General features: G+C 48.9%; 1 protein-coding gene across 1 annotated transcript; it reads right to left on the bottom strand.

The window, feature by feature from the left end:
• Positions 1 to 29,727: 29,727 nt before the first annotated feature.
• On the bottom strand, positions 29,728 to 47,113 carry LOC138278822 (avidin-related protein 4/5-like). The gene is made up of 4 exons (XM_069219332.1): positions 46,981 to 47,113; positions 42,120 to 42,303; positions 41,043 to 41,163; positions 29,728 to 29,994 (listed from the first exon to the last, which is right to left on the bottom strand). The coding sequence occupies exons 1-4, from the start codon at positions 47,074 to 47,076 to the stop codon at positions 29,871 to 29,873; spliced, it is 525 nt and encodes a 174-aa protein (XP_069075433.1). The 5' UTR covers positions 47,077 to 47,113; the 3' UTR covers positions 29,728 to 29,870.
• Positions 47,114 to 72,089: the final 24,976 nt, after the last annotated feature.

The raw sequence follows: 72,089 nt of genomic DNA, 5'->3' as shown, positions 1-72,089 counted from the left end.
GCCATGTAACATGTCTATGATCATGGAATTGCCCCCTCTATGCCATCCTAGCATAGTTGGCACAATCCCATGATCCCAGTGGTCTGTAGCACAGACCCTGGTACTGCCAAACTGCCCTTCCTGGGGTTTCACTGCAGCTGCTGCTGCTGCCAACCCCTCAGACAGGTATCTGCCCTCCTGGGGTCCAGCCAGGCCTGGCCCAGGATGGCAGAACAAAGAACTTCCTCTGAGAGAGGGTGTGACACCCTCTCCCTTTGGAAAATGGTGTGAAGGCAGGGGAGGAGTAGCCTCCCCTAGCCTCTGGAAATGCTTTGTTGGGCACAGATGTGCCCAATTCTGCATAAGCCAGTCTACACCGGTTCAGGGGACCCCTTAGCCCTGCTCTGGCGCGAAACTGGACAAAGGAAAGGGGAGTGACCACTCCCCTGACCTGCACCTCCCCTGGGAGGTGTCCAGAGCTCCTCCAGTGTGCTCCAGACCTCTGCCATCTTGGAAACAGAGGTGCTGCTGGCACACTGGACTGCTCTGAGTGGCCAGTGCCACCAGGTGACGTCAGAGACTCCTGCTGATAGGCTCCTTCAGGTGTTAGTAGCCTATCCTCTCTCCTAGGTAGCCAAACCCTCTTTTCTGGCTATTTAGGGTCTCTGTCTCTGGGGAAACTGCAGATAACGAATGCAAGAGCTCATCCGGGTTCCTCTGCATCTCCCTCTTCATCTTCTGATAAGGAATCGACTGCTGACCGCGCTGGAAGCCTGCAAACCTGCAACATAGTAGCAAAGACGACTACTGCAACTCTGTAACGCTGATCCTGCCGCCTTCTCGACTGTTTTCCTGCTTGTGCATGCTGTGGGGGTAGCCTGCCTCCTCTCTGCACCAGAAGCTCTGAAGAAATCTCCTGTGGGTCGATGGAATCTTCCCCCTGCAACCGCAGGCACCAAAAAGCTGCATTACCGGTCCCTTGGGTCTCCTCTCAGCACGACGAGCGAGGTCCCTCGAATCCAGCAACTCTGTCCAAGTGACCCCCACAGTCCCGTGACTCTTCAGTCCAAGATTGGTGGAGGTAAGTCCTTGCCTCACCTCGCTGGGCTGCATTGCTGGGAACCGCGACTTTGCAGCTACTCCGGCCCCTGTGCACTTCCGGTGGAAATCCTTTGTGCACAGCCAAGCCTGGGTCCACGGCACTCTAACCTGCATTGCACGACTTTCTAAGTTGGTCTCCGGCGACGTGGGACTCTTTTGTGCAACTTCGGCAAGCACCGTTTCACGCATCCTTGTAGTGCCTGTTTCTGGCACTTCCCCGGGTGCTACCTGCTTCAGTGAGGGCTCTTTGTGTTGCACGACATCCCCTCTCTCTTCAAGTCCAATTTGCGACCTCCTGGTCCCTCCTGGGCCCCGGCAGTGTCCAAAAACGCCAAATGCACGATTTGCAACTAGCAAGGCTTGTTAGCGTCCTTCCGGCGGTAAAACACTTCTGCACGACTCTCCAAGGCAAGTGGGATCCGTCCACCAAAGGGGAAGTCTCTAGCCCTTTTCGTTCCTGCAGAAACCTCAGCTTCTTCTGTCCAGTCGAAGCTTCTTTGCACCCGCAGCTGGCATTTCCTGGGCATCTGCCCATCTCCGACTTGCTTGTGACTTTTGGACTTGGTCCACTTGTTCCACAGGTACCCTAGATTGGAAATCCACAGTTGTTGCATTGCTGGTTTGTGTCTTTCCTGCATTATTCCTCTAACACAACTACTTTGTCCTTAGGGGAACTTTAGTGCACTTTGCACTCACTTTTCAGGGTCTTGGGGAGGTTTATTTTTCTAACTCTCACTATTTTCTAATAGTCCCAGCGACCCTCTACAAGGTCACATAGGTTTGGGGTCCATTCGTGGTTCGCATTCCACTTTTGGAGTATATGGTTTGTGTTGCCCCTATCCCTATGTTTCCCCATTGCATCCTATTGTAACTATACATTGTTTGCACTGTTTTCTAAGACTATACTGCATATTTTTGCTATTGTGTATATATATCTTGTGTATATTTCCTATCCTCTCACTGAGGGTACACTCTAAGATACTTTGGCATATTGTCATAAAAATAAAGTACCTTTATTTTTAGTATAACTGTGTATTGTGTTTTCTTATGATATTGTGCATATGACACTAAGTGGTACTGTAGTAGCTTCACACGTCTCCTAGTTCAGCCTAAGCTGCTCTGCTAAGCTACCATTATCTATCAGCCTAAGCTGCTAGACACCCTATACACTAATAAGGGATAACTGGGCCTGGTGCAAGTACCCCTTGGTACTCACTACAAGCCAGTCCAGCCTCCTACATTGGTTGTGCAGTGGTGGGATAAGTGCTTGAGACTACTTACCACTCTTGTCATTGTACTTTTCATAAGAGAAAAATATACAAAACAAGGTCAGTGTATATACACACAGCCAAAAAGTTTTGCATTTCCTCTTTTCACTCTTTTCTAAGTGCTGAAAAGTACCTCTAAACTTTCAAAAAGTTCTTAAAAGTTTAAAAAAGTTTTTTCTGTCTTTCCAAAAAGTTCTGAAAACTTTTTTCTCTTTTTCTATCACTTTAACTCTCTCTAAAAAATGTCTGGCACAGGCCAAAGTGTTGATCTGTCCAAACTTGCATATGACAACCTTAGCTGGAAAAGAGCAAGGAGTCTCTGTATAGAGAGAGGTTTGAGTGTAGGGAAGAATCCTTCCTTGGAACTGTTACTTAACATGCTTAGAGAACAGGATAAGGCCAGAGGTGCCCCATCTGTTGAAAAAGTACCTAATAGTTCCCAATCTGATTCAGGGACTCCCCCAGGAAAAGATTCAGGAAAGAAACTTCCTAGCCTGCCCATTACTAGACAATCTAGCATAGATGGTAATGATGATGAGCCACACCAAATAAATAGTGTTGTCTCACATCATAGCAAAAGCATTTATTCTCACCATACTGGTAGTAATGTTTCTGTAAACCAAGCTGTTAGGGTGGCTTCTGTAAGGGACAGGTCTCCTTCTGTTCATTCCCATCATAGCTCTGTTTCTAGAAATGTCCCTCCCACCAACCCTGATGACAGAATGTTAGAGAGGGAACTCAATAAGTTGAGGGTGGAAGAAACCAGACTGAAGCTTAAAAAGCAACAGCTGGATTTGGATAGACAGTCTTTTGAATTAGAGAAGGAAAGACCGAAGTTGGGATTAGATACCCATGGTGGCAGCAGCAGTATTCCCCATAGTCATCCTGCAAAAGAGCATGATTCCAGGAATCTGCACAAGATAGTTCCCCCTTATAAGTAGGGGGATGACATTAACAAGTGGTTTGCTGCACTTGAGAGGGCCTGTGTTGTACAGGATGTCCCTCAAAGGCAGTGGGCTGCTATCCTATGGCTATCATTTAGTGGAAAAGGTAGGGATAGGCTCCTTACTGTGAAAGAAAATGATGCTAATAATTTCCAAGTTCTTAAGAATGCAGTCCTGGATGGTTATGGCTTAACCACTGAACAGTACAGGATAAAGTTCAGAGAGATCAAAACGGAGTCTTCACAAGACTGGGTTGATTTTATTGACCATTCAGTGAAGGCCTTGGAGGGGTGGTTACATGGCAGTAAAGTTACTGATTATGACAGCCTGTATAACTTGATCCTGAGAGAGCATATTCTTAATAATTGTGTGTCTGATTTGTTGCACCAGTACTTGGTGGACTCTGATCTGACCTCTCCCCAAGAATTGGGAAAGAAGGCAGACAAATGGGTCAGAACAAAAGTGAACAGAAAAGTTCATACAGGGGGTGACAAAGATGGCAACAAAAAGAAGGATGGTAAGTCTTCTGACAAGGGTGGGGACAAATCTAAAAATGAGTCTTCATCAGGCCCACAAAAACACTCTGGTGGGGGTGGTGGGTCCAAATCCTCCTTTAATCAGAACAAGGAAAAGAAACCATGGTGCTATTTATGTAAAATAAAAGGCCAATGGACAACAGATCCCAGTTGTCCAAAGAAAGGCACCACAGCTCCTACCACTACAACCCCTACTGCTACACCTAGTGTCCCTACTAATAGCAGTGGTGGTGGGAGCAAACCTACTAATAGCCAATCCAAGGGAGTAGCTGGGCTCACTTTTGGTAATTTAGTTGGGGTTGGTCTAATTAGGGAGACCACAGAGGCTACTTTAGTCTCTGAAGGGGCTATTGATTTAGCCACTTTGGTTGCTTGCCCCCATAACTTGGAGAAGTACAAGCAACTAACCCTAATAAATGGTGTTGAGGTCCAGGCCTACAGGGACACAGGTGCCAGTGTCACAATGGTGATTGAGAAACTGGTGCACCCTGAACAACACATACTTGGACACCAGTACCAAGTAACCGATGCTCACAACATAACACAAAGCCACCCCATGGCTGTTGCAAATCTCAACTGGGGGGGGGTAAGTGGTCCAAAGAAAGTTGTGGTAGCTTCAGATTTACCTGTAGACTGTCTATTAGGGAATGATTTGGAGACATCAGCTTGGTCAGATGTGGAGTTGGAGGCCCATGCAGCAATGCTGGGCATCCCAGGGCATATTTTTGCTTTGACAAGGGCTCAGGCGAAAAAGCAAAAAGGACAGGGAAGCTTGGATCCTGGAACAATGGACCAAGTGCTCCCTAAAGCTAGGGCTAGTAGAAGCAAACCACTTCCTACTATCCCTCCCTCTACAGTGGATTCTAATTCTGAGGAAGAAGAATTCCCTCCCTGTGCAGAACCTACACCAGAGGAGCTGGAAGCAGACACTGCTGAGCTTTTGGGTGAAGGGGGGCCTGCCAGAGAGGAGCTGAGTGTGGCACAGCAAACCTGTCCCACATTAGAGGGTCTCAGACAGCAAGCTGTCAAACAGGCTAATGGGGATGTCAGTGACTCTCACAGAGTTTACTGGGAGGACAACCTCTTGTACACTGAGAATAGGGATCCTAAACCTGGAGCTGCCAGGAGATTAGTGATTCCTCAGGAGTACAGAAAGTTCCTCCTAACACTGGCACATGACATTCCCTTAGCTGGGCATCTAGGACAAATGAAAACTTGGGACAGGCTTGAAACCCTGTTTCATTGGCCTAGGATGTCTGAGGACACAAAAGAATTTTGTAAGTCCTGTGAAACCTGTCAAGCCAGTGGCAAGACAGGTGGCACCCCAAAGGCACCCCTTATCCCACTGCCTGTGGTTGGGGTTCCCTTTGAAAGGGTAGGGGTTGACATAGTTGGCCCCCTTGATCCTCCTACTGCTTCAGGCAATAGGTTTATCTTAGTGGTAGTGGACCATGCCACAAGATATCCTGAAGCTATTCCTTTAAGGACCACTACAGCACCTGCAGTGGCAAAGGCCCTCCTGGGAATATTTTCCAGGGTGGGCTTCCCAAAGGAAGTAGTATCAGACAGAGGAAGCAATTTCATGTCTGCATACTTAAAGGCCATGTGGAAGGAGTGTGGTGTAACGTACAAGTTCACAACACCCTATCATCCACAAACAAATGGACTGGTGGAGAGATTTAATAAAACTCTCAAAGGCATGATTATGGGTCTCCCTGAAAAACTCCGCAGGAGATGGGATATCCTTCTACCATGCCTCCTTTTTGCCTACAGGGAGGTACCCCAGAAAGGAGTGGGCTTCAGCCCCTTTGAACATCTTTTTGGACACCCTGTTAGGGGTCCACTCACACTTGTAAAGGAGGGTTGGGAACAACCTTTAAAAGCTCCTAAGCAGGATATTGTGGATTATGTACTTGGCCTCAGATCAAGGATGGCTGAGTACATGAAAAAGGCCAGTAAAAACCTTCAGGCCAGCCAAGAGCTCCAGAAGCAATGGCATGATCAGAAGGCTGTTTTGGTTCAGTACCAACCAGGGCAGAAAGTGTGGGTCTTGGAGCCTGTGGCACCAAGAGCACTCCAAGATAAATGGAGTGGTCCCCACACAATTGTTGAAAAGAAGGGTGAAGTCACCTACTTGGTTGACTTAGGCACTGCCAGGAGTCCCCTTAGGGTGCTCCATGTCAACCGCCTGAAACCCTACTATGACAGGGCTGATCTCACCCTGCTCATGGCAACTGATGAGGGACAGGAAGAAGACAGTGATCCTCTACCTGATCTCTTCTCTTCCACAGAACAAGATGCTCTTGTGGAAGGTGTAGTTTTGGCTGATTGTCTTACTGCTGAGCAGAAAGATAATTGCATAAATCTCCTAGGACAATTTTCAGAACTCTTCTCTACTGTGCCAGGCACCACTTCTTGGTGTGAGCACACTATAGATACTGGAGACAGTTTACCTGTCAAAAGTAAGATCTATAGGCAGCCTGACCATGTCAGGGATTGCATAAAGCAAGAGGTTCAGAAAATGTTGGAACTAGGAGTGGTTGAGCACTCTGACAGTCCATGGGCTTCTCCTGTGGTACTGGTACCAAAACCCAATTCTAAAGATGGAAAGAAGGAAATGCGGTTTTGTGTATACTATAGAGGTCTCAACTTGGTAACCAAAACTGATGCTCACCCTATACCCAGGGCAGATGAGCTTATAGATACACTGGCATCTGCCAAGTATCTAAGCACTTTTGATTTGACTGCAAGGTATTGGCAGATCAAATTATCAGAAGATGCTAAACCTAAGACTGCATTTTCTACCATTGGAGGACATTACCAGTTTACTGTAATGCCTTTTGGTTTGAAAAATGCACCTGCCACTTTTCAGAGGTTGGTGAACACAGTCCTGCAAGGGTTGGAAGCTTTCAGTGCAGCATATTTGGACGATATAGCTGTCTTTAGCTCTAGCTGGGATGATCACCTGGTCCACCTATGGAAAGTTTTGGAGGCCCTGCAAAAGGCAGGCCTCACTATCAAGGCTTCAAAGGGCCAGATAGGGCAGGGTAAGGTGGTTTATCTGGGACACCTTGTTGGTGGGGAACAGATTGCACCACTTCAGGGGAAAATCCAAACTATTACTGATTGTATTCCCCCTACCACTCAGACTCAGGTGAGAGCCTTCCTAGGCCTCACTGGGTATTACAGGAGGTTCATTAAGAACTATGGCTCCGTTGCAGCCCCTCTTAATGACCTCACATCCAAGAAAATGCCTAAAAAGGTATTATGGACAGCAAGCTGTCAGAAAGCTTTTGAGGAGCTGAAGCAGGCCATGTGCTCTGCACCTGTCCTGAAAAGCCCTTGTTACTCTAAAATATTCTATGTCCAAACTGATGCATCTGAATTAGGAGTAGGGGCAGTCCTATCACAACTTAATTCTGAGGGCCAGGATCAACCTGTTGCTTTTATTAGTAGGAGGTTAACCCCTAGAGAAAAGCGTTGGTCTGCCATAGAGAGGGAGGCCTTTGCTGTGGTCTGGGAACTGAAGAAATTGAGGCCTTACCTGTTTGGCACTCACTTCATTGTTCAGACAGACCACAAACCTCTACTTTGGCTAAAACAAATGAAAGGTGAAAATCCTAAATTGTTGAGGAGGTCCATATCCCTACAGGGAATGGACTATACAGTGGAACATAGACCTGGGAGTACCCACTCCAATGCAGATGGACTCTCCAGATATTTCCACTTAGACAATGAAGACCCATCAGGTAATGACTAGTCTTATTGTCCTTCGTTTGGGGGGGGGGGTTGTGTAGAAAAGTACCATCTTGCCTAGCATGTTACCCCCACTTATTCACTGTATATATGTTGTTTTAGTTGTATGTGTCACTGGGACCCTGCCAGCCAGGGCCCCAGTGCTCATAAGTGTGCCTGAATGTGTTACCTGTGTTATGACTAACTGTCTCACTGAGGCTCTGCTATCCAGAACCTCAGTTGTTATGCTCTCTCATTTCTTTCCAAATTGTCACTAACAGGCTAGTGACCAATTTCACCAATTCACATTGGCATACTGGAACACCCTTACAATTCCCTAGTATATGGTACTGAGGTACCCAGGGTATTGGGGTTCCAGGAGATCCCTATGGGCTGCAGCATTTCTTTTGCCACCCATAGGGAGCTCTGACAATTCGTACACAGGCCTGCCACTGCAGCCTGAGTGAAATAATGCACACATTATTTCACAGCCATTTTCACTGCACTTAAGTAACTTATAAGTCACCTATATGTCTAACCGTTACTTAGTAAAGGTTAGTTGCAAAGTTACTTAGTGTGTGGGCACCCTGGCACTAGCCAAGGTGCTCCAACATGGTTCAGGGCAAATTCCCCGGACTTTGTGAGTGCGGGGACACCATTACACGCGTGCACTAAACATAGGTCAATACCTATGTGAAGCTTCACAATGGTAACTCCGAATATGGCCATGTAATATGTCTAAGATCATGGAATTGCCCCCTCTATGCCATCCTGCAATTGTTGGCACAATCCTATGATCCCACGGGTCTGTAGCTCAGACCCGGGTACTGCCAAACTGCCTTTTCAGGGGTTTCACTGCAGCGGCTGCTGCTGCCAACCCCTCAGACAGGTTTCTGCCCTCCTGGGGTCCAGCCAGGCTTGTCCCAGGATGGCAGAACAAAGGACTTCCTCAGAGAGAGGGTGTTACACCCTCTCCCTTTGGAAAAAGGTGTTAAGGCAGGGGAGGAGTAGCCTCCCCCAGCCTCTGGAAATGCTTTCATGGGCACAGATGGTGCCCATCTCTGCATAAGCCAGTCTACACCGGTTCAGGGACCCCTCAGCCCTGCTCTGGCGCGAAACTTGACAAAGGGAAGGGGAGTGACCACTCCCCTGACCTGCACCTCCCCTGGGAGGTGCCCAGACCTCCTCCAGTGTGCTCCAGACCTCTGCCATCTTGGAAACAGAGGTGCTGCTGGCACACTGGACTGCTCTGAGTGGCCAGGGCCAGCAGGTGACGTCAGAGACTCCTTCTGATAGGCTCCTTCAGGTGTTGCTAGCCTATCCTCTCTCCTAAGTAGCCAAACCCTCTTTTCTGGCTAGTTAGGGTCTCTGCTTTGGGGATTTCCTTAGATAACGAATGCAAGAGCTCATCAGAGTTCCTCTGCATCTCTCTCTTCACCTTCTGCCAAGGAATCAACTGCTGACCGTGCTGGAAGCCTGCAAAACTGCAACAAAGTAGCAAAGATGACTACTGCAACTCTGTAACACTGATCCTGACGGCTTCTCGACTGTTTTCCTGGTGGTGCATGCTGTGAGGGTAGTCTGCCTCCTCTCTGCACTAGAAGCTCCGAAGAAATCTCCCGTGGGTCGACGGAATCTTCCCCCTGCTACCGCAGGCACCAAAGAACTGCATCACCGGGTCCCTGGGTCTCCTCTCAGCACAACGAGCGAGGTCCCTTGAATCCAGCAACTCTGTCCAAGTGACTCCCACAGTCCAGTGACTCTTCAGTCCAAGTTTGGTGGAGGTAAGTCCTTGCCTCCCCACGCCAGACTGCATTGCTGGGAACCACGTCTTTTGCAGCTACTCCGGCCTCTGTGCACTTCCGGTGGAAATCCTTTGTGCACAGCCAAGCCTGGGTCCACGGCACTCTAACCTGCATTGCACGACTTTCTAAGTTGTCCTCCGGCGGCGTGGGACTCCTTTGTGCAACTTTGGGTGAGCACCGTTTCACTCCTCTTCGTAGTGCCTGTTCTGCCACTTCTGCGGGTGCTGCCTGCTTCTGAGAGGGCTCCTTGTCTTTCTCGACGCCCCCTCTGTCCCCAGACGCAATTGGCGACATCCTGGTCCCTCCTGGGCCACAACAGCATCCAAAAACCCTAAATGCACGATTTGCAGCTCGATTTGCAACTCGCAAGGCTTGTTGGCGGTCTTTCGGCGGGAAAACACTTCTGCACGACTCTTCACCACGTGGGACATCCATCCTCCAAAGGGAAAGTTTCTAGCCCTTGTCGTTCCTGCAGAATCCTCAGCTTCTACTGCCTAGTAGCAGCTTCTTTGCACCCACAGCTGGCATTTCCTGGGCATCTGCCCATCTCCGACTTGCTTGTGACTTTTGGACTTGGTCCCCTTGTCCCACAGGTACCCTCGACTGGAAATCCATTGTTGTTGCATTGCTGGTTTGTGTCTTTCCTGCAGAATTCCCCTATCACAACTTCTGTGCTCTTTGGGGAACTTTAGTGCACTTTGCACTCACTTTTCAGGGTCTTGGGGTGGGCTATTTTTCTAACCCTCACTGTTTTCTTACAGTCCCAGCGACCCTCTACAAGGTCACATAGGTTTGGGGTCCATTCGTGGTTCGCATTCCACTTTTCGAGTATATGGTTTGTGTTGCCCCTATCCCTATGTGTCCCCATTGCATCCTATTGTAATTATACATTGTTTGCACTGTTTTCTAAGACTATACTGCATTTTTTTTGTATTGTGTACATATATCTTGTGTATATTTGCTATCCTCATACTGAGGGTACTCACTGAGATACTGTGGCATATTGTCATAAAAATAAAATACCTTTATTTTTAGTATATCTGTGTATTGTGTTTTCTTATGATATTGTGCAAGTGACACTAGTGGTACTGTAGGAGCTTCACTCGTCTCCTAGTTCAGCCTAAGCTGCTCTGCTGAGCTACCATTATCTATCAGCCTAAGCTGCTAGACACCCTATACACTAATAAGGGATACCTGGGTCTGGTGCAAGGTGTAAGTACCCCTTGGTACTCACTACAAGCCAGTCCAGCCTCCTACAAAGATGCTCTAGTGGAAGGTGTAGTTTTGACAGATTGTCTTACTGCTGAGCAGAAAGACAACTGCATAAATCTCCTGGGTCAGTTTTCTGAACTCTTTTCTACTGTGATAAGGCACCACTTCTTGGTGTGAGCAAACTATAGATACTGGAGACAGCTTGCCTGTCAAAAGTAAGATCTATAGGCAGCCTGACCATGTCAGAGACTGCATAAAACAAGAGGTGCAGAAAATGCTTGAACTAGGAGTGGTTGAGCACTCTGAAAGTCCATGGGCTTCTCCTGTGGTACTTGTACCAAAACCTCATTCCAAGGATGGAAAGAAGGAAATGCGGTTTTGTGTAGACTACAGAGGTCTCAACCAGGTAACCAAAACTGATGCTCACCCTATACCCAGGGCAGATGAGCTCATAGATACACTGGCATCTGCCAAGTATCTAAGCACTTTTGACTTGACTGCAGGGTATTGGCAGATCAAATTATCAGAAGATGCTAAAGCCAAAAACTGCATTTTCAACCATAGGAGGCCATTACCAATTCACAGTAATGCCTTTTGGATTGAAAAATGCACCTGCCACTTTTCAGAGGTTGGTGAACACAGTCCTGCAAGGGCTGGAAGCTTTCAGTGCAGCATATTTGGACGATATAGCTGTCTTTAGCTCCAGCTGGGAGGATCACCTGGTCCACCTATGGAAAGTTTTGGAGGCCCTGCAAAAGTCAGACCTCACTATCAAGGCTTCAAAGTGCCAGATAGGGCAGGGGAAGGTGGTTTATCTGGGACACCTGGTAGGTGGAGAACAGATTGTACCACTTCAGGGGAAAATCCAAACTATTATAGATTGGGTTCCCCCTACTACTCAGACTCAGGTGAGTGCCCTTTTAGGCCTCACTGGGTACTACAGGAGGTTCATAAAGAACTATGGCTCCATTGCAGCCCCTCTTAATGACCTCACATCTAAGAAAATGCCTAAGAAGGTATTATGGACAGCAAACTGTCAGAAAGCTTTTGAGGAGCTGAAGCAGGCCATGTGCTCTGAACCTGTCCTGAAAAGCCCCTGTTACTCCAAAAAAATCATTGTCCAAACTGATGCATCTGAATTAGGGGTAGGGGCAGTCTTATCACAACTCAATTCTGAGGGCCAGGATCAACCTGTTGCTTTTATCAGCAAGAGGTTGACCCCTAGAGAAAAGCGTTGGTCTGCCATAGAGAGGGAGGCCTTTGCTGTGGTCTGGGCACTGAAGAAGTTGAGGCCATACCTGTTTGGCACTCACTTCATTGTTCAGACAGACCACAAACCTCTACTTTGGCTAAAACAAATGAAAGTTGAAAACCCTAAATTGTTGAGGTGTTCCATATCTCTACAGGGAATGGACTATACAGTGGAACATAGACCTGGGAGTACCCACTCCAAAGCAGATGGACTCTCCAGATATTTCCACTTAGACAATGAAGAATCATCTGGGCATGGCTAGTCTTATTGTCCTTCGTTTGGGGGGGGGGGGTTGTGTAGGAAAGTACCATCTTACCTGGCATGTTACCCCCATATTTCACTGTATATATGTTGTTTTAGTTGTATGTGTCACTGGGACCCTGCCAGCCAGGGTCCCAGTGCTCATAAGTGTGCCCTGTATGTGTTCCTTGTGTGATGACTAACTGTCTCACTGAGGCTCTGCTAACCAGAACCTCAGTGGTTATGCTCTCTCTTTGCTTTCCAAATTGTCACTAACAGGCTAGTGACCAATTTCACCAATTCACATTGGCATACTGGAACACCCTTATAATTCCCTAGTATATGGTACTGAGGTACCCAGGGTATTGGGGTTCCAGGAGATCCCTATGGGCTGTAGCATTTCTTTTGCCACCCATAGGGAGCTCTGACAATTCTTACACAGGCCTGCCATTGCAGCATGAGTGAAATAACGTCCACGGTATTTCAGAGCCATTTACCACTGCACTTAAGTAACTTATAAGTCACCTATATGTCTAACCTTTACCTGGTAAAGGTTGGGTGCTAAGTTATTTAGAGCCAGATGTAGCAAAGCTTTAGCGACTCGCAAACGGCGAAAAATGCCGTTTGCGAGTCGCTAAAGCCCATTTGGTATGTAGAAATGCATTTTCCGAGTCAGAACCGACTCGCAAAATGCATTTCCGAGTCGCAAATAGGAAGGGGTGTTCCCTTTGTATTTGCGAGTCGCACTGGTATGCAATTCCATTTGCGACTGCGAAAGCAGTCGCAAATGGACTCGCAGTTACCATCCACTTGAAGTGGATGGTAACCCAGTTGCAAACGGGATGGGGTCCCCATGGGACCCCTTCCCCTTTGTGTCTGGCATTAAAAATAATTTTTCAGAGCAGGCAGTGGTCCAATGGACCACTACCTGCCCTGAAAAATACTGAAACAAAAGGTTTCGGTTTATTTTTCAAAGTGCAGCTCGTTTTCCTTTAAGGAAAACGAGTTCCACTTTGAAAAAAAAAACTGCTTTATTTAAAAGCAGTCACGGACATGGAGGTCTGCTGTTCCCAGCAGGCCTCCATCCCCGTGAGTGCCCTGAATCGGTATCGCCATAGCGACTCCCAGAAGGTGTCTGAGACACCTTTCTGCATCTCAAATTGCGACTTGCAATTTGCGAGTCGCAGGGACTCGCAAATTGCAATTCGCAATTTGGGCTTTTGCTACATCTGGTCCTAAGTGTGTGGGCACCCTGGCACTAGCCAAGGTGCCCCCATATTGTTCAGGGAAAATTCCCCGGAGTTTGTGAGTGCGGGGACACCATTACACACGTGCACAATACATAGGTCACTACCTATGTATAGCATCACAATGGTAACTCCGAACATTGCCATGTAACATGTCTAAGATCATGGAATTGTCACCCCAATGCATTTCTGGTATTGGGGAGACAATTCCATAATCCCCCGATTCTCTAGCACAGACCCGGGTACTGCCAAACTACCTTTCCCGGGGTTTCACTGCAGCTGCTGCTGCCAACCCCTCAGACAGGTTTCTGCCCTCCTGGGGTCCAGCCAGGCTTGGCCCAGGACGGCAGAACAAAGGACTTCCTCAGAGAGAGGGTTTTACACCCTCTCCCTTTGGAAAAAGGTGTCAGGGCTGGGGAGGAGTAGCCTCCCCCAGCCTCTGGAAATGCTTTGATGGGCACAGATGGTGCCCATCTCTGCATAAGCCAGTCTACACCAGTTCAGGGACCCCTTAGCCCCTGCTCTGGCGCGAAACTGGACAAAGGAAAGGGGAGTGACCACTCCCCTGACCTGCACCTCCCCTGGGAGGTGTCCAGAGCTCCTCCAGTGTGCTCACTGGACTGCTCTGAGTGGCCAGGGCCAGCAGGTGATGTCAGAGACTCCTTCTGATAGGCTCTTACCTCTGTTGCTAGCCTATCCACCTTCCTAAGTAGCCAAACCTCCTTTTCTGGCTATTTAGGGTCTCTGTTTTGGGGAATTCTTTAGATAACGAATGCAAGAGCTCATCAGAGTTCCTTTGCATCTCTCTCTTCACCTTCTGCCCAGGAATCGACAGCTGACTGCTCTGGACGCCTGCAAAACTGCAACAAAGTAGCAAAGACGACTACTGCAACCTTGTAACGCTGATCCTGCGGCCTTCTCAACTGTTTTCCTGGTGGTGCATGCTGTGGGGGTAGTCTGCCTCCTCTCTGCACTAGAAGCTCTGAAGAAATCTCCCGTGGGTCGATGGAATCTTCCCCCTGCAACCGCAGGCATCAAAAGACTGCATCACCAGTCCTCTAGGTCCCCTCTCAGCACAACGAGCGTGGTCCCTGGAACTCAGCAACTCTGTCCAAGTGACTCCTACAGTCCAGTGACTCTTCAGTCCAAGTTTGGTGGAGGTAAGTCCTTGCATCTCCACGCTAGATTGCATTGCTGGGTACTGTGTGATATGCAGCTGCTCTGGCTCCTGTGCACTCTTTCAGGATTTCCTTTGTGCACAGCCAAGCCTGGGTCCCCAACACTCTAACCTGCAGTGCACGACCTCCTGAGTTGTCCTCCGGCGTCGTGGGATCTTCTTTCGTGACTTCGGGTGAGCTCCGGTTCACTCTTCTTTGTAGTGCCTGTTCCGGCACTTCTGCGGGTGCTGCTTGATTCTGAGTGGGCTCCTTGTCTTGCTGGACGCCCCCTCTGTCTCCTCACGCAATTGGCGACATCCTGGTCACTTCTGGGCCACAGCAGCATCCAAATACCCTAACCGCGACCCTTGCAGCTAGCAAGGCTTGTTTGCGGTATTCCTGCATGGGAACACCTCTGCAAGCTTCTTCTCGACGTGGGACATCCATCCTCCAAAGGGGAAGTTCCTAGTCCTCTTCGTTCTTGCAGAATCCACAGCTTCTACCATCCAGTGGCAGCTTCTTTGCACCCACAGCTGGCATTTCCTGGGCATCTGCCCACTCCCGACTTGAGTGTGACTCTTGGACTTGGTCCCCTTGTTCCACAGGTACTCTCGTCTGGAAATCCATCATTGTTGCATTGCTGGTGTTGGTCTTCCTTGCAGAATTCCCCAATCACGACTTCTGTGCTCTCTGGGGCACTTAGGTGCACTTTACACCTACTTTTCAGGGTCTTGGGGTGGGCTAATTTTCTAACCCTCACTGTTTTCTTACAGTCCCAGCGACCATCTACAAGCTCACATAAGTTTGAGGTCCATTTGTGGTTCGCATTCCACTTCTAGAGTATATGGTTTGTGTTGCCCCTATACCTATGTGCTCTCATTGCAATCTATTGTGACTGTACATTGCTTGCATTGCTTTCCATTGATATTACTGTATATTTTTTGTATTGTGTACATATATCTTGTGTATATTTACTATCCTCATACTGAGGGTACTCACTGAGATACTTTTGGCATATTGTCATAAAAATAAAGTACCTTTATATTTAGTATATCTGTGTATTGTGTTGTCTTATGATATTGTGCATATGACACCAGTGGTATAGTAGGAGCTTTACACGTCTCCTAGTTCAGCCTAAGCTGCTCTGCTAAGCTACCTTTTCTATCAGCCTAAGCTGCTAGAACACCTCTTCTACACTAATAAGGGATAACTGGACCTGGTGCAGAGTGTAAGTACCCCTTGGTACCCACTACAAACCAGGCCAGCCTCCTAAAGGTGTCATCTGCGTAGGAGAGGATAGTGATTCCGTGTGATCAGAGGATGCTGGCTAGGGGGATCATGTAAATGTTGAAGAGTGTGGAGCTGAGGGAGGACCCTTGGGGGACTCTGCAGATGATCTTGGTAGTGGTGGAGTGGAAATGTGGAAGGCAGACTCTCTGGGTCCGGTCGGTGAGGAAGAAGGTAAGCCAGTCTAAGGTTTTGTGGCGAATTCCTATGTTGTGGAGGCTTGTGCGGAGTGTGTGGTGGCAGACAGTGTCAAAGGCTGCGGAGAGGTCTAGGAGGATGAGTGTGACGGTCTTGCCTTTGTCGACTTTGGTCCTGATGTCGTCAGTGCATGCGATGAGGGCGGGTTCTGTGCTGTGGTTCTTGTGGAACCCGGATTGTGAGGGTCTGTCAGGGCAAGAGAGGTGGCATATCAGAGGCTTGCAGCACCCTCTTAGTGGGTCAGTGCTGGGAAGGGGCCTCTTGGTCTGAGACTGAATGATTGGGAACATCAGGGGTTGACAACGTAAAATTTAAAAAAACATAGAAAGGGGATTTGGGTCTACCCCATGAGACATTGGATGCTTTGGGTCAGCCCCATCAGACATTTTTTGCTTTGGGTCAACCCCATCAGACATTGGTTGCTTTGGATCTGCCACATCAGACATTGGTGATTTGGATCAACCCCATCAGACATTGGTTGCTTTGGGTCAGCCACATCAGACATTGTTTGCTTTTGGTCAACCCTATCAGACATTGGTTGCTTTGGGTCAGCCCCATCAGACATTGGCCACTTTGGGTCAGCCCCATCAGACATTGGTCACTTTGGGTCAGCCCCATCAGACATTAGTTGCTTTGGAAGTGCCCCATCAGACATTGGTTGCTATGAAAGTGCCCTATCGGACATTGTTTGCTTTAAGTCAACCCTTTTGAGTCATTGTGTGCTTCAGGACTTGTTTACATTTCAGATGGGCCGACACAAGGCACAAGAGTCCTTCTTAAATTCTCAGCTCCTCCTCATACTGTGCCTAGGAAGAGACTGCCTCACAACTCAGGAAGGTATTTCTATGCCCAACCACACCGCAGCTGCCACTAGATGTTGTGCATGAGGCTCACCGCTGTGGTAGCACCAGAAGGTATTACTTTGTTGTTCCCCAAGGCATGCAGTGAGCTGCCAGGTCCAGTGTTGAGGATCCACCTGTACGCTACTGCTCCTCAGTCAGATCTGGCCATGGGAAGGGCATTTATGTAGGAGGTATCAAAGTAGGGTCACAAAGAAGCTGCTCAGGGCACTACTTTTGCCAACCTGCTCCATCAGGTTATGTCCACAGGGCCTCCAGCCCTTTGATCATTGGCATGTCTGCTTCGTTGGCACCACCAGCAGTCCCATTCCACCTCTTAAGTGGTCCATATTGGCCCTGATTCTTCCTAGGTGTCTGTTACTGCGGTAATCGCTCCCTACTTGCCAGGTGAGGAAGGGAAATGGATATTTCAGGATGTTGAGTGATGTTCAAGCAGGTGAAACACCTTGAAATAGACAATATTGTTCATTCTGTTGCCATGTCCGAGTTGAGAGGCACCGCGTCGCAAGACCAACCACACCTGACAAGGACAGGAAGGGACAGGCCTCAACACTAGACAGACACCATGCACATGAGGAGTGGTGCACTACAGGGCCCAGACTTCTACCTCTGTGCAGAGGTTCCTAGGCACCAGCTGCATCTCCACCTCCTACTAGGCAACCAGGATTACCCTCCTCTCCTCCTATCCGTGCTTTCGCCCACCAGGTTCTACGCTTCTGTTCCTTGCTGCTGCCCCCCTCTTACCAAAGGCTTCTCATCCACTGCATACTTTCTCTTTCCACCTCTACTGCCACAGCTTTCCATTCAATCTGCTTCACTCATCCCCTCAGCTGTTCCTGTGATGGTTGAGCTCCACTGCTTTTCCCACTCATCAGCCCCCGCTTTTGGTCCTCCTGACCCACTCTTTGAAGCAGTGGTGTAACAAAACTTGAGGGCCCCCCCTGCATAGTACTTGTAGCCCCCCTCCTCAGGACTCACTCAGGGGGTCTCAGGCCAGTGTACTGTGCTGAGGCCCTCCCATCCCCCGGGGCTTGTGCATCCCTCACCATGGGGACCATTGTTATACCTCTGCTGTTAGGTTGTTCAGCACCAGAACTTTCCCACCCTACCTCTAATGCTGTGTATTCTTATTAACCCAGCTGCTGCCTGATGTCAGCAAGCAACCCCAGGCTGGGCACCTGGCCCACATAAACATCATTTTGGGGCCAACAGGAGTCACATCTGCAACCCTTGGCTTTCCCCTACAACTCCTGGGCACAGAGGTGGGGAAATCAGTGCAAGTAACACAATTGCAGCTCGTCCTTATGGCATGGGTTGGAGCTCCACTTTCTTTGTTTTGTCTCAAATTTTTGATTGCACTAATAGTGAATAATGCATTACAAACACTATTAGTGTCATAGAAAATTGTGTACAATTAGCTGGATAATGACATTCCCTGGCAGCTGAGGTAAGTAAAAAAAAGAGTCTTTCACATATATGTTGTGTGTGTGTGCTTGTGGGTGAGTGTCTGTTTACATGAAAGATAGAGTGTGTGGTCCAAGTGTGAATGTGTGTGCATGTGTAACAAATGTAAAAACAACAGATGATGGACGGAATGCAGAGCAAATCAAACATTCATCCCCAGTCACAGATCTGGGTTTAATCCATGAGATTTGTGCTTGCCATGCCATTCCAGTTTGGACCCAGCTATATGCCAATCAGTCTTGACCCTGTCCCCCATGGGAACAGTCCAGCCCGAACTGCCAGGCCAGGTCCTTCCTGGACCAGAAACAAGCATCCTGTGACTGGTTTCAGGGTATCACCCTTCATCAGCCAGGTTAGCTTGGACCTGGTATCATAGCAAGCACGGGACCCACATCTGGACATACGGAATGCAGAGCAAATCAAGCATTCACCCCCAGTCACAGATCTGGGTTTAATCCATCAGTTATTTTGCTTGCCATACCATTTCAGTTTGGGCCCAGCCATAAGCAAATCAGTCTTGACACTGTTCCACATGGGACAGTCCAGCTCAAACTGCCAGGCAAGGTCCTCCCTAGATCAGAAGCAAGCATCCTGGGACCGGTTTCAGGTTATCACCCTTCATCAGCTATGCTAGCTTTACTCTGGTGGCATAGCAAGCACGGGACCCACGTCTGGACATACCCTTCCCACTTAGGGCCACAAATGCAAACACAACAGATGATGGACGCAACGCAGAGCAAATCAAATGTTCACCCCCAGTCACAGATCTGGGTTTAATGCATCTGTTTTTTTGCTTGCCATGACATTCCAGTTTGGACCCAGCGATATGCAAATCAGTCTTGACCCTGTTCCTCATGGGAACAGTCCAGACTGAACTGCCAGGTCAGCTCCTCCCTGGACCGGAAACAAGGATCCTGGGGCCGGTTTCAGGGTATCACCCTTCATCAACACTCAAAGGAACAACTCAAGACCATTTTATGAAAAAAGACTTCCGATTTTTAAATAAGTTTTAAGACCAAGATCATCAGAATTGGTTTGAGATATACATTTTCGAAGTTTAACAAAAATAGTATTTTTGTGCGTAATTACGCACCATAGGAATTAATGGAGCTGGTGGAGGGCCACTGCGAGGGACCACTTGGAAAACGACAGCACAGGTAAGTTTAAAGGTGAATCCTGGGGGTCCCCTTGGAATGGTGAAGTTGCAAGGGGTGGGGGACCCTGATGGCACAGCAAGTTCTTCGGTGCAGGGCACAGGGCAGCTGGGTGCAGAGTGTATTGGTGATCCAAGAGCTGCACGCAAGGATGCACTCAGAAGCAGAAGGTAAGTAAGTTCAAGGGTTGTTTGCAGGATAACTGAGGCACTCTAGCGGGATGTCCTGGTTCTTTCCAAAGTCCCTTGATAGGGGCTTCCTCCTGGTCCTTTTATAGTCCCAGGCAGTCTGTTTTCTTGATGTCTGATGTGGATCAAGGACCCAGGGTATTGGCATGGTTTGGCCGCTAACATGACACACTAGCAGGGTTTGACCTTGTGGTTGTTGGGGTGCAGTTTGATCAATCTGTGGTATATTGTTCAGGAGTTAGCGGCTGGTAAGTTAGGTAACCCTCACTCTCGTATTGGTTTCTTGTGGGTTTAAATTGGTACCTCCACTCTCAAGGGAGGTCTTTGGCAATTTGTGAAGACTCGAGGTCCTCTTCGGTTTTGGTAGACCTGTCCAGTTGCCCAGAAGCTCCTCAGTGGTGATTGTTGGCTCCTGGATGTAGCAGAAAGGGATTGGTGATGTTTCTTTATGGAGCAGGTCCACAGTTCCCCTAACTTTGGATCGTCTTGTTGCTGGTCTTCTTCTGAATCTATTTCTTAGTCTAGAGATGCCCACTAAATATGTGGATTCGTGGGTTGTGATAGTGTGGGCGTATTCCTGTTGGCGTGACGGTGGAGGTTTTGTTATTGCCAGTTTATCACTGACTTTTGGTGTGGCAGACTTGTGTGGGTGTCTACATTTTGGTTGATTCTGAGCTGTGGGTCGTAATAGCTATGGCAGATTTCCGCGGCCGTGGCGGTGTGTTGGTGATCTTCTGCACGGCGGTAAGCTGGATTTACCGCCAATGTTGTAATGAGGGCCTTTGTCCTGAAAAAAAATATTATAGTTTCTTCTAGTACCCGATGAAGACTGAGATTTCAGCCCTCATTATGAGATTGCGGCAAATTCCACCTACTGCCACAGCCGCCAACAAACCGTTGCACTGGCTACCGACCATCCATGCCATTATGACCGTAGCCGGAATCCCTCCAGAAGGCCGGAAAAATTTCCAGCAATGGTCATGGCAGCGGATGGAAGTAAGGTGGCGCTGCTACATCACCCACACCACCCCATGGCACCGCAAAGACACCCCAGATTTTCTGAGGAGGAGCTCAGGGTCATGGTGGAGGAAATCATCCGGGTAGAGCCACAGCTATTCGGATCACAGGTGCAGCACACCACCATATCTAGGAAGATGTAGCTATGGTGCAGAATCGTGGACAGGGTCAACGCAGTGGGACAGCACCCAAGAACACGGGATGACATCAAAAAGAGGTGGAACGACCTACGGGGGAAGGTGCGTTCCATGGTCTCAGGACACCACCAGGCGGTTCAGCGGACTGGTCGGCGGACCCCCACCTCCTCCCCCACAACTAACAACATGGGAGGAGCAGGTTTTGGCGATTCTGCATCCTGAGGGCCTCGCAGGAGTAGGTGGAGGACTGGACTCTGGGAAGACAAATCTTACTTATTACATTCCCCGCCCTACCTGCATGCCAGCACATACCCCCACCCTCACCCTCACCCCCAGCACCCCAACTCCTCACATATGTCCCAACATCACAAACCACCCATCCCAACACCAAGCCCTGCATGCAACAACAAAGCATGGACACCCATCACTAAAGCATGCCCACTGCACATACCTATACAACCCCCTAAACCATCATCACACAAGGTCCCACATAGGAATGCAAGCACTGGGGTACACGGTCACCCACCCATTGCACACCATGACACACACAGATGTAATAACCATCCTTTTATACCCCTGCAGGACGCCCACCCAACATCACCAGACAGGGGGATCCACACATGTCCACACCACCAACAGAAGAGGCCCACAGTGACTGGATCTAGATAACCAGCCCATCCCATCTGGGACCTCGGACAGTCGGTTCCCCTAACACAGACACAGGCCACCACAGACCTTCCCCCATCTGGAAACACCAGCACAGCACCCACCCAGCGGGCCCATACCTCCGTCCCCAGGACACGTCAATCAGCTGTGTGTCCACCACTACAGGGAACCCAGGATAACCCACCACCCCAACAACAACAGGGACCTGGGGGTAGTGGCAGTGGGCACACGGTCCAGGGGACGGAGGCCCAGGAACACAGGGCAACTGGGAGGGTTGCTGTGCGACAGGGGGCGGACAGGCCAAGGGAACCCACTCTCCACAAGGCCCTCTCCTCCATCATGGGAGCCTACCACCACTCCCAGGAGACGATGGCAACGGTACTGGCCAAGTTTCAGGAGACCCAGCGCCTGTAGGAGGAACAGTCTATGGGCTTCAGGGAGGAACTCAGAACCATCAGCTCCACCCTGGGCACCATCGTAGGGGTGCTGAACGAAGTACTCCACACCAGGAGGGACACTGTGGCACTACAAGGGGCCCCTGACACTAGCATGGGCGATGAACTGCCCACCACCTCCGCCAGCGCTAGTGGACAGGACACCCGCCCTGCCACAAGACCACCACACCAGCACCCCACTCCCTGCAGAGGGAGAACCACCCCGCAAACGATCCCTGAGATCCAGGACAAAGACAGAGCACGAAGCCAAGACCCCCGCCAAGAAATGAGACCGCCCTGATTGTCATCCTACTGTCCCACTTTGTCACCCTGTCCATACTTAAACTGCCCCAGCTCCACTTCCTATGCCCATATGGGCAATGCACCTGTGAGACTTATAAACTGGACTCTGCCATGGACATTCCTCCGCCATCACCACTCACCATTTCACTACCCCCTTCTATATTGAGCACTTAAATAAACACACTTAAAGCACAAAACAATCTGGAGGCTGTCTGTGATTTCGAAATAGTGTATTAGCAATTACAGTGACAAAATGCTCTTTCAATTGTAATGGCAACATACCTATGTCACACAGCTCTAGTCCATGAGGAATCTAAGCAGATGTCACACAGTGGGACCCACATCAGTGAAATCGTAAGGGAAATTGACAACTAAGTGACCGTACACAGTGTGAAAACGACAGACAGTAGAGAGGTGGTAGTGTTAAAGTACATGTAGTAGGCAGGTCTGTATTCTTACCTGTGTCTCGCTGGAAATATTGCTGGATTACTGAGTCCCTGTTGTTCATGTCTTCTTCCTCTGCTTCCTCCTCTTCACTGTCCACAGGCTCCACAGCTGCCACAACACCGCCATCTGGACCATCCTCCTGCAGAAAAGGCACCTGTCGTCGCAAAGCCAAGTTGTGAAGCATACAGCAGGCCACGATGATCTGGCACACCTTCTTTGGTGAGTAGAATAGGGATCCACCTGTCATATGGAGGCACCGAAACCTGGCCTTCAGGAGGCCGAAGGTCCACTCGATCACCCTCCTTGTTCGTCCATGGGCCTCATTGTAGCATTCCTCTGCCCTTGTCCTGGGATTCCTCATTGGGGTCAGTAGCCAAGACAGGTTGGGGTAACCAGAGTCACCTGAAAATGGTGAGGGACAACTGCTAGACACTCACTAACCTGTAGGGATATCCCCAGACCCAGACAACCATTCCCACTGTCTTGCTTCCAAGTGCTCACCTAATAGCCACACACGGTGTCTCTGGAGTTGACCCATCACATAAGGGATGCTGCTATGCCGCAGGATGTAGGCGTCATGCACTGAGCCAGGGAACATGGCATTCACATGGGAGATGTACTGGTCTGCCAAACATACCATCTGTACACTCATCGAATGATAACTCTTCCAGGTTTCTGTACAACTTTTCACTCCTCTGGGGGGGACCAAAGCCACATGGGTCCCGTCCATGGCACCTATGATGTTGGGGATGTGTTCCAGGGCATAGAAATCAGCCTTTCACTGTTGCCAAATCCTCCACCTGAGGAAAAAAGATGTAGCTCCGCATGTGTTTCAGAAGGGCAGACAACACTCTGGACAATACGTTGGAAAACATAGGCTGGGACATCCCTGATGCTATGGCCACTGTTGTTTGAAAAGACCCACTTGCAAGGAAATGGAGCACCGACAGCACCTGCACTTGAGGGGGGATTCCTGTGGGAATGGCGGATTGCTGACATCAGGTCTGGCTCCAACTGGGTACACAGTTCCTGGATTGTGGCACGGTCAAGCCTGTATGTGATAATCACATGTCGCTCCTCCATTGTCGACAGGTCCACCAACGGTCAGTACACCGGAGGATGCCGTCATCTCCTCACATGTCCCAGCGGACGGTTCCTATGAAGGACAACAGCGAGCACAGAGTCAAACAACTCAGAGGTACGTACCCACACCATTCATAATCTAAAAAGTGGCCTGTATGTGTGTTGAGTCTACGCCTAGGTATGTGAGACACAGTTGAAAATGTAGCCATGTGGGCCCCTGAAATGGCGGCTGCCTGATCTGTAAAGTGGGACAATGGGATGTGAGGTAACTGCGCTGGCGTTGTACACCGTCGCGGTAGGCGGTCGAAGACCGCAACGCAATGCTGCATTGGTTAACATTGGACCCTATGGGTCTCAGGAGCCAATGACGACGTACGGCGGTGGTGACGGTACGCACCGCCGCGGACGTGACCGCCATTTTCTATCTGTTCAATCACTCGATACCTGATCTTCGACAAGAGAGGACCTACACTGCAAGTGCTGCTGTGACCTCGGTCTGGAAGAGACAATGGCTCGAGTGTCTGGGGAAAGGGCCCCTGCCTTCACATCGGAGGAGTTGGAGAAGCTCGTGGATGGGGTCCTCCCCCAGTACACGCTACTCTACGGTCCTCCAGACAAACAGGTAAGTACACAGGGAGCATGTTGTATGGGCTATGCCAGTGTGGAGAGGGCTGGATGTAAGAAGGAAGGGGGGAGAGTGCTGCATGCATGAAAGACGGTGAATGCATTTGCCACATGGCAAGGGAAGGGATGGGGGACAATCACTTCGATGGTGCTGTTGATAATAACTTCTCTTTTTCCCCTGTACATTTCATGTAGGTCAGCGCCCACCAGAAAAAATATATTTGGCGTGCCATCGCCAAGGACGTCGGGACCCGGGGGTCTACCACAGACGGAGCACCCACTGCCGGAAAAGATGGGAGGACATTCGCCACTGGAGCAAGAAGAAGGCGGAGGCTCAGCTGGGGATTGCCTCCCAACGTGGGATGGGTGCCCGTCGCACCATGACCCCCCTGATGTTCAGGATCCTGGCGGTGGCCTACCCGGAGTTGGATGGGCGCTTGAGGGCATCACAGCAGACACAAGGGGGTGAGTACACTCTCATTCTGCTGACTTTGCGCGCAGTGGAGGTGTCTGGGTGGCGGAGGTGGGCTGTGGGTTTCCCTAGGCCAGGGCGAGTTCCGTAGGCAAGGCCCCTCCGTAAGGCAGGCCATGAGGCACCCCACCCCACCTCTGTAGAGTGCCAAGTACACCTAGTCATGCCCCTGTGTCATCTATGTGTGCAGATGTCGTCCATAGCCTTGTAGGCCATTTCCCAGGAATTGAACAGTGGAGCCCAAGAGCGAGGCGTAGTGCAGGGGGCTTCTGTGTCTGTCGTGTCCGCCAATGGTAGTGGTAATGCATGCACTCAACATGTCTTTCTTCTTTCGCCCCCCCCTTTTTGTGGTCTCCCTGTTCTTGTGTGCATTAGCATCATCAGGCGGAGGAGCAGTGGCACTGGAGCACGAGGGAGCTGCATCCCACATGGCCCTGGAGGGCGAGACTACGGACTCAGAGTTAACCAGTGGGACGGAGGGCGAGGGTAGCTCCACGGCGGGGACAGGAGCTGACCCCAGCGACACAGACTCGTCCTCTGATGGGAGCTCCCTTGTGGTGGCGGCAACATCTGTGCCCCCGCATCTACAGGTACAGCCGCCACCCCCCCTACCAGCACCGCCCTCCCAGCAGCCCCTCAGCCTTTGCCCCGTGCCCGCTCACCCAGGGGTGGGCATCACCTTCGCCCCAGGCACCTCAGGCCCTGCACCAGTCACCCCTGCTGCCCTTAGTGAGGAGGCCATTGACCTCCTCAGGTCCCTCACTGTTTTGAGTCTACCATTTTGAATGCCATCCAGGATGTAGAGAGGCAGTTGCAACAGACAAATGCATTCCTGGAGGGCATTCGTTCTGGTCAGGCGGCCCTTCAGCGAGCTTTTCAGACTCTGGCCTCAGCACTGATGGCAGCCATTGTCACTGTCTATAGCCTCCCACCTCCAACTTTCTCCACCCAGACCCACACCCCTGTACCTCAGCCTATCCCAAGCACACCATGAGACCAGCATGCACACACCTCAACACACAAAGGAAGCTCAGGCAAACATAAGCACCACACATCCCACAGGCACTCACGCAAGCATCACACACATGCAGACACACCAACATCCACTGGCTCCACTGTGTCACCCTCCTCCTCGTCTCCCTCCTCCCTCCCAGTCTCGTCTACACTCACAACTGCATGCACTACCTCTACAGCCACTACGTCCCTCTCCAGCACACCCGCCACCACACCCCGCTCACGTGCAGTCACCACCCCACTACCATGCACAAGTCCCCTGTGTCCTCTCCCATTGTGTCTGTGACGCCCCCTCCCAAGATACACAAACGCAGGCACACACCCACCCAACAGCCATCCACCTCACGACAGCCTCCAGCGCATGCATCTTCACCCAAAGTCACCAAACATACACCTCCTACAACCACCACCTCTTCCTCCACTCTCAAACCCCCTCCAGCTACCCATCCCAGTGTGTCCAAAAAACTTTTCCTGTCCACCCTTGACCTCTTTCCCACACCTTCCCCACCCCTTCCGTCTCCTAGGTCCCGAACTAGCACCTCAGCCACAACATCTCCGGGACCAGTGGTGCCTGTAGTCACTGGAATCTGGAGTGCACCGGCCACCAGGGCAGCCAGTGTGGCACAGAACCACAGCACAGACAGTCCCCCACCTGTGAAGCATCAGAAGTTTGCCAGTGCCCGGCGGGAGAGGGGGAAGACTCCAGCCACCAAAGCCGGTCCCAGGGGTCCCCGTGGGAGTGTGGAGTCAGCTGTGACACCTTCCAAGGTGGGGAAGGGCCACAAGAAACCCGGCAAGTCTGGGAAGAGCAGCACGGCGGAGAAGACTGCCATCAGGAGGCCACCGGCAGCCCAGCCCACCTGCCCAGGAGGGCACCGCCAGCACCAGCCCAGCTGGGCCATGAATGACCGCCAGCAAAAGCCCCGCTGGGCCATGAAGGACCGCCAGCACAAGCCCCGCTGGGCCATGAAGGACCGCCAGGAAAAGCCCCGCTGGACCATGAAGGACTGCCAGCAAAAGCCCTGCTGGGCCATGAAGGACCACCAGCAAAAGCCCCGCTGGGCCATGAAGGACCGCCAGCAAAAGCCCCGCTGGGCCATGAAGGACCGCCAGCAGCTGAGACCCTGCAATGGAGACCACCATCTCAAGCACCGCTGCATAGGGCACCGCCAACTCAAGCACTGCTGAACAGGGCACCACCGTCTCAAGCACCGCTGAACAGGGCACTGCCGTCTCAAGCACCGCTGCACAGGGCACCGCCGTTTCAAGCACCGCTGAACAGGGCACCCCCAACTCAAGCACAGCTGAATAGGGCACCGCCGCCTCAAGCACCGCTGAACAGGGCACCGACAACTCAAGCACAGCTGAACAGGGCACCGCCAACTTAAGCACCACGGGCCCATGAGCGGCAAGGGCACTGATGCAACTGAGTCCGTCACAGGGTGAATGATGCACTCTGGGCACCATGCTTCCTCCAGAACCAGTGGAGACTGTCATCCACTACCTCTGTCCTTAGCAGGATGAAGCACTCTGGGCACCATGTCCCCTCCAGAACCAGTGGAGACTGTTATCCACTTGTGAGACTGTGGCTTTGCACTCACCAGGATACGGCAGTGGGCAACCCACCCACTCTAGAGACTTGAGAGACTGTGGCTTTGCATTCCCCAGGATTGAACAGTGGGCAACCCACCCACTGTATAGACTTGAGAGACTGTGTCTTTGTACTCCCCAGGATATGGCAGTGGGCAACCCACCCACTGTATAGACTTGAGAGACTGTGGCTTTGCACTCCCCGGAATGAAGCAGTGGGCAACCCACCCACTGCATAGACTTGAGAGACTGTGGCTTTGCACTCCCCGGGATGAAGCAGTGGGCAACCTACCCACTGTATAGACTTGAGAGACTGTGACTTTGCAGTCCCCAGGATTGAACAGTGGGCAAACCACCCACTTGTGAGACTTGAGAGACTGTGGCTTTGCACTCCCCAGGATGGAACAGTGGGCATGTGGCCCCCTCGTGGATTTGGTGCCGTGCACTCATCCGGCTGAGGTGCCCCCCCTTTCCCTCCCCCTGAGGTGCCTGTTTAGTTGCTGTCTGATGCCCCTGCAGTGTTCTCTCCGTCATGGTCGGGGATGTTGTATGGGTCTTGCCCATACCGTGTGGTCCCAGTCTTCCACGGACTTTCTTAGAGCACTACCTGGACTACTATGCTTGGTTTATATTATGTACATGGTGTATATATATATATTTCTGCCTACTTGCTTTTAATATATTACAATGGTTACACTCATTTTCTATTGTCTTTGCATTCTTCCGGGGGATTTGGGGGGTGTAACTGTGATGTATTGATATGCATTAGTGTGTGTGTTGTAGTGGGTAAGGGTGGGGGTGTTGCGTGTGTTTGTCCCTGTTTTTTGCCTCCTCCCTCCCCCCTCCCCTGTGTCATAGGTGCAGTACTCACCGTGGTCTTCGCCGCCGGCGTTCATGCTCCTGGTAGAGGAGCAGGAAGACTATTGCAGGTAGAATTTGGAGTTCCGGGTTCGTGGCGTCCTCGTTCCTCGTGGGGTGTGTAGAGGTGAGTGTTTTCCCTTCGGGATTCCTGTTTCCGCCGTGTTTTTATCTGCAGTGAATCTGCCCCGGAAAAGGTGGGAGATTGGCCTGTCATAATAGTGTTGGCGGTACATTGTCTCCCGCCTGTCTGTTGGCGGTGACCACCGCGCTGTTTGTTTGTACCACCGTGGCGGTCAGAGTGTTAAAGTGGCTGTCTCTGTTGGCGGTTTCCGCAAAGGTCGTAATTGCAAATGTTTTACCGCCGGCCTGTTGGCGGTCTTACTGCCGCTTTAACACCGACCGCCAGGGTTGTAATAACCATCAATGTCTTTTATTGTGGAATTTTTTATATTCCTAAATTCCATTTTACTTCAATTTTTGCACCTTAAGAGCTTTTTGGAACAATGGAGGGGGATCTGTCTTCCATGGAGAGCCTAAGTGTGGTAGAGCAGAGGTGAATGTGCAGAGTGCACTCTGGTTAAGCAGAGAATCCCAGGAGAAGAATTTCCATAAAACCATCGGCCTGCAAAGAGGTCCAACAGCATCAACGCAGGATGAAGGGATTCAGGAGACCCAAGGAGAGGAGGAGGCAGATGATGAAACCATCGGGCCTGCAAAGAGGTCCAACAGCATCAACACAGGATGAAGAGATTCGGGAGACCCAAGGAGAGGAGGAGGCAGATGATGAAACCATCAGGGCCTGCAAAGAGGTCCAACAGCATCAACGCAGGATGAAGAGATTCAGGAGACCCAAGGAGAGGAGGAGGCAGATGATGCTCTGACTCAAAGAAGCTTCTCATGGGCAGCTTCCAGGACAATCCAGGACATTGTCTCTAACGTTGAAGTTCATCTAGAGTTACAAACGTACCTAGCCATTCTGGTGTGGCTCTGGTTGCTTCATCTACTCCTGAGACAAGCCCTTTGGTCACCACCCTTCAGGAATCAACCTTGGGTGGAGTGAGTGTCCATATCAGGGTTGAATGTATGTTCACACCTGACTCTGCTCATCTGTCATGTGCAGAGAGTGCACCTAAAGTCAACCTCAATCCCAGGAGTGTGAGCTGGCCACAGGTAGGGTGAGGTATATCATTAAGGATACATCATGAGATGAAGGCATGAGATGTGGAGAGGACAATGGAAGCTACATATGAAGAGAAGTCAGGTGACTGAAAGAAGAAGGAGGTATTAATAGTCCCACATGGTGCAATCAATGTCATTTAATTGCCTCTTAACCAGGGCATTGCATGTATTGTGTAGGCTGAAATAATGCACATTTGAAAGAGAATATTAATGTCCTTATCCTGGAGGTGTTCACCTCTACACACATGGCTACAAAGTCAAATACACACCGAGCACCTTCACAACTGTTTTATTAACAATATTTCAAATGAACAATACATTTGAAGAAGCCATTAAGGGTGGAAGAGAGGCTGCTGAGCACAGCATCCCTGGATGTGGCCTTCTCAGGGTGTCAGAAGCAGGCTTTGCTCCCAACACTAGCTCCTCACTTTGCCTTCAGCTGGTTTCGGGGTGCGGTGTATCTGACTCTGGCCCCCAGTCCACTGTCCAGCTGCTTCACCATTTACATTATCATTCATTGAGAAACTGGCGGTCCCAAACCTGTGTTACAGGAATAACAAATATGTTAGGAAGATGTCATGAAGAGTAGAAAACAAAGAGGGGTAATGCTGGCATATTGTTCTCAATATTGAAAACAGAAGATAGAAAAGGACAAAAAAACAAGCACACATGCAGCGAGCACACATGTAGCAAGGACACATGCAGAGAGCACACAAGTACAGAGCACACATGCAGAGAGCACACATGCAACGAGCACACATGCAGCAAGCACACATGCAGAGAGCACACATGCAGCGAGCACAGCTGTAGAGAGCAGACATGCAGCGAGCACACATGCAGCGAGCACACATGCAGAGAGAACACATGCAACGAGCACACATGCATCGAGCGCATATGTAGAGAGCACACATGCCGAGAGTACACATTCAACGAGCACACATGCAAACAGCACACATGCAGACAGCACACATGTAGACAATCACATATGCAGACAAGCACACATGCAACTAGCACACATGCAGAGAGCACACATGCAGTGAGCACACGTGCAAAGAGGACACATGTAGACAATCACAAATGCAGACAAGCACACATGCAGCGAGCACACATGCAAAGAGTACACATGTAGACAATCACACATGCAGACAAGCACACATGAAACGAGCACACATGCAGTGATCACACATGCAAAGAGGACACATGTAGACAATCACACATTCAGACAAGCACATATGCAGTGAGCACACATGCAAGACGCACACATGTAGACAATCACACATGCAGACAAGCACACATGCCACGAACACACATGCAGACAAGCACACATGCAACGAGGATACATGTAGAGAATCACACATGCAGACAAGCACACATGCAAACAGGCACACATGCAATGAGCACACATGCAGGGAGCACACATGCAGAGAGCACACATGCAGCGAGCACACATGTAGACAATCACACATGCAGACAAGCACACATGCAGCGAGCACACATGCAAGACGCACACATGTAGACAATCACACATGCAGACAAGCACACATGCAAAGAGGATACATGTAGAGAATCACACATGCAGACAAGCACACATGCAAACAGGCACACATGCAATGAACACACATGCAGGGAGCACACATGCAGCGAGCACACATGCAAAGAGGACACATGTAGACAATCACACACGCAGACAAGCTCACATGCAGACGAGCACACATGCAGCGAGCACACATGCAGAGAGCACACATGCAGACAAGCACACATGCAGAGAGCACATATGCAGAAAGCACACATGCAGAGAGCACACATCCAGAGAGTACACATGCAGACAAGCACACATTCAAAGAGCACACATGCAGATAGTACACATGCAGACAAGCACACGTTCAGAGAGCACACATGCAGAGAGCAAACATGCAGACAAGCACATGTTTAGAGAGCACATATGCAGCGAGCACACATGCAGAGAGAACACATGCAACGAGCACACATGCAGCGAGCGCATATATAGAGAGCACACATGCAGAGAGCACACATGCAACGAGCACACATGCAAACAACACACATGCAGACAGCACACATGTAGACAATCACATATGCAGACAAGCACACATGCAACAAGCACACATGCAGCGAGCACACGTGCAAAGAGGACACATGTAGACAATCACACATGCAGACAAGCACACATCCAGCGAGCACACATGCAAAGAGTACACATGTAGGCAATCACACATGCAGACAAGCACACATGAAATGAGCACACATGCAGTGATCACACATGCAAAGATGACACATGTAGACAATGACACATTCAGACAAGCACATATGCAGTGAGCACACATGCAAGACGCACACATGTAGACAATCACACATGCAGACAAGCACACATGCCACGAACACACATGCAGACAAGCACACATGCAACGAGGATTCATGTAGAGAATCACACATGCAGACAAGCACACATGCAAACAGGCACACATGTAATGAGCACACATGCAGGGAGCACACATGCAGCGAGCACACATGTAGACAATCACACATGCAGACAAGCACACATGCAACGAGCACATATGCAGAGAGCACACATGTAGCGAGCACACGTGCAAAGAGGACACATGTAGACAATCACACATGCAGACAAGCACACATGCAGCGAGCACACATGCAAAGAGTACACATGTAGACAATCACACATGCAGACAAGCACACATGAAATGAGCACACATGCAGTGAGCACACATGCAAAGAGGACACATGTAGACAATCACACATTCAGACAAGCACACATGCAGCGAGCACACATGCAAGATGCACACATGTAGACAATCACACATGCAGACAAGCACACATGCAATGAGCACACATGCAGCGAGCACACATGCAAAGAGGATACATGTAGAGAATCACACACGCAGACAAGCACACATGCAAACAGGCACTCATGCAATGAGCACACATGCATGGAGCACACATGCAGCGAGCACACATGCAAAGAGGACAAATGTAGACAATCACACACTCAGACAAGCTCACATGCAGAGAAGCACACATGCAGCGAGCACACATGCAGACAAGCACACATGCAGAGAGCACACATGCAGACAAGCACACATGCAGAGAGCACATATGCAGAAAGCACACATGCAGAGAGCACACATCCAGAGAGTACACATGCAGACAAGCACACATTCAGAGAGCACACATGCAGAGAGCAAACATGCAGACAAGCACATGTTTAGAGAGCACATATGCAGAGAGCACACATGCAGAGAGCACACATGCAGAGAGCACACATGTAAACAAGCACACATGCAGAGAGCACACATGCAGAGAGAGCACATGCGGACAAGCACACATGCAGACAAGCACACATGCAGAGAGCACATGTGCAGAGAGCACACATACAGAAAGCACACATGCAGACAAGCACACATGCAGAGAGCACACATGCAGAGAGCACACATGCAGACAAGCATACATGCAGACAAGCTCACATTCCGAGAGCACACATGCAGACAAACACATATGCGGAGAGCACACATGCAGACAAGCACACATGCAGACAAGCACACATTCCAAGAGCACACATTCAGAGAGCACACATGCAGAGAGCACACATGCAGACAAGCACACATGCAGAGAGCACACATGCAGACAAGCACACAATCAGAGAGCACACATGCAGAGAGCACACATGCAGACAAGCACACATTCAGAGAGCACATATGCAGAGAGCACATATGCAGACAAGCACACATGCAGAGAGTATGTTAACTACAAAAGAGGGTATTGCTTACTGGCACACTTCACAGTGCCCTTGCATCTTGTACACGCTAGTTCCCTGTAGAGTGTAGTCACCTGATGTAACTTTGTCATCAGTTTCCCCCTTAACGTAATATAAACCCCATGACTCTGCTGACCCAACAACATGAAACAAGGGTTGCCTGTGCTAGCTGAGAACCCCTTGACAAAGACATCTAATTGAAAGTTTTCATACACTTCTCTCCTCCCCTCTTTAAGATCACAGGTGACACATTTCACATGAATGCTCTGTCTTCTGTCCTGATGAAGGATTCTCTAATATAATTAATCAATCAATCAGAGTATTTGGAAAGCGCACTACTCACCGGTGAGGGTCTCAAGGCGCTGAGTGGAGGGGATAATGATGAAATCATACCAGAGAGTGGATAGTTTAAAGATTTGTATAAAATCAGCCCTCAGTAGGTAGATACATGTAAACTATCCGTTTCACTATACGCAATACAGAGTCATCACATCTTTTCCCAAAAGTACCACAGAGCCACAGGCTGTGTTGTACCATTATTCAGCTACCATCATTCTTTGACATATGTTTAGGGTGTCTAATTTGAGAAGGTGATGTATTAAAAAATAAAATCATTCAATTTCCGATATTTTAAATTGATTGAAATCCTTCCAGATAAGGCAATGACCGTGAAAGGGGCCACACTGGAATGGCTTTGATTTTTCAACTGGCTGATGATATATGAAGTACCATGAAGCTTCATATCACTGAAAGCATCCTTAATCTGTGATTATGCATCGTGTCGGAATGACTCTACATTACATTAATTTTCTAGTTCCTCAGTGAGATCCTTAGTCGCCTTGCAGCCTTGACATAAGTTTTAGTTGCAGACATGACAAGAGCACACCAAGTCAATAGGTGTGCCAGAGTGCCGTGACACTACAGAGCCCAATAAGGCTTTGCAAGATGTCAAAACAAACCAAGAACTGTGATTTATTCATTGAAAACCCCAAACATTCCCTTAGAAAAGTATTAATGTAGTTGGCATGATAACACAATGACTCCCTGAGACCTGGGGCCTTAGAGGGTTATGGAAACAGAACAGAAACTAAGTGAAGCCCTACGATTCCTCTTTACTTCCTGTTGGATTTGACCCTCCCTGCAGGGTGATCCTATACCCTTTCGCCTTTAACCCTCCTGTTGTGCTAAATTCAATTTTTGATGGCTTTAACACACGTCTAGCCAGTGCTAAAGTGCTTGCACTCTCTAATTTAAAAATGTAAAATTGGCTAACACCCAATTGGCACATTTAATTTACTTATAAGTCCCTAGTAAAGTGGTACTACAGGTACTCAGGTCCTGCAAATGAAATGCTACTAGTAGGCCTGCAACACGTATTGTGCCACCCACTTGAATAGCTGTTTAAGACATGTCCAAGGCCTGTCATTGCAGCTCGTCTGTGCAGTTTTAAAGGGCCTTTTCGACCTGGCAAAATAAACTTTTAGCCAGGCCTAAGCCTTCCTTTTTAATACATGTAAGTCATCCCTAAGGTAGGCCCTCAACAACCAATAGGGCAGGTTGTACTGTATTTTAAAAAGTTGGACATGTATTCTGAAGTTTTACATCTTCTCGTAGTGAAAAACTCTCAACTTTTTTTTCACTATTGCAAGGCCTTCCTCTCCCATGGGATAACATTGGGTCACCATATTACATTTAATATGTGTTAAAGTTTGTTTGGGAGCAGGTAAGAATCTCATGTTTGGTGTCTGAACATTTGTAATTTAACACTCTCTTTAATAATGAACTCAGATTTAAAGTGGCAGTTATGAAAATGCCATTTTTAGACATTTGTTTTTTGCATGAACTAATACTTTCGTGCCTGCAGCCTGTTTTCTGAGTCACATGACTAGTTATAGTTGGCAGAAGGCCTTTGTGTATTGCTCCCAAACTGCCATACAATAGAGAGCTTGGGTGTTCGCAGGATGGGCCATCTTGACTTGACCGGAGGGACAGAGCTGTTGCCTGTTATATTTGCACTTTAAAGACCCTCACTCTAGCCTGTTACGATTGCAGACAGACTGGGGCCAGGGCAGGTGTGCAGGCATTGGCAACAGGTATAAAAATAGGACCCTCGGATCCACTCTTTAGTTCTCTCCTGTATCATTAGTTGTGATAGCAGTAGTAGCAGTAGTAGTAGAGGTAGGAGTAGTAGTAGCAGTATTAGCAGCAGTAGTAATAGTAGTAGCTGGAATAGAGGTAGTAGTAGTAATAGTAGCAGTAACAGTAGTGGTAGTAGAAGTAGTGGTAGAGGTAGAAATAGCAGTAGTACTAGCAGTAGTAGTGGCAGTAGTAGTAATAGTAGTACTATTAGTAAAGGTAGTAGTAGAAGTAGTAGTAGCAGTAGCACTGGTTGCAGCAGCAGCATTAGTAGTAATAGTAGTAGTGGAAGTAGTAGTAGAGGTAGGAGTAGTAGAATCAATAGTATTAGTAGTGGAAGTAGAGGCAGGGGTTGTAGTATTAGTAGCAGTAGTAGCAGCAGTAATACAAATAGTAGTAGTAGAGATAGTAGTAGTAGTAGTAGTAGCAGCAGTAGTAATAGAGGCAGTAATACTAGTACTAGTAGCAGTAGAGGTAGCAGTAGTAGCAGTAATAGTAATCCAGCAAAGCGCCACAATAACGCTGTTGTGGAAACGAGCCAACCGCGGTGTCGTTAGGCGGGTGGGGACTGCACACTTTCTTGTAGATCTGGCCCGTTGTGTTTATGTTTCATGCAACCCCTCTTTTAGACCAAAGCAGGTCGGCACATAAGAGAATGGGAGGGGGTCACAGACACTATTTGCAGTAATATTAGCGAGCTGCTTCTGTGTTAAATATTGAGAGCATTTCACTATTCCTGTGTATTCGATATAAACATATTTAGCATGTGGAATAGTTTGGACTGTCAGTGACCTGGCCAAAGAACACACGAAAGAGGTGACACTAGATCATATATTCAAAGTTGTTCTGAGCCCACCAAACTCTTAAGATGTCCCTGTCTGTCTCCATCACCATGAGCCTTGGCTGATGACTCCCTGGGTAGGCCTTCTGACACCTCCTAGACACAATGAAGAGCACTGTCTAGTTTCGAAATCTCCTCCCCAGCCCGCCACCACACTACCTCCACATCCTGGATCCAGGACAGCAGGAGCAGCGCCTGTAATCCTGGTCCAGCGTACTGAGACAAGTCCCTTCAGGAGTAATCAAAGTGCAGATGTCCCTCAGGCTCAGTTGGTCTGGCTCCCAGTCTGAGTACAAGGATATGTGAAACTGGCAGCCAACAATTACCAACTATGTTTCAAGACGTCAACCCACATCATCGTTTTTGGGTCTGATCCTAAAATTATTGACTAGCCTCTCATTGCGTGATCTCGATAGATGACACGCAATGGTTGCCTTGGCCTTTCAACTGAGCCATGACCAGGAAGCCTGATCACCATATTTAGTGGAATCTGTTGGTCTTTGGAGGAGAGAGATGAGCTGTGACGACGTGCTTCGGTTTTACAAGAGGTGGTAATGTCCTCTTATGGCATTCCAGGTCTTAGGCCCATTGTGACCCATGGTATAGTGATCAACTGAAGTCCCAAAAAGAGCAGATTAAAATAGCACAAACAAAATGGCTAACCATCCCTGCCCAGAAGGCAAGGAAATCTGTGTACTTTTCTGCTACAAACACATGCCACTCTGAAGGGCAACAAATTGTTGAGAAGCCCCTCTAGACTTACATCAATGTCTCTCCCCTGCAGTTGGGTGAGACCAGCATCTAGCACTGAGACTGCACTCACATCTGCTCCCCAATCTAGACTTACCTGAATGTCTCTCCACTCCATCAGGGGAGACGAGGATCTAGCACTGAGACAGCACTTACATCTGAAGCCTTCTCTAGACTTACACAAATGTCTCACCCCTGCAGTCAGGTGAGATCACGATGTGACACTGAGACAGCACTTATATCTGCAGACCCCTAGAATTACATGAACGTCCCACCCCTCCAGTCAGGTGAGACTAAGACCTGGCACTGAGAAGGCACTTACATCTGCAGACTTCTCTAAGCGAACTGAAGAACCCTAATAAGGGTGAAACTGGTCCCTGGTTCTGGTGTTCCAGTCAAGGGAGAACCTGGTCTGGCAGTTAGGGCTGGACTGTCCCCATGAGCCGCAGGGTCAAGACTGATTTGCATATGACTGAGTCCAAACTGAGGTGGTATGGAAGCGAAAACAATGGATTAGGATGCGCCCTGATCAATTGCGAGTGGCTGAGATTAATTCAAGCATTCTATTTGCCACTTTGTTGTCATTGCATATGGTGCCCTATGTTTGGCAGGTATGCCCAGATGTGGGTCTTGTGCTCTCTGTGCCACTGGAATCATACCCAGGTGACGAGTCCTGATCAGATCAAAACCGGTCCTAAGTTGATTGTATTCCATTTCAGGAAGAAATTGGCCTGGTAGTTCAGACTGCGTCAAGACTGATTTGCAGATGACTGGGTTAAAACTGAGGTTAAATGGTGAGTGAAAAACAACAAATTGGATTGTGGCCCAAGCGATTGTCAGTGCTTGAGATTAATTCAAACATTCCACCCATGTTGGTTTTTTTTTAAACACCGGAACAGTCAACAATACCCGAATTTTGTTTTAGGGAATTAACACTATCAATTCAAATATTTGCCATATAGTATATCGACTTCTTGGGTATTCACTAAGGTATTGGCACCACCAGAAGCATTCTAGCATTTACAGGGAATTCATACCTTCCCTTATCTTGAAAATTAGCTCATCTCTGATTGTTCTTTTTCTAAAACACAAATGAGTCTCAACAAAGTCTCAAAATGCCTATGTTTGGTGAGGTTACAGCACATCCAGAGCACCTCCGTCAATCTCATCTTGAACATCCCCTGCCGCAAACACATCACCAAACACCTGAGATACTTCCACTGGCTCTCTGTCGAGAAAATTATCAACTTCAAACTCCTCCTCCACACATACAAGGCTCTCCACAACCTAGGACCTACCTACCTCAACCAGCACATCACCTTCTACTCCCCTGCCAGACCTCTCTGCTCCGCTCAACAGGCACTAGCCACCGTACCCCATATATGGAAGACCCCGGATGGAGGAAGACCCTTCGCCTACCTCGCGGCAAAGAGCTGGAACACCTTTCCTCTTCATCTCAGGCAGTCACCATTGTTACCTCAATTCAGGAAGGAACTTAAGACCTGGCGCCTGGACTGAAGCACAGAGGACCACAGCCGCATAGCGCCTTGAGACCCTTGCGGGTGAGTAGAGTGCTTTATAAAGTATGATTGACCGATTGATTGATTGAGGTTCATCATCGACTCTAGTCTTCTTCCAGAACAGCAAAAATATTTATTATAAACCTATCAGACATGCAGAAGGGTCAGGCGTTTCTAAGGGTTTGGCAAGCGATCCCACAAGGTTACACTTCAAGTGACCACCTAGTTTCAGAAAATGTTCAGGTCAGTTTCCACTTCTTGGTCAGAGGCAGCAGGGTCTTCTCTGCAGGAAATCTGTGGGGAGGTCACCTGGTCCTCACCAAATAGTTTTATTTCTCATCACTTACTGTTAATCTTCAAAGTATTTCCACAGTTATTGGACTTGTGGTAAACATTCTCTGGCCCTAGCTGTACATTTGAGCTGTATGTCTGGAGCGGATGGTGGTGGGACCTTCTGTTTTGTGAGTTGTGTCTACAAGATAAGTGTCCTGAAGGTAATGCACCTGATCTTGGCATAAGTAACACCTCTGCCTGGACATCCATTGTGTTGTTTGTGCCACTGTGTCCTCAAGGTGCAGGTTTTGTTGCTGAGGGTGTCATTAGTACTGAGGCAGAAGGAGGTTTAGATGGCTCTACTTAGCGTTCGAGGGACGGTGATGTGAGGGACCCTCAGACCCCAGTGGTATTTAACACTCCTCATGAAATGGACGCAGAGATCCTGTTTTGCACTTCATCTGCATCGTCTGTGCTCTTTACTGCTATTTATTGTACACATAACAGGGTTTTCTAATAAAGACGTTTCTTTATGCAGATAATTCTAAATGAAGTGCAGTGGTCGAAGTGGGAGGGATCAGATGGGCAACGCAAGTCCATACTTTTTAATTTAAGACAAATGGTTCCCCTACTTTTGGAGAAAGAGCTCTGTTCCAGGATGGTTAATTCTGAGAATTGACATGGTTGGGCTGAAATGTAAGACAGGGAGTCTGTGAAACCGAGTGGGGGCAGACAGCTAAACAAGCCTTCCTGTCAGGGGACTGCTCCCTGACAGAAATGTGCACTACTGGTTAATCTGTAAATGTAAAGGGTGCCTGGAAGCCAGAATTGGCTTTAAATGATGGAGCCACTTGAAGCTTCCTGACGACACAGATGTATTCTTTTTGAGTGGTATTGCAAGGGAGTTACCAGCTCAGATGTGAAGTGTGGCTTTTAATGGACAGTTATAAAAAATGTACTATGTACAGTCTGACTGTTACCAAAATGTAGATTTTTGAGCCACTTTATCTTCAATGTTTTTCTACATTTAGTAGCAATATATCTAAAACTGTGTGTAATCCAAGTTTAAAATAACGACTTGCATATTCAGTGCCTTCTGTCACTAGCTGGGACCTCGTAGCACTAGACATACACAAGTCACTGTTCTCCGCTTCACCACCCAGGAGTCAGTTCAGTGGCTCTCTGGTTACACACTGACCTCTGCGGAGCATTAACTAACAGGATTTGTGGTGTACAGAGCGCATTTCCCACTGATTAACAGAACTTGAATTTATTTCTCATTTAACCTGTGCCATATTTTGTACGTAGTTACCTGAAGGTGAAAGACTGAGAAAAGTTAGAGAATGTTTGTTTTTTAGCCATGCCTTTGACCCCACCCCCACGCTCACTAACCACGCCCCTTTGCACACAGCATCAAGGGTCCCATACTTTTTTTAATGCGCTTCAACCACAGATGAAGTGTATGTTGATAATACGAAGATATATGCGGGTTATGATGAAACATGGGGACAGATTCAAGAGCCCCCGTGCCATAATATCCCCACATTAGCATCATTTTTTTGGCACTAATGTGGCGAAATTATGGCAAAAACGCTGCGCTAGATTTACAAAGTTGCAAATACATGCATTGCACCACTTTGTAATCCCTTGTGCCACATTATGCCTGCACCAAACATAATGTATGCACTGGGGGCGTTCCCCTGTTAGGGGGGGCTGAAAAAATGGGCAAAGAAATCTAGAAGATTTCTTTGCTTCATTGTTTTCGGCATTTTTAAAGCCTGCTCAGAGCAGGCGTTAAAAGGGGGCACACCACTGTTTTCAAAGGGCCCCTAGGTACTGTTCAGGGTTAGCGTCACAATTTTGGCGCTAACCCTGACCAGAAAGAGTCACATAGAGCTACCCAGACAAACCACAGTTAGTGCTGTCAGTTACCTGCAAAGGGGCAAGGACAGAGCTATGGATCAAAGCGCTTCGAAGCCAGAAGTGAGCAGTACAGAGACCCTAATGCATGCAAGACTCAGGGACACGTCATCCATTTTTTTTGCAGTTTTCTATAGCGCTAACTCGTCCGAAGGCATTGAAGCGCTTTACATGAGCACCAGTTACGTAACACAAGGACACATTCATTCTTCGTGCGCAGATTAAGTGATTTTCCCAGAATCACAGGATGTTGAGCCGACGCCGGGACTCGAGCCTGGTTATAATACGGAGTAGGGGGATCGGCTCCACCAAATGGGCAGCTCTCCCACCCACACATCAGTGCCCCCCGCCCCCCCCTCACCGTGAGCTCTTCCAGTCCTCTGTCAGGTTTCCCACGGGCTCTCTCAGGATCCAGGTGGTTCTCAGGGTTGGTTCTCCATCAGGCTTTGTGTAGCACTGCCCTGCCAGCATGGTGATGGTGGCTGCAAGAGAGGGGAGCAAGGCACGGTGAGAAAAGGGTTTAATAAAGTGATAGTTGTGTACAACTGCTAGTCCGATCTCACACATCTGAACCTGATTTCATATGCCATAATGAAGAAAAGAAAGCTTTGGTGAAATAGAATATTTGCCTAAGATCAGATATTTTAAGCGGAGAAGCCGGGATTTATCCAGGTTTCCTGGTTTGACTTTATATAAATCACCCAGTAAATGAATATCGATTTGTCTTCCCTTGTGTTAAGGCTCCACGGGGTCCTTGTGTACAGGCGCTGGGGGGAGGAATGTCTCTCTACCTTACCTGCCTCTAGGTTCGGCCTGTAGCTCGGGTCCATCACTTACAGACATTATTATATTGACTACAGCTCTAAAGGTGCGTGCAGTCACATTGTGACGTCAGTAGACGTGACCTGTACCTGCCCCTCCACATCCACCTCCATGAGATGCTGACGTCAGTAGACGTGACCTGTACCTGCCCCCCTCCCCATCCACCCTCATGAGATGCTGACGTCAGTAGACGTGACCTGTACCTGCCCCCTCCCCATCCACCCTCATGAGATGCTGACGTCAGTAGACGTGACCTGTACCTGCCCCCTCCCCATCCACCCTCATGAGATGCTGACGTCAGTAGACATGACCTGTACCTGCCCCTCCACATCCACCTCCATGAGATGCTGACGTCAGTAGACGTGACCTGTACCTGCCCCCTCCACATCCACCCCCCATGAGATGCTGAATTCAGTAGACGTGACCTGTACCTGCCCCCCCCCCTCCCTATCCACCTCCATGAGATGCTGATGTCAGAGCAACAGTACAAAACGTCCCAAGAAGAGGAAAGGGGTGTAAGGTAGGCGGGGAGGGGTTAGAAACAGGGAGAAGGGGGCGCAGGAGGGGCGTGCGCCTCCCACAGCGCGGAGAAGACATAGCGCCGCGAAGTACTCACGTGCAGCGCTGTTCTTGACCGTCACTCCGAAGGTTGGGTTGTCGCCCTGCTGCTGGTATCCAATCAGCACAGACGTCGGGGCTTTGCTGGATGACTGGTAGGTGCCGGTGATGGTCCCGTTGACCCCAAGGCGCATGGTCATCAGGGTGCCATGTTCACTCCTCCAGGACCCCCCAAGGCTGCACTGGAGGGAAGAGACGAGTGTGAGGTCACTACAGACCACAAGAGGTGCAGAGAGCACCAGCCAATCACAGTCACATCTTCACACCTCGACCCTCCAACAGGAGCATGACTCTATCACCAGGCTAGTCCACCACACAGCAGGGTGCCATGTTCACTCCTCCAGGACCCCCGAGGCTGCACTGGAGGGAAGAGACGAGTGTGAGGTCACTACAGACCACAAGAGGTGCAGAGAGCACCAGCCAATCACAGTCACATCTTCACACCTCGACCCTCCAACAGGGGCATGACTCTATCAACAGGCTAGTCCACCACACAGCAGGGTGCCATGTTCACTCCTCCAGGACCCCCCGAGGCTGCACTGGAGGGAAGAGACGAGTGTGAGGTCACTACAGACCACAAGAGGTGCAGAGAGCACCAGCCAATCACAGTCACATCTTCACACCTCGACCCTCCAACAGGAACATGACTCTATCAACAGGCTAGTCCACCACACAGCAGGGTGCCATGTTCACTCCTCCAGGACCCCCCAAGGCTGCCCTGGAGGAGAGAGGCGATTGTGAGGTCACTATAAGCCACAAGCAGTGCAGAGGGCACCAGAGATCATCAGTCACATCTTCACACCTCGACCCTCCAACAGGGGCATGACTCTATCACCAGGCTAGCCCACCACGCAGCAGGGTGCGAGTGACGTCATGGTCATACCAACAGGCATAGGTCACAAACATCAGGAAATGCATGACGTTATTGTCATACCAACAGGCACAGCTCAGGGCACAAGTTCTAAAATAGAAGTGGGGGCACTAACCAAGCAGGACATTATGCAAGTGAGATCATGGCACGTGACAGCATATGACATCACACACAGAATCACAGGAAGTGACATCACAATCCATGACCTCACAGGAAGTGACATCCCAAGACGTGGCATCAGATCTTAACACCGCACACACATGTTTAGCAGGTCTATCGTGAGTACACGTGACCACATTACAATATTTAACAAATGATATTTTGTGTCGGGGTTGTCACAACCCTGACTCAAAATCTAGGCCTCAACTTAGATAACGTATTTTTTAAAACCCTGCCACAAAGAAATTGTCAAGAAGGAGAAATGTGGCAGTAAATCTGTTCTGCTTAATTGGTTGCAAAGTCTGCATTTTAAAATATCTGATGGGGTTAAGGCACCCGCTGCAGAGACCTTTGTGTTCCAACTAGATCTCAGCCGGTACTGATAACGGTAGGATAGCTCTGGAGGTTACACATTTGCTGCAGGGATCTCTGCAGCGCACAGTCCTAGTGTTGAATTAAAGTAGCAGAGAGGGTTAGAGTGTCTTCTGCAAAGGACATCATGTAACATGCAGGGGACACATGTGCATTGTATGTAGCAGGTAAGTGGGTTACTGCTTTTAACACAGAGATCCTTTTGTTACTCGCAGTTCATAAATTGTGATCCTTCTATTGAGCACAGGGAGCTGTGAAGGACATGTGGCTACTACACCTTGTAACCCTCAGTGTCTTACGTAACACATCCTGTGCTATGATTTACACACATGATTTATTGTCAACGCGTAATATGTACGTGTGATGTGAAGCGCTCTGACATCCTGCATTAGGATGATCAGCACAATAGATCTTTAAAAGAAATGAAATCAAATCGTGATTTTTGCATTTAGGTGTCCGCCCCTCTCGCCTCATAGCCCCTAATCGGGATACTCTAAAAGTTTGCCCTTAACTTCGGCCTTTGTTATGGGTCCAACTGGAATCTCATAAGGCACTCCCAACTTCACCCTGCTGCTTGAAGGAAAGCAGGCACTGCCAAGTGTGTCCCAGGGTCTGAAAATTACACCTGGACAAGTTTAACACGTTTCTGTGCACCTCAACCTCATGGCAGGGTAGACTGCGGGATACCCTGTGAAAATAGTGGGTAGACACCGTCTACTCGCGTGTACTCCCGACTTCTGCCCTGCATTGCTCACAAACACAAGGAAATGCATGATGTTATTGTCATACCAGCAGGCAGAGTTCACAGACATCACAACACGCCTAAAGGTCTATTTCAGCCAGACACATCTTTGTTATGGTCTGTCTCAGCTGCACTAACCTTTGTTATGGTTTATCTCCGCTACACACATCTTTGTTATGGTCTGTCTCAGCTGTACTAACCTTTGTTATGGTCTATCACAGTTAGACACATCTTTGTTATGGTCTGTCTCAGCTGTACTAACCTTTGTTATGATCTATCGCAGCTAGACACATCTTTGTTATGATCTGTCTCAGTTAGACACATCTTTGTTATGGTCTGTCTCAGCTGTACTAACCTTTGTTATGGTTTATCTCCGCTAGACACATCTTTGTTATGGTCTGTCTCAGCTATACTAACCTTTGTTATGGTCTATCGCAGCTAGGCACATCTTTGTTATGGTCTGTCTCAGCTGTACTAACCTTTGCTATGGTCTATCGCAGCTAGACACATCTTTGTTATGGTCTGTCTCAGCTGCACTAACCTTTGTTATGGTCTATCGCAGCTAGACACATCTTTGTTATGGTCTGTCTCATCTGTACTAACCTTTGTTATGGTTTATCTCCGCTATACACATCTTTGTTATGGTCTGTCTCAGCTGTACTAACCTTTGTTAAGGTTTATCTCCGATAGACACATCTTTGTTATGGTCTGTCTCAGCTGCACTAACCTTTGTTATGGTCTATCACAGCTAGACACATCTTTGTTATGGTCTATCTCAGCTGTACTATCCTTTGTTATGGTCTGTCTCAGCTAGACAAATCTTTGTTATGGTCTGTCTCAGCTGTACTAACCTTTGTTATGGTTTATCTCCGCTATACACATCTTTGTTATGGTCTGTCTCAGCTGTACTAACCTTTGTTATGGTCTATCACAGTTACACACATCTTTGTTATGGTCTGTCTCAGCTGTACTAACCTTTGTTATGGTCTATCTCAGCTGCACTAACCTTTGTTATGGTCTATCGCAGCTAGACATATCTCTGTTATGGTCTGTCTCAGCTGTACTAACCTCTGTTATGGTCTGTCTCAGCTGCACTAACCTTTGTTATGGTCTATCGCAGCTTGACACATCTTTGTTATGGTCTGTCTCAGCTGTACTAACCTTTGTCATGGTCTATCGCAGCTAGACACATCTTTGTTATGGTCTGTCTCAGCTGCACTAACCTTTGTTATGGTCTATCGCAGCTAGACACATCTTTGTTATGGTCTATCTCTGCTACTCACACCTTTGAGCCAGCATTTCCTCCATACAGGCACTGGCAGCCAGGAGGCTGCAGGAAGTGACAGGGCTTGCCACTAGTGTGTCTGTATTCAGAAAGAACAGGGAGAACTAAGCAACTAAGAGAATACTTTACAGAGAGGACTTTACAGCTGGAGGAGAAAGAACACTGGAAGAATATTGGCGATATAAAGTTACAGAGTCAGGACCAAGCAGAGAACCTGGAAGGCACCAGCGCAGAGTGTGGTCCAAGGTTCATGGGCAGCAAATAACATGGAGTTTTTGGTTAAAATTTCCAAAAGTGTCTGCGTTGTCCCGTGCTAAGCTGATATCCCTGCCTGCACTGTTTGACCTTAGACAGGTCCCTTTATCTTCCCATGACCACAATCCCTTGCCCACATAGACTTTGCGTAGCTAGCAGAGGGATTTCCTGCAGTAATCAGAGATGTGCATTTACACTAAGGAGGTCATTATGACCCCGGTGGTCGGTGATAATGTGGCGGTAGTACCGGCACATTATGACAGCCAACCCGCCAATATACCATTCCGACCGCCAATGCAATAGCAGCTGCCGGGCTGGAGATAACAATCCCCCGCCCGGCGGCCACTATTGACCCTCCCTACCACTATGTTTTTCGTTCCATTCGCAACGCCACAAAAAACCATGGCAGCAGGCCCTCCCTAGCTTCCCTGTCACTGATAGGAGGCTCACCCACCCCTCCAAACACTCCTCAGCTGCCCCCAACCCACCTCCATCCACGCTCCCCCCTTCCAATCCCCCGCCACCCCACTCACGCACACTCGCAGACAACGCATACTCACACTCACTCACACAGGCATACATGCATTCATTCTTGCACACATCCGTACACACATTCACACTAACACGCAGACACGCATTTACATTTCCATTCATACACGCATTCCCACACATGCATACACCCATGCAAACAACACTACACACACAGTCGCATTCATGCACACACTCACATATTCATGCACACAACCCCATACACCCACACACAACACCCTGTCGGAAACACAACTTTCCTACATCCAGGGGGTCTTCTGGCAGGGAACGGGGCGGGGGGCTGCTACCACCAGTAGAGCCAGCCAGCAGAACACCGCCAGGCTGTATTATTTGTCATAATACGGCTGGTGGTTGTCTACTGGCATGGCGCAGCTGGTGGTAGCAGCGCCAAATTAACACCATCCGCCAGTATGGCCACAGCCGGATTTCCACCCTTCTTATGGCGGAAATACAGCTGTGGTCATAATTTGGCAGACGGATGTTAGCCGCGGTGACGGTCTTTTGGCGCCCGTTGTCGCGGCGGTAGGCAGCATTTGCCGGCAATCTTAAAATGAGGGCCTGAGGCTTGTCACCCTACAGGCTCCTAGGAAGGATTACAAATTTAATATAATTTCAATGTATCTTACCAGTCCATGGGCAGAATCAGCGATAGCCACTAGGAGTACCAGTGCAATGATCCCGGAAAGGCAGCTGAGAGCCATGGTGCTGTCAAGGAAGAACATTCATATGCACTGTGCCACTTTCTTATATACCTCTGCATGTGACATGCGCCACCAAAACATGTCGACTCCCTATAAAAATACGAGTAATAACCTGTTGCGACATGTTGTTAAAACCAGATGATCCACACCCAAGGAATGTTTCATCATATCAGGGCAGAGGATGTATCCTCAACATGGTGTTTTTCTTCAAAATCATGGTTTAAAAGGATGAGACTGACCACCTCCAAATAATGAGCTCTTATCGTGGTGGTGACAGCATAATAATGTATAAAACGGGGCTGTCCCACTTTACACAAGCGCGCTTCATTAACACAGAAACCTACACACTGATGAATCATCACTGCTCCACCCTGCCCCACACACGAGCAATGAAACTTGGAATCATTATTCTTTGGCGTGGCCCATGCGGGTACCGTGTAGTGCAGTGCCTACTTGGCAGAGCATCATACGCACACTGAGAAGAACCTTTCACAAGGCAAATTTGTTGTATAGAAGTAGGGTGGACAAGATTATCGCCCCAGATGCTTAAAATTAGATTTATTTTTTCCTCTTTTTTATGGGATTCCGTCTTCTTTCTAACCACAGCGTGAAGTTCTGTTGAAGAGCAGTAGGAAGTATGATAATTGGTTATTGGCTTGTTGCATGTTAGAAATAGGGTCTCTAGTTGGCAGAGGGATCCACACTTGTCCAAGTAGGGACCGCAATCCTAGACACGGTAAGTCACACACAACCCAAATTATCCTGTGGCCACCCTCTGGTAGTTTGGCACTGAGCAGTCAGGCTTAACTTAAAAGGCAATGTGTAAAGTATTTGTGCAGTCAATCATACAGTAACACAGTAAAACACCAGAAAAATACACCACTCAGGTTTAGGAAAATAGATAATATTCATCTCAATAAACTAAGGTCAAAACGACAAACATCCAATAAAAACAAGTTGAAATATCACTTTTAAAAAGGTTTAAAAGAGTCTTAATCCTTAGAAATAATCAGTTGTCTCCTTGTTACACTCAGTACCTGGTATGGGTCAAAACTAACGACGCACGGAGACCGCAGAGGAAGAGATGCATGGAAAAAGTTTCCGACGCGGCACAGATGATGCGTTGTTTCTTTCCAAGTTGCAAGGGGCTTCTGTCACTTTTCGGTGTGAAGTCCTGGTTCCTCACTGCGATGGGGGATATTTTGACGCCCGGGGACAATGCGTGGAAAATCCTTGATGGGCTGGCAGAAGGCACAGGTGCTGTGTCGATACGGTAGGCTATGAGTCTAATTTTCTATTGCAAGGCAGGCGCTGCGTCGAATTTCCAGTCAGGAAGTCGGGCTGTGTTGTTCTGGTCGGCTGTGCAGCGATTTATCGGTCGCAATGCAGGTTTCACATCGGTTTTGGCAGGCGGTGCATTGAGTTTTTGACTCACAAGGAATTTCCTGAAGAGATGAAGTCTTTTTGGCCCTGAAACTTCAGAAAACAGGAGGCAAGCTCAAACCAACCCTTAGTGAGCACTAATGGGGAAGGCAGAGTCCTTCTCAGCAAAGTCAGAGGCCAGCAGGGCAACAGCAGGGCAGCAATCCTTCTCATCAAATCAGTCCAGATGAGTCCTTTGGCCAGCCAGTCAGTTTCTCTTGACAGGATGCAGCTGTAGGCCCAGGAGTGTCTGAGTTGGAGGGGTCAAAGACCCAGTTTATATGCCCACAAATGCCTACAAAGTGTGGGGGTTGATTAGTCTATTGTGTGAGGGCAGGCCACTGGCCTTTGTAATGTAAGTGTCAGACCCTCCACCCTTCCAGCCCAGGAAGACCCATTCAATATGCAGATGAATGAAGATGAAACTGAGTGGCCTGTGTTTCTGGTTACCTAGGTGAAAGGCACAAGGGACCTGTCAACCAGCAGAGACCAGACATTGATTGGAGACAGGCTGTAAGGCACAGATGGTTTTAAGTGCAGAGAAATGCTCACTTTCTAAAAGTGGCATCTCTTAAATAGTAATATAAAATCCAACCTCACCAATAAGCAGGATTTTATATTACCATTCTGGCCATACTAAATATGACTTGGATATCCCTTTCAGATCAGAATCTACCACTCAAAAAGTATACAAGGGCAGTCTTAATATTAGTCTATGAAAGGAGCAGGCCTCACAGTTGGGGAGCTTTTCACTACCAGGATATATAAAACACATATGTACACGTCTTGCCTTTTACCTACATTGCACTCCAGTCTATGGGGGTACCTAGGGCCTCCTTTAGGGGAGACTTACATGTAGAAAAAGAGGAGTGTAAGGCTAGGCAAGTACTTTTAAATGCCAAGTCGATGTGGCCGTGAAACTACACACAGTCCTTACAATGGCAGGCCTGCGACATGGTTGAGGGGCTACACATGTGGGTGGCACAATCAGTGCTGCAGGCCCAATAGTAGCATTTAATTTACAAGCCCTGGGCACATAGAGTGCACTTTACTAGGGACTTTTAAGTAAATCAAATATGCCAATTGAGGATGAACCAATGTTACCATGTATAAGGGAGAGAGCATATGCACGTTAGCACTGGTTAGCAGTGGTGAAGTGTGCAGAGTCCTAAACCAGCAGAAACTGTGTCAGAAAATTAGAAGGGGGCAGGCAAAAAGTTGGGGGAGGACCACCCTAAGGCTGTCAGGCCTAACACAGCACAAACAAAATTACAAAATGTCATTGATTGACTGTAGGAAGCGCCTACAAAAAGTCTGCATTACCAAACGAAAGATTTTAGCTTCTACAAAAAAGCATTTAATGTCCAAAGGTAATGAACTGCAAAGTTTATGGCCCTCCACCAAGAACCATCATCTGCCTTTCATAGATAGAGTATATATGGGGGTCTACCACAGACACAGAGCAGAAAAGCTTAACTCTGGGAAATGTGTAAGGTATTTATGCAGTACCAAAAAAGTAATAATGTCAAAACACCGAACAAGAAAAACAATGCAATCTGAATTTGGGAAAAAGCATAAAAATCCAATAAGGGGAACTAGAGATATAAACTTTTAAAGTTTTAAGTAAAAATATTACCAAAAAAACTCCCACTAAGTGCAAAAGAGACTCTCTGAAAGCAGAAGTCCAGGACAAAAGTGCAGTTTCTGGCTCCCCATGATGGAGTGTAGGTCGGACACACCAAGCCATCCCGGTAAATAATTTTGCCTTCTGACTTAGCCTTTTTATGTGGCTCAAAATCCTCCATCAAACCAATCCAGACGTTTTATATACAGAAGGTGCATCACAATTGAACACCTTTTCCATGAGGTCCTCTTGGCTGCTCCAGAGGTCTTGGAAGTAAAAAAAAACATTTCAGGTTTTCTAGAGCAGCTCATCTGGGCCACTTCTAAGTTTCCAAGGAGCTCAGAGACAGCACTTAGGGGCCAGGTGTCACTCCAGCAGAGAACATCAGAAGGTCCAGTTGGTACTAAATCTAAGGCCCCCATAAATGTAGGGGTTGGATTTCTGATGCAAGGACTTAGTTCTATGCAGCAATAATGAATTAGAAAAGCAGTTGGACCACAGCCCGGACACTAGCTCGCTGAGCAATCTTGTGGAGGAAATGTTTTCAGATTACTATCAGTCCCTCTAGGGGAGTTCAGGGACACACTAGCAATCCAAACAATCTTTTGTTTATGAATAACACACTCAAGGAAAGCACTAAGAAATGGGGAAAAGTAGTTTAACATGTTAATTTTAAAAACAGTTAGGCATGTAACAGTCTGCTAATGCTAAATGTTCCTAGCGTTGTTAACCCCAATGCTATTTCCATGGACGTGAATTCAACAAAATGCCATGGGTAGTGGAAGTGACATCCCATGCCCTTTGACCTCCACTTTCACTCACACACTTGCTAATACATACACACACATTTACACATACACACACCCTCTCACATAAACAGACTCTCACCCGCAAGCATGCGTACAACATACATTTAAACATCTTTTTGCTTATCTCAGGACCCAGGAAGGGTCATATTCCAGCTAATTACACTCCGCTTTTTATTACACTAATAATGAATATAGTGATTCACTATCAGTGTAAAAAAGAATGACAGAAAACTAGGAAAGTGGGGTCTCAATTGACTTGATTCGCGAATCCATTTCCCATTGACACAAAATCTTGTGACTTCAGCTGTGTACTACATTTCACCACAGCAATCTTTTCAGGAATTTTTAAAGCTTATAACAAATCATGAATCCTTTCACCATTACTAACTGGTGAACCAGAAGAGATTAGGCAACCTTTCTGTGACCAGCCTGGCCAAAATCATGGACTATTCCAAATCTGTACTGGCTGACTGTAGATATGGTAACTTTAAGCTGTGCAGAGACATGGCATGCTCTTGTAAAGGCTACCAACTCAGTCACTTGTGCAGAATACACTTCTCGGAGCCAGTACGCTTCGAGTATACCAGAAATTGTGCACACAGCATATCCTGCTCTCAATGCTCCCATGTTATCTCTTGAACAGGAACCATCAACAATCATTATTTGGTCATTTTCTTCCAATCAACTTTCTCGAATATCAGGTCTCAATTTTGTGTTCATTCAACTGGATTTTCTCTCAACCTGGGAATAATAATTTGTAAAGGACACAGGCCCTCATTACAACCCTGGCGGACGGTGTTAAAGCAGCTTTATTACCGCCAACAGGCCAGTAGTAAAAAAAATGGGATCATGACCACAGCGGAAATCACCATCACAGACAGCCTTTAACACTCTGACCGCCACAGCGGTAACAACAAATACCACGGCGGTCACCGCCAACAGACAGGCGGAAGACAATGTACCACCCACACTATTATGACACACCAACCCACCATCTTTTCCGGGGTGGTACCAACGCCATCAAAAGCAGGGCGGAAACAGTATTTGGAAGGTAAACCACTCACCGCTTGACACTCAACGAAGAACCAGGACACCATGGAGCCCGAGCTGCAGGTCCTGCCGATGCTGGTGTATCTGCTCATACACCAGGAACATCAAAGACGGCGGCAGCGATGACCACGGTGAGTACTGCACCTAGTACACAGGGGAGAGGGGAGGAAAAAGAGAGTGACACATACACGCAACACACAACACCCCCACCACCACCCTCACCCACAACACCATACTCACAAACAGATCCAACAACATTACAGATACACCCCGTAACCCTCAGGAATAATGCAAGGACAAAAGGAATTGATTGAAATCAGTGATATTTTAGAAATAGGCAGATATGTGTAACAAATAGAAAAACAGTATATACAAATATTTACAATATGTACAGTAGGCCGTACATTGTCCTTTGCAAATGTCCGTGGCCTACTGGGCCAAAAATCATGGGCCAAGCCCACACTTGACTCCTGCCTCAATATGAAGAGAACACTGCAGGGGCATCAGGTCGAAAACACACAGGCACCTCAGGGGGACAGGGAAGGGGGGGCCACCTCAGCCGGAAGATGGAATAATACCACTGCTCCTCGAGGGGCCTCCATTCCCTCTGCTAGGTCCTGAGAAGTGCAAAGCCACAGTCTCTCATGTCTCTCAAGTGAGTGGGTTGCCCACTGCTTCGTCCTGGGGAGTGCAAAACAACAGTCTCTATAGTCTCTCAAGTGGGTTGTTTGCCCACTGCTTGGTCCTGGGAAGTGCAAAGCCACAGACTCTCTAGTGGGTGGTTTTCCCACTGCTTGTTCCTGGGGAGTGCATGGCCACTGTCTAACTAGTGGGTGGTTGGCCCACTGCTTTGCCCTGGGGAGTGCAAAGCCACAGTCTCTCAAGTTGATGGCTTCTCCACTGGTTCTGGAGGGGGCTCTCTGCCCAGAGTGCTTCACCCTGCCAAGGATAGGGTGAGTGGATGCCTTTCTCTACTGGTTCTGGAGGGGGCTTTGTGGCCAGTGTACTTCATCCTGCCAAGGATAGGGTGAGTGGATGCCTTTCTCCACTGGTTCTGGAGGGGGCTTTGTGCCCAGAGGGCTTCATCCTGCCAAGGATAGGGTGAGTGGATGCCTTTCTCCACAGGTTCTGGAGGGGGCTTGGTGCCCAGAGTGCTTCATCCTGCCAAGGATAGGGTAAGTGGATGCCTTTCTCCACTGGTTCTGGAGGGGGCTTGGTGCCCAGAGTGCTTCATCCTGCCAAGGACAGGGTGAGTGGATGCCTTTCTCCACTGGTTCTGGAGCGGGCTTGGTGCTCAGTGATGCAGTACTTGGGGTGTGCCAGTACACATTCCCTCACCTGGGTATCTGAAGCACGAGATTAACAGGGAACATGTACCATGACAGTACATGGAGGCAGGGCTAGACTCCATCCTGCGGCGCCTAAGGCTGCTAAGTGGTGGCAGTGCCAGAGCTGGTGGGGGTGCTGCCTGTGGTGGTGGTAGGCTCCAGTTTGTCTCCTGCAGCCTCAGTCGGCCGCCCACTGGGGCTGCTGGTGCTGATAGTGGTGCATGTGGCGGTGCTTGTGTCGGTGCTTGCGGCGGTGCTTACAGTGCTTATGCTGGCGGTGCTGGCCGTGGTGCAGGTGCCGGTGCTGCCAGTGGTGGAGGGAGGCTCCAGCCCTCCTCCTGCACCCTCAGACGGCTGCCCACTGGGGATGCTGCTGCTGACAGAAGTGGTGACAGCAGCGGTGCAGGTGACAGTGCTTGCGGCAGGGCTGCTGGCTGTGCTGCACGCAGTGCAGGTTGCGGGCTGGCACTTCTGCTGGTGTGCACCAGGGCTTCACCTCCATCCTCCGCCGGATGAAGTGCCTTGCTATCGATTTTCCTCCTCTTCCTCATTTTGCCCTTGGCTCTGTCAGCTGGAGGTTTGGAGGATGCCTTGCTGGGTGGGTAGTGCTCCTTGCCCTTGCCGCATGCTGGCCACTTCTTCACCTTGGCAGGTGGCGGAATGGTCTGATCATTTGCAGGGGTTGGTGGTACACTGGCTTTCCTGATGGGTACCCCCTTTCAGGCTCTGGGAGTTGCAGGTTCCACATTGGATGGCGACTTGGTGGCCGGGGTGCTGGGCTGGGTTCTGGACACCCTGGCCCGAGGGGAAGGATGAGGGGCGAGCGGTAGGGAACAGGTCAATGTTTGCCAGGAAAAGTTTTTTTGACACACTGGGGCTAGAAGATGGAGAGGGTTTGGGAGTGGAGGAAGAGGGAGTGGTTGTAGGAGGTGTCTTTCTGCTGAGTTTGGGTGAGGGTGCATGGGCTGTATGCTGTTCTGAGGTGGATGGCTGTTGGGTGGGTGGGTGCTTACTTTTGTGTACTTTGGGAGGAGGGGTCACTGACACACTGGGAGACGACACAGGGGACGTGTGCATGGTTGTGGGGGTGGTGACTGCCAGTGAGGGGTGTGTTGTGATGGGCGTGCTTGTGATGGAGGTAGTGGAAGAGGATGTAGTGCATGCAGGTGTGAGTGGAGACAAAACTGGGAGGGACAAAGAGGAGGAGGGTAACACAGTGGAGGCAGTGGATGTTGGTGTGTCTGCATGGGTATGGTGTTTGTGTGAGCACCTGTGAGATGAATGGTGGTGCTTTTGTTTGCCTGAGCCACCTTTGTGTGGTGATTTGGGTAAATGCTGGTCTGAAGGTGTGCCTGGGATAGGCTGGGGTGTAGGGGATTGGGTCTGGGTAGAGGAAGTTGGAGTGGGGAGGCTAGACACAGGGACAATGGCTGCCATCAGTGCTGAGGCCAGAGCCTGAAATGCTCTCTGTTGGGCCGCCACGCCACAGTGAATGCCCTCCAGGTATGCATTTGTTTGTTGCAAATGCCTCTTGACACCCTGGATGGCATTCAGAATGGTTGACTGCCTAACAGTGAGGGATCTCAGGAGGTCAATAGCCTCTTCTCTGAGGGTGGCAGGCCTGACTGGGGCAAGGCCTGAGGTGCCTGGGGCGAAGGAGATGCCCACCCTCCTGGCTGAGCGGGCACGGGAAACACGCTGAGGGGCTTTTGGGAGGGCGGTGCTGGTAGGGGGTGGCGGCTGTACCTGTTGTTGGAGTGGGCACAGAGGTGTCCTCCACCGCCAGGGAGCTTCCATCGGAGGAGGAGTCGCTGTCTGTGGTCTCCTCTCCTGTCCCGGTTGTGGTGCTCCCCTCGCCCTCCGTCCCACTGGTGCCTTCACCCTCAGTGGAATCGACCTCCAGGCCCATGTGTGATGCAGCTCCCTCTGTCGCCGGTGCCTCTTCACCTCCGCCAGATGATGCTAATGCACACAAGGACAGGGTGACAAAACAAAAAGGAGGGGGAGAGACAGTTGAGAGACTTGGTCAATGCCAGCAACAACACTACCCTTGGCCTACACAACACACAGGGAGCAGCCCTATGCACTAGGCCATGCACTACCAGTTACTAAGACAGTCACCATCCCATGGGGTTCAATGCCTAACGCCATTAGCTGTACACCTGAAACCCACAGGACCCTGCCCAGGAGTAGATGGCCGCCAACACTATTGGGGTAGGAGTGATTCTGAGCCTGCCCAACAAGTGACCTACCCTGTCATGTTCGCCCTGGCCTAGGGGCACCCACAGTCCACATCCCCCACCCAGGTACCACCTAACGTGCGCAAAGTCAGGGTTCTTATTCCGTGCTCACCCCCTCGTGGCTTCTGTGAGGCCTTCAAGCACCCATCCAACTCCGGATAGGCCACCGCCAGAATGCAGAACATCAGGGGGGTCATGGTGCAACAGGCACCCCTTCCTCATTGGGAGTCCAGCCCCAACTGGGCCTCCGCCGTCTTCTTTGCCCAGCGGCGCAGGTTCTCCCACCTCTTGCAGCAATGGGTGCTCCGCCTGTCAAAGACCCTCAGGGTCCACACCTCCTTGGCGATGGCACGGCAAATCCCCTTTTTCTGGTGGGCGCTGACCTGCATGGACAAGACAGCAGAAAAGGGAATTAGTCACCCGTCCGGACCGTCATACACATTGCCCACTAGATCCCTCCCATCCCCTGACACACATACATTGACCACCTTGCATGCTGCACTCTGGCCTCTGCCCCCCCTACATGTGGCGTACACACACAGCACTCCATACATTCATGGCCCACACATCATGCTCACAGTGTACTCACCTGTTTGTCTGGAGGACCGTAGAGTAATGTGTACTGGGGTAGGACCCCATCCACCAGTTTCTCCAACTCCTCCGAAGTGAAGGCATGGGCCCTTTCCCCAGACACATGAGCCATTGTTGCTTCCAGACACAGGTCACAGCAGCACTTGCAGTGTAGGTCCTCTCCTGTTGAAGGCCAGGTAGCAAGTGAGTGAATAGATGGCGTACCGTCACCGGGGGCGTACAACGCCATTGACTCCAGGAACCCATAGGGCCCAATGATAACCAATGCGAATATGCGCGGCGGTCATCGAACGCCTACCGCGACAGCGCACAACACCAGCACAATTACCTCATTTCCACTTGTCCCTCCTCACAGGTCAGGCACTCGCCATTTCAAGGGGGCACAGGGCATGGCACCTAACTGCGTCACAGCAGACATTGGCACATCCACAGACTCTCGAGTTCACATAATGTTTCTGTAAACAAATCATCATTAGTGCTAAATAAGTGTGAATATGACCCTCTGCTCACCGTTCTCTTCCATGGGCTTCAACCACTGAGGCAGAATATGAGATGGCCGCATCCTCCGGTGTACAGACCCCTGGTGGACCTAGCGGCAATGGAGGACAGACACATTATCATTGCCTACAGACTTGATCATGCCACAATCCAAGAACTGTGTGCCCAATTGGAGCCAGACCTGATGTCTGCTATCAGCCAACCCACAGGTATCCCCCCTCTAGTGCAGGTCCTGTCAGAGCTCCATTTCCTGGCAAGTGGTTCCTTCCAAAACACAGTGGCCATGGCATCAGGGATGTCACAGCCTATATTCTCTAACGTGTTGTCCAGAGTGTTGTCTGCCCTGTGAAACACATGCGCAGCTACATCGTGTTCCCCCACATGGAGGATTTGACCACTGTGAAGGCTGACTTTAATGCCCTGGGACATATCCCCAACATCATTGGTGCCATTGACGGGACATGTGGCATTTGTTCCCACACTGAGGACTGAACAAGTTCACAGGAATAGAAAAAGCTATCACCCAATTAATGTGCAGATGGTGTATTTTGCGGACCAGTACATCTCCCATGTGAATGCCAAATATCCTGGCTGTGTGCATGACGCCTCTATGTTGAGGAATAGCAGCATCTCACATGTGATGGGCCAACTCCAGAGGCACCCAGTGTGGCTAATAGCTGAGCCAAAGATCCCCACACAGTATGAGTAGGTGTCTGTGTATTGGGTTGTCCCTAATGTTTGTCAAACAGTTGTTTTCAGGTGACTCTGGTTACCCCAACCTCTCATGGCTACTGATCCCAGTGAGGAATGCCAGGTCAAGGGCAGAGGAAAGTTACAATGAGGCACATGGGCGTACAAGGAGGATTATAGAAAGAACCTTCGGCCTCCTGAAGGCCAGGTTCCGGTGCCTCCATCTGACAGGTGGATCCCTGTACTACTCACCCAAGAAGATGTGCCAGATCATTGTAGCATGTTGAATGTTGCACAACCTGGCCTTGAGACGCCAGGTGCCTTTTCTGCAGGAGGATGTCTTGTGGCAGCGGTGGAACCTGTGGACAGTGAGGAAGAGGAGGCAGAGGAAGAAGATGTTGACAACAGAACCAATGTTATTTGGTAGTACTTCCAGTGACACACAGGTAAGACACTAACTTCACTTAACCTTTCAGCTATCTCTTAGACATTGTACAAGGCAGCCTATTGCCCTATGTGCCCTATGTCTATGGGCCACTGACTGTACCCTTTGGCATCTCCATTTTCAGGTCTCTCTGCCCCACTCTGGCTCCTGCTATGTGTAATGCTGCCCACCAGAGATCATCCCAACGTATTATTCACTGTATTTTTGAGTTGCAATGCTTTGATTATGTTGTACTAATACATATTTGAATCATTTGACAGACTCAATATTGGTGTTTGTTCCAAGGATGTTTATTTAAGTGCTCATAAGTAGAGGGGGTGGTGCAAGGGGCTGGGATGATGGTGGATGAAAGTCCAGGGTAGAGTCCAGTCTTTTGGTATCACAGGTGCATTGTCCAATGCGGCATAGGAAGGGGAGTAATGGCAGTTCAAGGTGGACAGGGTGACAGAGTGGGACAGAAGGGTGACAATCAGGAGAGTCCTATTTCCTGGTGGGGGTCTTGGCAATGTTCTCTGGCTTCAGCGTGGATCGCACAGACTGTTTGCGGGGTGGTTCTCCTTCTGCAGGGGGTGGGTTGCTGGTGGCCTGTTGGTCCTGTGACGGTGCCTCCTGTCCACTAAAGGTGGGAAGCTGTTACTCAGTGTGGCTAGTGTCAGGGACCCGTTGTTTTGCCACTGCCTCCCTCGTGGCTTCCCCATGTCAGCCAGCACCCCTGCAATGGCAACCAGGACGGTGTATATTTTTGTTAGGTCATCCCTGATCCCCAGGTACTGTCCCTCCTGCAGCCGCTGGGTCTCCTGCAGCTTGGCCAGTATCTGGCCCATGGTCTTCTGGGAATGGTGGTATGCTTTCAGGATGTTGGAGAGTGCCTTGTGTAGAGTGGGTTCCCTGGGCCTGTCCTCCCCCTGTCGCACAGCAGTCCTCCCATCTTCCCTGTTGTCCTGTGCCTCTGTCCCCTGAACTGTGTGCCCACTGCCACTGACCCGAGGTCCCTGATCGTCCTGTGTTTGTGGTGTTGCCTGGGGTCCCTGTAGTGGTGGGCACACTGCTAATTGACGTGTCCTGGGAACAGTGGCATGGGCCCGCTGGTTTGGTGCTGTGGTGGTGTTTCCTGAGGGGGAGGTTCTGTGGGGGATTGGGACTGTGGCAGGGTAACCGACTGTCCAGAGGTCCCTGATGGGCCAGGTTGGTCATCGTGATCCAGGCGTGCAGAGCTGCTGTCATCACTGTGGGCCTCTTCTGTGGGGGGACTGGAAGTAGCTGGCACCTCCTCTCCGGTGACGTTGAGTAGGAGTCCTGTGGGGATACAAAATGCAGTGTTATTGTATATTGTGCATGGGTGTGTTTCCCTCTATGATTGTGATTTCCCTGTCAGCTTGGCCTTGTGTGAGTGGTGATCTACAGGGCATGCTGTGGGGATGGGTGTCCATGCAGGTCTCTGATGGGTGTCCATGCATTGGTGTTGCATGCAGGGCTTGGTATTGGGATGGGTGGGGTGTGATGGTGGGGTGTATGTGAGGTGATGGTGAGGTGATGAGTGAGGGGAGTGTGGTTAAGGGGAGGTATGTGATGGCATGCAGGTAGGGTGGGGGATATTGTAGTAAAGATTTGACTTACCCAAGTCCAGTCCTCCTGCTACTCCTGCAAAGCCCTCAGGATGCATGATCGCCAAGACTTGCTCCTCCCATTTTGTTAGTTGTGGGGAGGAGGTGGGATTCCACCGCCAGTCCTCTGTACTGCTACCTGGTGTCTTGCAACCACGGAACGCACCTTTCCCAGTAGGTTGTTCTACCTCTTTCTGATGTTATCTCTTGTTCTTGGGTGGTGTCCCACGGCGTTGACCCTGTCCACGATCCTCTGCCATAGCTGTGATCCTCCACCATTAATCTTAGCTCCTCCTCAGAAAACCTGGTGTGTCTTTGGGGTGCCATTGCTGTGGTGCGAGTGATATATGTGAGGATGTGTGGGGTGATGTGTGGGGTGATGTGTTGTGGTGTATGCTGTGATGTGCTTGGATGGTGTATGGGTGATGGTGTTCTGTGCCTCTGATAGAGTGGGTGCTCCTGCCTTGTCTCTCTCTGTGGGCTATCTTTTTTTTTGTTGAAAGGGTTGTGGTTAATCTCGGTGTGTCTTTTATAGTGGTGTGAGTGTGTGAGTGTGGTGTGTGTATGTGTATCAGGTGTGTTTATTTCGAATTGTCCAATGTGGTGTCGTTTTGTCAATGTATGTGTATTTTGAGCTCGGCGGTGTGTACCGCCAATGGTTTACAGTGGTTGAATGTCCGCCGCGGTGATTCGTGGGTCGTGATACTGTGGGCGTATTCCTGTTGGCGTAACAGTGTGGGTTTGGATATCACCAGTTTATCACTGACCTTTGGTCTGGCGGAGTGGTGTGTGTGTCTGTATAGTGGTGGATTTCTCAGTGTGGGTCATAATACCCATAGCGGAATACCGCCGCGGTCACGGTATGTTGGCGGCCGTCAGCACGGTGGTAGGCGGCATTTACCGCCAAGGTTGTAATGAGGGCCAAAATGTCACTTCTGCTCCAAGGGACCTGGACGAAATTCCCTCTGGGAATCTATCTGATTGGGAAGATTTTCACTGGATCCTCAAACTGCTGCACATTCACAGTAAGAGTCACAGAATCTCTTTTCTTCTTGTCTCTTTTCTTCACCCATCTGCCTTCCCACTTATCTAATGCTCCCCATGTTTGAATGTTCTGTATTAATTCCCTAATGTGAATTTTAATTCCCGGGACTTTCATGTTCTCAAAATCCTTTGAGTCAAATTCTAATCTGTAACTCCTCTTTAAATGTTTTGTTTTCTCAATTTCTATGTCATATTTTTCCTCCCGGTCTGCAAATTTCTGGTGTATTGTTCCCGCTTTGTTAGTAACCAGCCTGCACAAATAACATAATTTGTCTTCTCGAAATGAGTCAGTACTGTCCAGCCCCATCGTTCCCTCAATTAGGACTCCCGCCTCTAGTCTAAGCCTCGTCACATTCAGTGCACTTCCTCCATTGGAATCTCCTTGGGTACTATTCATCTTCTCCAAAAATTCAGTTCACTGCTTTGCAGTCAAACCTTGTAATGAAATGTTGTTATACTCACCCCGGTCACTTAATGTAACATTGGCTAAGAGTCTCTGTCTTTGCCCTACTTGGACTGGAACTTATATTGAATCTCCCCTGATTATTTGGAGGAGTCCTAAAGAAGTCAAATTAATTAACGGGCCTGTTCCATCAAATGTTGGTCTCATGGGAGTCATCACTCTTGAGTTTTCAGTTAATCTCTCCCTTTCTACACTTGGATTTAGGATTTTCTTCTCACTGCTCTTATTGTTTCCCTGGGTAAACAACGGTATGACCGGACCTAAGGTAACCTGTACCGACACTGCATCTGGACTTGATCTGGCATTTGGATCTTGAGAATACATTATTGGTGCATTCCGACTTGTCAATGCAGACATTTCTGTCTGTGATCCTGTGATGGGCGTGTATCTCAGGATCGTCTGTGTTTGCATTGGGGACATCAAGTTCGGGGTAGATTCTATCTGGATCAATGCCGGCTTCTGATAGACCTGTCTCATGTGGGCAGCTTGTCCTCTTGACATTACTAAGTTTGTTGCAGTACCTATAATAGGTACATCTGGATCATTCTGGGTATGTCAATCGGCGGCATAGGACTTTGAATCGCAGACGTAGCTGGAACATTATGACTAACCCGTATCTGGCTCTGTGTACTTTCAATTGGGGTCGGAGCTGTAGCTCTACACTAGTGTTTGAACCTCTCTCCTGTGCTGCATATGGTGGGGGACGATTTCTTAGTAACTGCAAAATAAACTCATCATCATCTTAGTCTTCAACGTATGTTAAAGATTTCCTAGATTCTGTGGATTTTTGCTCTCTGTCATCTGAAGGATAGTAATCCCTCCTCTTAGAATTCCTTTTAGCCTTGTTCCAATTCTCTTGTGTAATTGTTGGAAACAACCTAATTCCCTGTAAAGTCTCAGTTCTCCAAAGTTTTTGCTCGCTATCCCATCTTGCCTCAGGTAAAGTTTTCTCAACTGTTCTCATTCTTCTCTCAAATTTGCAAAACTCCCACCTCTCTCTGTTTCTTTGCACCACTATTTCAGCCAAAGACATGGCGCAGCACCTTGTTCTTCGAATACAATATCGGCGGGTGTACCTTCTGGCGGTGTAATTACTCCTATTCTAGTTGGAATAAACGTATCTCCCCTTAGGGTACTCTTTAAGGCTTTGAAAATTTTCATTTCTGTAATTTACGCTACTTTCAATCAAATCAGGAAGTAAATTTCAATCCCAAAATCCTTTTCGCCTTTCTTCTCAACCAATTACACTTTACGGTTGGCCACCAATCCATTTGCGGCTTTTCACAATAACCACCCTTTCCCAGAGTGGCTCCAATGACGTCACACTCACACGTACAGCGGCTGACAAAGCCCTCGGCTTGCACTTCCAAACTCAGTTCCGCAAAAAACGAAATGCAAATATTGCGAGCACTAAATAAATCAATGCTCAAACTTGTCTGTTTACTACAGATTTTACACTGCCGCATTTCGCTCTGACAGATACTCCTTCTATCTCAGTTTCCCTGACTCACAAGCAAAATTCGACCACCAAATTTTACTCTCAAATGATCATTGGATCCTCCTGTTGCACATAGGACTCACCAAACCTCTGTCAAAAGCTATCACTCCTTTAACACGCACTCTTGAGTTTGTCAACCACACCCGATTGACCTATAAAACAGACAAACTACAACATAAATCAAGTATCTCATACACTTTTCAATACTTACCAACTACCACATAGACAATTTTTTAGCACAAAGCACCACACACATGTGAAGTTAAACGTCTTCCCTACTCTCACACTTTGAAGTACGCAAATTCCCTAGACCACTTCATCTGAAGTATGCAAACTCCCTAAACACTTTACAAACATCACAGTTCACCTGCGATGTGCAAGCGCAAAACCTATTTCATTCACACTGTCACTAGAAACCCTGATAACATCCTCAAACAGGCATTGGCAAACTCTAAGGTTTTGGGAAAGTCATGATAGGTTCTTAGGGAGACATATTCTTTCACTTATGATACCAAATCTATAAATTACATCCTTATAGCTGGGGAATCATAGCGTTCTCATAAGGGGATGCACCATCCGAATTATGTTACCAAGAACTGAGGAGAAAAAGGACCTTATGGTGGCCTTTTAAGGAGACCATCTGACTCCATCCGACTCTAGTGGCCTGACAAGGAGACGAACCATGCGACTCTAGTGGCCGTCAAGGAGACTAACCACCCGACTCTGCTACCAATAAATGTGAGCGTGTCTGACCTTATTTGGTCTTTTATAGTTTAATTGATAAGCTGACGCGTTAGAGGTTCCATGGACCTTTTGACTACACTTGGAGTGATTCTACTAGAAGCTCCACATCTAAGCATTAATCCTTTCAACATAATCAATAGACAAACATTTCATCTGGAGTCAATAATCTTCACACACTATGACCCATTTGGTCACAAATAACCACACCTTTATGTAAAAGTTTGACAGTTTATTTCCCCGATGTTAACATTGTTAAAGTCATGGAAATTAATCTCAAAACCAAATGAAACACATACATGAATCTCAATTTAACTAAAGCATTAGCAATTAAGCATTCAAGAGTCACAGTACAAATGAATAGCAAGAATAACTGTGCAATAGAAATTACATACATCTAGATTCAACAGGTGAACAAGATCAATTCTTTGTTAATTGCAATTCATTAACATTACCAGGGCTCCCTAACTAACCTTCTGAATAGAATATCTTGTTTGGACTTCATGCAAAACAATTTTAGTTAAAGTTAATTATGAAGACATCTAAGTATGGCTCTAGCAAAATAGCGGTTGTACCTAGAAACAAAGAACATAACCTACAACAAGGACAATAGCATTTTGGTTGTACCTCTCCTCTTTAATGATCAGCAAACTGTGATTCTCTTCATCAGTTGGACATCTCTCTGGTCAGCTTCAGCAACGGGCAGTGAAAAAGGGATGGTTCAGACTCTCTAAGCTACCTGAACCATGTAAGCACAATACCTAAGGGTCAGCATTCAGCATTAGAAACTTAAGCAAAAAAGTAAAAGATAGAAAATAAAGTCAACAGTAACTGTTCAGCTCCTCGGACAGAACCACTTCTGGGAAAAATCTGAATAGAATGAGCCCTCCTTTCTCTGTGCAGATGGGCTAAGTTAAAATGTCCTAAAGAACTTCCTATCCATCTTTGGCCAGAAAATCACACATTTACAACTAGTCCAATAAAAGTAAAAAATAAAATCTATGATGTAACTAAGTTGTCCTTCCCAAGTCGATGATTGGCTCCTCTTCTCCTGTTCCCATTGCCAGACTCCTCAGGTAACTTTCTCTCTGCGATCAGTACTCCAGTCAGTGCATCCAATGTTGATTCCTGGGAACATCACCATCTCACGAATCAACTTTACAAAGTTGCAATTTTTAATACAAGACATTCGAGCAAGCAGTTCTCATGAGAAAGTTAAAGACATCTGCTAAACATTTGGTCAACACAGTGTGAACAATAGAAGCATTAGTTCTCAAGTCATACGTTTCCCACTATTTTATTAAGCATTGCAGCTTAATATGAGGCTGTGCAGACTAGGTGCAAACCTCGCTAACTTAAGGCCGCTACTAATCAATAAAGCTAAACACATAATGTAAAATCATTAATAGGATATACTACTACAATTTCTGTACACGTGCACATCAATCAAATAGTAATATGCATTTATTAAAAGCATTACGTATTTAGTGACGGCCACTCAAGTGGGCACATTTTCCAAGTCACACATTATTTTCTATATTAGCTCACTTCTATGCAAATTCTTAACCCGTAATAAATGAAAATCATTAGTAAGTAATTCAGCTTTCACAATCCCTCCTCGGATGACTAAATAGGTCATCACACCTTACATTTTTCCATTCAAATTTTTTGTTCACCTAAAATTTGCTTTCTCTGTTACTTTTATTTCTTCTTTCCCTTCTCGAATTTTCTCTAAAGTACTTTTCCATTTAAATTTCTTCCCTCCTCTGATCATTCTTCAATTTATTCATTTTAATCACATGATACAATTTATAAATTACTCATGCTCTAATTATACAAGTCACAATAATTGATATTTTCTGTAATATTTTCAAATTTATCCCTTTCCCTAGGTTGCCCAGCCAATTTCCCACAGGAGCAAAACCTTTGCCAGCATTTCCCAAACTCCTAGTTCTTTCAACTCTTTCAAATGAGTGCTATCATCAGTCAAAATGTTATTTAGCCCTCTAATTTCTTTATTATTGTTAGATATAAGCATGCAATAATGTTGCAAGTTCAGCATTTTATAAACTCCGCCCTCCTTTGATAAAAGGATGTCTAACGCAAGGCGGTTCTGTAGAGCCATAGATCTTACCGCAACCATCTCTGTATCCATCAGGATCATGGCTCCTGAACAGTTTGTCAACTTGTTATCCACAATAGTAGACAACTTTCGAATTTTCAAAAAATTCAGAATAACTCCCACTGAAGGAATTATTGCTCCAAATATGTCTCAAGCTATAGCAGAGTAAGATTTTCACTTTTGTCTATCGTGATGTGATTCAGTCATTTTACGTATTTTATTCAGATTCTCAAGTTAATAAATCTTTGGGAAAACTATCCCCAAATAACTTGTGCCATACCATCCTCTTAGATGACGGTAATAAGCATTTGGTCCACAGATCTAATAAACTCCTCAAATTGCTGGGTCTTTGTCCATTCAACATGAAAGTCCATTTAGTCTGAAACAAAAACATAACATCACTCGTTCCAAAAAACAGTGTCAGTTCTAGATTTGAGCCTATATACATGAAACTTGCCTATGCGTTGTGCATTTAAAGCTAATTTCCCTTGTGTTGTTATTTTGCTAAACACATGATCATTTCTAAATGTCCTTTTCTCTGACCTATTCTCTAATTTCTCTCTTAATGCCTTTTCCCTGTCATCAGTCTGATCTAAGAAACTCTTCTCTATGGGTGTAAGCAAGCATGTGAGGTTGTTTATGTGAGTGTAAGCTGTGCCAAACGTTAATGTAGGTTCAAAGAATCCTCTCACTAATTGTATGGTATTTTCCTTAGCTACCCTATTCAGCTACTTAATTATAGGAACAAATGAAAACACTAAGGTCCTCTTTACAACCCTGGCGGTCGCTGATATAGCGGCGGTAATACCGCCAACAGACCAGCGGTAAAAAAAATGGAATTATGACCACGGCGGAAACTGCCCAGACAGGCAGCCACGTTAACACATTGACTGCCACAGTGGTAGCAACAAGCACCACAGCCGTTAACGCCAACAGCCAGACGGAAGACAATGTTCTGCCCACTGTATTAAGACAGGCCTATCCACCACCTTTTCCGGGGCGGTACCAACGACATCAAAAGCACAGCGGAAACAGTACACAGAAGTCAAAGGACTCACCTCTGGAGACTCAGGGAACAACCTTGATGTCATGGAGCTGAAGTTGCAAATTTTTCTTATGCTTGTATACCTCTTCATGCATTACGAACATCAATGCCGGCGAAGACGACCACAGTAAATACTGCCGCCTAGCACACAAGAGAGGGGGGAGAAAAAAGAGAGTGATACACACACGTAACATGCACCACCCCCACCCCCAACACCATACTCACAATCAGATGCAGTAACATTACATATTCACCCCGTACCCTTCAGGAATAATGCAAGGACAAAAGGAATTGATTAAAGTGAGTCTAATAAGATAAAATAGCATGAATACCTGCCTCTATATCAAAACAGTATATACATATATTCAAATGGAGGGACACTGCCCAGTCCTCAATGTCCGTGGGCCACAGGGCCACTAAACATAGGCCAAGGACCCACCTCACTCCTGCAACAACACAGAGAGAACACTGAAGGGGCATCAGGTCGAAAATACACAGGCACCTCAGGGGGCAGTGGAGTGGGGGGGCACCACAGCCAGAAGATGGTACAACACCACTCGTTCTAGAGGGGGCTACATTCCCTGTGTGATGTCCTGGGGAGTGCAAGGCCACAGTTTCTCAAGTGGGTGGTTTGCCCACTGCTTGGTCCTGGGGAGTGCATAGCCACAGTCTCTCATGTGGGTGGTTTGGCCACTGCTTGGACCTGGGGAGTTCAAGGCCACAGTCTCTCAAGTGGGTTGTTTGCCCACTGCTTGGTCCTGGGGAGTGCAAGGCCACAGTCTCTCAAGTGGATGGCTTCTCCACTGGTTCTAGTGGGGGCCTTGTGCCCAGTGTGCTTCATCCTGGCAAGGATGGGGTGAGTGGTTGGCTTCTTCCACTGGTTCTGGAGGGGGCCCTGTGCCCTGTGTGCTTCATCCTGGCAAGGATGGGGTGAGTGGATGGCTTCTGGTACTGGAGGGGGCCTTGAGCCCAGTGTGCTTCATCCTGGCAAGGATGGGGTGAGTGGTTGGCTTCTTCCATTGGTTCTGGAGGGGGCCCTGTGCCCTGTGTGCTTCATCCTGGCAAGGATGGGGTGAGTGGATGGCTTCTGCCACTGGTTCTGGAGGGGGCCTTTTGCCCAGTGCTGCAGCACTTGGGGAGTGCAAGGTCACAGTCTCTCACCTGGGTGTCACACCTATAGGGTCCAGGAGGCACTACAGCTCATGGAGGCAGGACTATACACTTCCCACTGGTGGTGATGGCTGCTCAGTGGTGGCAGTGGCAGTGCTGGTGTCGGGGCTGCCAGTGGTGGGGGGAGGCTCCAGCCCATCTACTGCAGCCTCGGATGGCTGCCCACTGGGGCTGCTGCTGCTGGTGTCAGTGCTGGTGGCAGTGCAGGCAGTGGTGGGGGGAGTCTCCAGCCCTTCCTCTGCAGCCTCGAATGTCTGCCCACTGGGGATGCTGCTGCTGGTGTCGGTGCTGGTGTCGGTGCAGGCAGTGGTTTGGGGAAGGCTCAAGCCCTTCCCCTGCAGCCTTGGAATGCTGCCCACTGGGGGCTGCTGCTGCTGGTGGCGGTGCTGGTGGCGGTGCAGGCAGTGGTGGGAGAGGCTCCATCCCTTCCCCTGCAGCCTTGGATGGCTGAACCACCATGGTTGGGGGTGGGGGATCAGAATCAGTCCCAGCACCAGGCCTCCTGTCTTTCCTGTCTGCTGGTGCAAGTCCCTTGCCCTCCCCTTCGGCAGCTGGTGGTACCTCCTTGCCCTTCCCCTTAAAAGCTGGTGGTGCCTCCTTGCCCTTCCCCTTGGCAGCAGGTGGTGCCTCCTTGCCCTTCCTCTTGGCAGCTGGTGTTGCCTCCTTGCCCTTCTCCTTGGAAGCTTGTGGTCCCTCCTTGCCCTTCCCTTTGGCAGCTGGTGGTGCCTCCTTGCCCTTCCCTTTGGCAGCTGGTGGTGCCTTCTTGCCCTTCCCTTTGGCAGCTGGTGCAGGCACCCTTACAGTGCTGATGGCTGGCTCCCTGGAGCCTCTCCCACCTGCAGTAGCTGTCAACACTACTGTGGCTGTGGACTGGGTGGCTGAGGTGCTCGCCTGGGTTCTGACCACCTTGGCCCGATGAGATAGATGGGGGGATGGGTAGGGAAGAGGTCAACAGTGGAAGAGAAAAGCTTCTTAGAGACATTGGGGCAGGAAGAGGGTGAAGGTTTGGGAGTGGAGGAAGAGGGAGTGGTTGTAGGAGGTATCAGTCTGCTGATTTTGGGTGCAGGTGTATGGGCTGGATGCTGTTGTGAGGTGGATGGCTGTTGGGTGTCTGAGTACTTGTGTTTGTGTACTTTGGGAGGAGGGGGCACAGACACAGTGGGAGAGGACACAGGGGATGTTTGCATGGATGTGTGGGTGGTGACTGCCAGTGAGGGGTGTGTAGTGGTAGGCGTGATGCTGATGGAGGTAGTGGATGAGGATGTAGTGCATGCAGGTGTGAGTGTAGACACTACTGGGAGGGAGGTGGAGGAAGAGGAGGGGGACACAGTGGAGGCAGTGGATGTTGGTATGTCTAATTCTGGATGGCGGTTGTGTGAGTGCCTGTGGGATGATGTGTGGGGCTTGTCTTTGCCTGAGCCACTCCTGTGTGTTGTTTTACGTGCATGCTGGTCTGACTGTTTGCTTGGGATAGGTTGGGGTTGAGGGGAATGGGACTGGGTAGAGGAAGTGGGAGGGGGGAGGCTAGAAAAAGGGACAATGTCTGCCATTATGTAGGAGGCCAGAGCCTGGATTTATCTCTGTTGGGCTGCCATGCCAGAGTGAATGCCCTCCAGGAATACATTTGTTTGCTGCAAATGGGCTGCCAGCAACTGGATGGCATTCACTATGGTTGACTGCCCAACAGAGATGGATCGCAGGAGGTCAATAGCCTCCTCACTCAGGGCAGCAGGACTAACTGGGGCAGGGCCTGAGGTGCCAGGGGCGAAGGAGATGCCCACTCTCCTGGGTGAGAGGGCACAGGAAACTCGCTGAGGGGCTGCTGGGAAGGCGGTGCTGGTACGGGGTGGCGGCTGTACCTGCAGTTGGGCTAGGCACAGAGGTGTCCACCACCAGCAGGGCAATTCCATTGGACGAGGTATCACTGTCAGAACTGTCCCCTCCTGTTTACGCCATGGTGCTCCCCTCACCCTCCGTCTCACTGGTGCCTTCACTGTTGGTGAATTCGGCCTCATACGCCCTGTGAGATTCAACTCCCTTCGTCATCGGTGCCTCTGTTCCTCCTCCAGATGATGCTAATGCACATAAGGACAGAGTGACAAAACAAAAAGGAGGGGAAGAGACAAAGGGTACACATGGTCAGTGGCTGATCCAACACCACCGTTGGAATGCACAACACACACAGGGAACAGCCCTACACATTAGGCAATGCACTACCAGTCACAATGCTAGTCACCAGGCCATGGACAGGAATGCCTAACGCTATTAGCAGCATACCTGGCACCAACAGACTCCTGCCCAGTAGTGGATGTCCACTAGCTTGGTAGGAGGCAGTGCTCATCAGCCCTTGCCCAATATGGGACCTACCCTGGAATGTTGGGCCTGGCTTAGGGGCACCCACAGGCCCACATCCCCCACCCGGAGACCACCCCACCACGTGAAAGCAGTATATTGGCGCACTGCACTCACCCACTCGTGGCTGCTGTGATGCCCTCAAGCGCCCATCCAGCTCCAGATAGGCCACCCCCAGTATGGGTTCGACGGGCACCCCTTCCTCGTTGGGAGGCCATTCCCAGCTGGGCCTCCGCTGTCTGCCTTGCTCAGTGTCTCAGGTCCTCCCACCATTTGCGACAGTGGGTGCTCCGCCTACCGTAGACCCCCAGGGTCCGCACGTCCTTGGCGATGGAACACCATATACCCTTTTTCTGATGGGTGCTGACCTGCAGAAAAATCAACATAGAAAAAGGTATCAGCCAGACCGTCCGACCTGTTACACTCATGGCCCACCATACATGCATCACGCTGCCCGGAACCGTCCCACCAATCCCCCTCCCAACTACACAAGGCCCTCACACACAGCACTCCATGCATTCATGCCCCTTGCATCGTGATCACAGTGTACTCACCTGTTGGTCTGGAGGCCCATACAGCATTCGGTACTGGGGTAGGACCCCACCCACCAGTCTCTCCAACTCTGCCACGTTGAAAGCAGGGGCCCTTTCCCCAGTGGCACGCGCCATGGTCGATTCCAGCCACAGGTCACAGCAACACTTGCAGTTTACGTCCTCTCCTGTTGAAGGTCAGGTAGCCTCCCTCAACAGAGCACAACGTCAGCGGCATTACCTCATTTCCACATGTCCATACAAACAGGACATGCAAAGGCCATTTCAGGGAGGGGCGGACCATGGCACCTAACTGCGTCACAGTACACATAGGCACCATTTGGGCCTATACAACAATATACTGTTACAGTCACAACATTCAATGCAGTGTAGGGTTTTGAAATGTGGAATACTGACCAGATGGTCCTTGTTTTGCCCCTAGATTACAACCGCTGCGGATGAATAGGAGATGGAGACATCCCCCTGTGTACAGGCCCCTGGTGGACTTGGCAACAATGGAGGATAGGCACATTATCCTCACCTATTGACTGGACAGGGCCACAATCACAGAGCTGTGTGCCCAATTGGCGCCTGACCTGATATCTGCTATCCGTCACCCCACCAGGATTCCCCCTCTTGTGCAAGTCCTATCTGTGCTCCATTTCTTGGCAACTGGCTACTTCCAAGTGACAGTGGGCTTGGCAGCAGGAATGTCACAGCCAATGTTCTCAGTACTGCTGACCAGAGTGTGCAGCTACATTGTTTTCCCCCAGGTGGAGGATTTGGCCAAGTGAAATCTGACTTCTATGAAATGGGGCATATCCCCAACATCATTGGGGCAATCAATGGTACACATATTGCATTTGCCCCCCCTCGGAGAAATGAACGGGTGTTCAGAAATTGAAAGAGCTTTCACTCCATGAATGTGCAGTTAGTGTGCCTGCGGACCAGTACATCTCCCATGGCAATGCAAAGTATCCTGGGTCTGTGCATGATGCCTTCATCCTGAGGAATAGCAGCATCCCATATGTGATGGGTCAGCTCCAGAGGCACCGGGTGTGGCTAATAGGTGAGCCCTGGTTCCCACCCAGTGTATGCTGGTGTATGGATGTAGGCCATAAGGGTTAGTATTTGTCTAACAGGTATCTCTCGGTATTTACAAGTGACTCTAGTTTCCCCAACCTCTCATGGCTACTGACCCCTGTGAGGAATCCCAGGACAAGGGCATAGGAACATTACAATGAGGCACATGGGCGCACAAGAACAATAATAGAAAGGACATTCAGCCTCCTGAAGGCCAGGTTTCGTTGCCTCCATCTAACTAGTGGATCCATGTACTACTCACCCAAGAAAGTCTTCCAGATAACTGTGGTATGCTACATGTTGCATAAATTTTCCTTGAGACGCCAGGTGCCTTTTCTGCAGGAGGATGAGGCTGGAGATGGGCGTGTGGCAGCAGTGGACCCTGTGGACAGTGAAGATGAGGAGGCAGAGGATGAGGATGAGGACAACAGAACAGCAATTATATGACAGTACCTCCAGTGACACACTGTAACTTCACTTTACATTGACAGTTTTGTGTTTGACATTGTCACTGGCAGGCAGATTCTCCCAATTCTATGGCCACTTACTGTGCCCTTTGGCATCTCTATTTTCAGATATCTGTGCCCCACTCTGGCACCTGGTGTGTTGACTGCAGCCTACTATAGGTCATTCCTATGTATTTATTCATTTACAGTTGTATTGCAGTGTTTAAAGCTTGTTAAAC

The sequence above is a fragment of the Pleurodeles waltl genome, unplaced genomic scaffold (genome assembly GCF_031143425.1).
Source record: "Pleurodeles waltl isolate 20211129_DDA unplaced genomic scaffold, aPleWal1.hap1.20221129 scaffold_65, whole genome shotgun sequence".
Taxonomy (NCBI): Eukaryota; Metazoa; Chordata; class Amphibia; order Caudata; family Salamandridae; genus Pleurodeles; species Pleurodeles waltl.
This window is presented reverse-complemented; position numbering and strand designations above follow the sequence as displayed.

Excerpts from the sequence above, each read along its gene's own strand:
- LOC138278822 (XM_069219332.1), bottom strand. The coding sequence starts at position 47,076 with ATGTTCTTCCTTGACAGCACCATGGCTCTCAGCTGCCTTTCCGGGATC. Across the intron at positions 42,304-46,980 it reads CTGATTCTGCCCATGGACTG|TGCAGCCTTGGGGGGTCCTG; the intron begins GTAAGATACATT and ends TCTTCCCTCCAG. Across the intron at positions 41,164-42,119 it reads GGTCAAGAACAGCGCTGCAC|CCACCATCACCATGCTGGCA; the intron begins GTGAGTACTTCG and ends CCTCTCTTGCAG.